Source organism: Etheostoma cragini, chromosome 20, assembly GCF_013103735.1.
Source record: "Etheostoma cragini isolate CJK2018 chromosome 20, CSU_Ecrag_1.0, whole genome shotgun sequence".
Taxonomy (NCBI): domain Eukaryota; kingdom Metazoa; phylum Chordata; class Actinopteri; order Perciformes; family Percidae; genus Etheostoma; species Etheostoma cragini.
Genome location: NC_048426.1, coordinates 6,219,857 through 6,287,477, shown reverse-complemented (window position 1 = coordinate 6,287,477; position 67,621 = coordinate 6,219,857). Strand labels below are relative to the sequence as shown.

Here is a 67,621-nt window from a genome sequence, read left to right as displayed (position 1 = left end):
CCCCCCCCCCGCTACAGCTGCAACCTTGTCGTCCTCAGACCTTTAGGCATATAACCTTTATCTTTATCCTACTAGAGGCAATATAATAACACTTTTTCTGGTCTTGCACATACTCCAGACAGCTCCTTTTAAATCTGAGTGGAGATTCAAACCTTCACAGTTAAGAAGAAACCCATCCTGTCTGATGTGCTCTTCACTTCAGAGACTTTTTTAAAAATGATGGATGAGCAGCAGGAAATCTTGCAAGGTGCAGAATCATTCTTGGGTCAAGGTGCAATATGGAAATATATTATGCTAATTTGCCTTTGTTTGACATAGTAGTTTGCGTACAATTGCAAATAAATTATATTTATGGATTCTGTACAAATGTCCTTAACATATACTCCTTCTTAGATGCATACAAAAAGTGTATTTTACTGTATGTGTACTTTGAAAATAGACTGTTGTTTAATGTAACTATATCAAGGTGTGATGCAGTAGTGCAGTAAATAAAGACTATTTATAAGGGGAAAAGTATGTGTATTATGAAACAGTCTGACCAAATTTAAAGTAGACGCTTCTTGTGCAGTTTGGTGCTTCTAATCAAGCGCCAAGGGTCTGTGCCTTTATTTTGCTTTTCAGTTTTTTTTTATGAGGAGGTTGTTGTTGAATAAGGAAACATGTCGAGGTACTCTTTATTCAGAAGTGTCGGCGCTGTCAGAGAGTTGGCTCAAAGAAAAGCTTTTTCTTTCTTGTTACGTCAGTTCTGCTGACAGACGGATGCAGCTTAATTTATGTGAAACAATCTTAAAAAATGTTTCTTATGTTGCATTTTTCTAAATGTTGTGGTTTTTATCTTGGTAAAAATGCATGGGATTTGCTATTGCACAAAAATAGAGGAAGTTAATATGTAATTATGAATACTGTAAGATGTATTTATATATTAGAACGTGAGCACTTATTGATACTGGTAAATATTTGACTACTATTTATATGGTATATCTGTACTTATGCAGCAGTGATGCAATTATGCAGTGAGCCACGCTGGCATTGCTTTGATCTCATGTATTTGCTTTGATTAAACAGCGTTTTTTTCTCTTTCTTATACAGATGACCATAAGAACTTTATGAGTTTTGACAATGCACTTTCATCCTTTCATATTTGATGTTTAACTGACGTGGTCAGTGAAAATAAGGGAGTAAAACATGTTATGTTATCTTGTGGTTTTTGAAACATTCCAGTCGTTTTTTCACGTTTCTCATTTTGTGAAACATGTTGCACACAAATTCAAGGGGCTATGATGATCAGTCAATAGTATGTTTTCTTGCTTTCAAGTGTAACTGGATAAATCAATATCACTTACTGTAATACTAAAGTAATGATGTTAACAGCGTGAGTTGGTTGACTATTGCTGTGCTTCAGCTCAAATGTAATCATTCAAGAAATGCATTACTTCATTTCTGTATATATACAGACGTGTATTTCTATGATTTAAACTATTTTTGCAGTGTTGAATTCTGAATACTTTTTATGTGGATTGTTTATATCTCTGTAAGAGGGAAAAAGTCTGCAGTTGATGTAGTGGAGGTTTAATGAGGGCAAAAATAGCACAGTGTTGATTGCTAACACCATGTGTCTCATCTTTTAAAAAAAGAAGTGTATTCATATCTTCAATATGTTATGTTACCAGTTTCAGAATGGATTTCAAAATCAGAAAACACTTGTTCACTCATGTTTACATAAAAAATGTGCACTGCTTTAATTTTGTGTTTCCCCTTTCTGAAAATGTATGTAGCTTTGATTTCATGTAATTTATTTTGTCGTGATAAACAGTGCAGAATGCTCATAAAATGTGAAGGGAAAGTGAAGCCTTCTATTTGCTTTTGCATACAGTATGTATTCAGATTGTTTTTATTGTGTATACATATTAATTGAACTGCTTGGTGCCTCTCATGTCTATGAAATTCCCTGAAAAACACAGGACAAATCATTTTACCTCTCCGCTACGATCTTTTGAAGAAGAAAAAAAAACCTCAGTAGCCAATCCGTTGTTTAGCTATTGGCATCAAAACCGGTTAGTCAGGACGGAGTGCCTCTTTTATGCTATGGGGACTTTATTGTTTGGTGCTCTACTTTTTCAGATTAAATTTAAAATTGTTTTAAAAGAATATACTTCTAACCCAAGGATGTGTGTTGCAGTTTATTTTATTTTTTTAAGCCTAATAATTCAAAATGGCTTCCATACCTTTCCTACTGCGTAAGTTATGCGTAAATTAGCGCAATGGAATCAGATGAAATCATTCACAGTTTATCTTGAGGCGGAGATCAAAAAAGTCTCTCCAGAGTGAAAAATTTGAGAGACTCCTACTAGTGACATCCTCTGGTGAAAAATGATTACTGCAGCCATAACACGGAACAAGAATAATAAATGAATGCTTCCAAAAATAGTTCTCACCTTGTGGATAATATTCAACCACTTTCAGGTTGCGTCAAATTCAGCAAAGCCCACACTGCATGTGTGAAGCATATATTAAATGAGGAAAAGAACTGTGAGCTTAGAGCCAGCTCTTTTCTGGTTTTGGGAGGAGGTCTCTACTATTTCAGGCCAATTCCTCTCTCTCTCTCTCCGGCTCAGTGACTATGGCTGTCAGGCCCATTTGTTAGAATAATTATGTGGCTGTTAACAGCATCCCAGCTTAAAATAAAATCAGTACTGCAATCATTTAAAGCAGCAGAGGCATAAAATGGCTGCTGATAAGGCATTTGGATTGCATACATACACACAGCCACTGTGTGTGGGTTCCTGCTTAGATTACAATCAAAGGAGCACTATGAGGTGTCCTGGATAGAGACAGTACCTCTGTCCTCTCTCTTTGCTCAGAGTGAGCTGCATGTGCTCTTCTGGTTTATTTTGAGGTGGTCTTATCACAGCTGTTGTATGTGTGGTGGCAGCCCGTCCCAAGCCCCTCGACACTCTTCCTTTCCCCACTCTGTCCTGGTAAGACCCTGTTTGCTCATTACCCTGCTTCTTTAGGGACATTTACACTTAAATAGCATAAATAATAACCTTAAATTCCGTGCTTCTTTGTTCTTCCTATGCTTAAAGGTACTAATAACTATTTGTTTGAAGTTGATGGCTATTCAAAGCTTTGTAAAAACTGAGAAGGAGTGAGACTCACTTGAGGCTGCCTGTGTCATTTGTTAACAGAATGGAAAGAGATTCCTTTTGTTTGAGCAAAAACAATTTCTACTTAATATTTGTTTAAATTATCTGACTATTGTTTCCTTGGACAGAAAAAAAAAAATCAATAATTCCCTTTCTTACAGTCACTGAATTTTCATTTGGATATCTGCCTCCTTTAGATATCTATATTGAATTTAGATGAGATCACATATACCTTAATACCGAAGTTTTTCAGAGTTGGAAATGCAGCTTTTGTACACACAGTCACTGACATTGACATCAATAAGAGTGGATTGGAAATAAATAAATAACTTGCCCATATAAAGAAGTTCCTAAAATAGCCTGTGGGGTCTGGGACAGGTGCTATGTGCTCTGCTTGTGAAAGCAGTGTGAAGGCTGCACTAATTTTATGCACGTAAACAAGCTCTGGCTGTGAGCCTTAACATCATAAGACAGGCACAATCACTGTGGTACAATAATAAGCTTTGCGATCTCTTTAACTGACCAAAGTTGAAACTCTCAGAGCAACAAAAGACAACATCTTGTTTTGCCTATTTTGATATTAAAGATGATATGCTGTCAAGACAAAGAAAAACCGTATGTCCGTAGTTGGTGCAATTATTTAAAAAACAAGCATGTAATGTTTGTCACTGAGCTCCTTCAGCACAGAATGTACAGCTGTTTCTATGTGCCTTGCTAAAAGGTACCACGATGGTATTTGCTGAGAGAGATGGTGATTGATCATTTATTTTTCATTTTGGATTTCATTATGAAATACTATTAGTATTGTGCTATTTAATTATTTGGTCTAAAAATAATGAAAATACCCCTTATAAATATCAACAGTCCTATGTGGTGTCTTCAAATGATCTGATTTGTCCAGCCAACAGTCCAACATCCAAAGATATTCCAGCAAGATTAAAACGTTACCGTGCCGAGATTTCTCGGCAAGGTAAAAAGTGTCTTGCTACATCAGAACACAAATGCAGAACGGCAGCCTCAAAATTAGCATGTAAAATTCCCCGCCCACTGTCCAAGATTGACTCTGAGTTTACTTTTGCAGAACGATAGAGGAAGAAATAAGGTACTTGTAAAACCCAGCATTAGAGAGTACAACTGCCATCTCTTCACTGAACATATAGAATAGGTAACAGTTAGTTATACAGGAGAAAAGCCATTAATTTGAGTTTGTTGCAAAGGCATTCAGTGCTGGTTTTTCATTTTGTAACCTTCGATTGAATAAAGGCCTATTTTTCCAGTCTTATTTCTTCTTCAAAGTTTTCTGTAAAATAGTGTTAAAATCTTGTTTTGTCTTGATCTCGTGAACCCAATCTTGTGTCTAGTCTCGTGAGCTGGGTGTCTCATCCCACCCCTAATAAATCCTCACATTTGAGAAGCTAGAACCAGTAAATGCTTTGCATAACTGCTTGTGAAAATATTAAAACAATTATCACCATTGTCATCAAAAATGTTGCCAATTAGTTGTCTTTGACTAATTGATTAATCTATTAATTGCTGCAGCCCTAATCTGTAAATTCAACCTGGCTGATTTATCAGTTTAGCATTTTAGGTTTACGTCACGGTTACATTAGAAAAAGCACAGTTGTATATAACAAAATGAATAATTCAGGGATTCAGAACAGAGCCATCTAACCCCTGTGCTTTTCCTGCTATGAAAAATCAAAGACCCTGTTTACATTCTGTTTTAAAATGTGTTTCGGTGATCCAAACACAAGTGGACAATAGAGACACATCACACATTATTGGTTGTATAGGTACAAGTGCTAATATGCCATATCAGCAGAATCCAACAATCTCCTTCCATAGGGCAAAACAATGATTAAACTCATCGTAAAATTGGGCAAGTTGTAGAGCGTTGGCGCACTGTAACCAAAACAACCATCACGTCCTGCAATAATGACGTATTTTTCTGTTACACTACAAAAGATGTGTGGTCAAATATATCTCAGATCCAAACGATCCATGGACACATTTTAAAACCAAGGTTCAACATGGTAAAAATGTCCATCAAAGGCCAATTTCAAAGCTTTTTCCTACAGCCTGAAATGAGTAGATCTTCTTTCAGTTAAACAGAAGTTCATTGAGTTAAATGAGAATTCCGGTCGAAACACGTAGCTCTGTTGTTTGTAAATGTGGAGTGTTGTCAGTAGAGAGAAAAACTAAAACAATTGGTGCTGCCCACACCGTGTTATCTTCCTGCTAGAGTTAGCACCCAAAAGGCTGAAACAGGGCAAGTTTTAAATGTGCTTTTTTCTTAACATGTTCAAAATGTCATTAAAACTGCCTAGCCATGTGCAGTGATTCCTTCTGAGTGAACATAGTGACCCTGACTGCTGGAGATGTGAAAGAAATGCATGAAAGTTGTGCTAATTCAGCTGTGTTTAGTTCCACTGTTGATCCTACAAGGAATCCACAACTAAACACAGCTGAATAAGCACAACTTTCATGCATTTCTTTAACATCTACTGCAGTCAGGTTCACTGTGTTTACTTGGAACATCATAAAAACATGTTTAAAACTTGCCCTGTTTAAGCTTGTTGGGTGCTAACTCTAGCAGGAGGATAAAATGGTGTAGGCAGCACCAACTGTTTTCATTTTTCGGTCTACTGACCGCACTCCACATTTACAAACAACAGAACTACGTGTTGGAATTGACCAGAATTCTCCTTTAAGTATTATTCAAAATTAGGCTTTCAAAAGCACGACATAGATTTGGTAGACAGTGGTTGGTCGGACTTGGTCATATAAATCCATGAAATGAATTGAAAAAAATATATATATTATCAAATATCACTTCTTCCTCAGGTTCATTATCAAAACTGTTTTTCAGTTCTAGCGCAGAAAAATGGAGGCTTGTCCTGCACCCATGGGTCCCGAGGCGTCGCCAGTCGAGGGTCAGCACATTGACCTGACAGAAGACCTGGCCCAGCAGCTGGAGGACATCATTAGCACCTACCAGGCTGAGCAGAGTCCTGCTGAGCCAGAGGACACAGAGGAGGTCACAGCCGTCAAAGAGGCCGACACCCGCAAGGAGCAGAAACTGGAGAAGAAGATGCTCAAAAACCTAGGTGTCTTGTTTTTTCTAAAAAATGTTTTATTGATTTTTAGCTGAGGTGGGTTTCATTTAGCTCAGACAGCAAAGATTGTAGTCAGCAAACATGCACTGAAATTGATAGGTGTGTAAGCAGAGATGTAATGCGTGTAAAGTAAATGGTAAAAGTTGTATCTATATGCTTTTTACAGTTGGCAATAGATTTCTTATAAGCCCTATCCAAAATAATTTCTGTTAACAAATTACTTTAGGTATCCATATCATTGTATTATAATCTTCATGCTCTGAGGTAATCAAAATTAATTAAGTTTAAACTTGGCTTGTGACTGACGTTTAATTTGTGTGAAATTCTCTGTGGCTGTTCAGGGAAGGAAGCCATGCTGCTGATGCAAAGTTTGAACAAACTCAACACTCCAGAACAGAAACTGGAAGCCATCATCAAGAAGCATGCTGAGCTGGTAAGAAAATGAATATAGAATATTGAAAAAAGAACATATACAAGTGGCATCTTTTCCCTTGTGGGCATGCGTCTGGACGTTTCTGTGTATTTCTGAAGTTGGAAGAGCATCGGAGCGACCAGAAGCAGCTCAAGGTTCTGCAGAAGAAGTTGCTCCAGGTGATGAAGGAGAAGGATCAGCTGCAGAGCGAGCACAGCCGGGCCGTGCTGGCTCGCAGTAAACTGGAGGGGCTCTGCCGAGAGCTGCAGAGACATAACAAGACTTTAAAGGTACTTCAGCTACCGTTAATTTAGTATGTGTAAGAATAACTAAACACCAAATCTCTTAGAAGCATGGTATCAAATCTGAGCTACCGAAATTGCCATTTGTTGTCAGTGGGCATCCACACAGTCTAAGTTTGAAATCAGACAAGCGCACGTCTTTACATTCATTTTAAATAAGGGTAGTGCATTCAGACTATGGCGGGTTTTGCCGCAGGGGGAACACCGCAAAAAATTGCAGCAGGCCAGCGGCAAAAAGTTGAGACAAACTCAACTTTTGGAGAAACACAACCCTACATCAAGCTGGTCCTGCACAAGTAATCATTAAAAAAATCACAATCTTGATCCACTGATTTTTTTTTATGACTTTGAGTCTCATTTAATTTTACGAGCTGATTGCATCACAAACGCTACTTCTTTCTACTGTGAGTTTTAAACAGACTGTATAAAATAGGTTTTAAAGTTCTCCCAAGGGGTGCAATGGTCTCGCTTCTCTTCATTGAGGCCTCTATGTGTACAAGCTTGTGGTGATGCGCAATGTGCTATAGGTGCCAAAAAAAATCTATTTTTGGTAGTGCTGTTTGGTACTCTGGTACAAGCTCTGTACACCCCAGGAGTTTGTGTAATAGCTGAATATTTGCCAAACAACCAAACACAGCTCTGTCTCGATGTTCTATTTTCTTTCTCCATGGAATGAAGATGCCTTCAAGTGCTGTCAGAAATGTCGAGACCTATGAAAGATCTGACAGAAAATGGAAGTTGTAAAATATAAAGTCTACTTGTGCTACATTGGGGGGGTAAAGGCCACAATAGGACGCCACAGATATGAAATAAAGAGGACAAGCTATGATTCCTAGTTCTTCATCATTGTGCAAATTGCAAATGTATCATTCAAGGTTGTTTTGAGCTTAAATATCCATGCTTGAAATGCAGGAAGAGACCCTGCAGAGGTGCAGAGAGGACGACCTGAAGAGGAAAGAGATCACCACCCATTTCCAGGGGACGCTTAGTGATATTCAGGCCCAAATCGAGGAACACAGCGGCCGCAACACCAAGCTGTGCCAGGAGAACAGCGCTCTGGCAGAGAAACTCAAGGGGCTCATTACACAATACGACCAGCGAGAGGCGGTATGGGTCCTGGCGCTTGCTGAGCATACATGGGTTCAAAACAGAGGCACAAAAAGTTTGATCTATACATGCAAACCTACCTGACACTACCTGAACTACACTTATCTAAGACCTCACACATCTGGGCCTCCGTGCCAGTTTCAAGCACACACATTATTTGCACATTACACCCAGGGCTTGCATTTATTAGTTACAGTATTTCAGGTTTATGCAGCCAAAGACTCCCTGAGCAAGAAATGAAACAGCTTTCTCTCATAAATTCACCTAACTGTCTTCCAGAACCTGGAAAAGGTGTTCAAACACAGAGACCTGAAAGAAAAGCTGCTGGAAACCAAACTCACGCAGGCCAACATGATACTGAATGAGACGGAGGAGAAGCACAAGCTGGAAAAAGAGCTTGTACGTTTTTGTGTATCAGATTTGTAGAGTGCTTCAATAATTTTTAATAACATTTTTGCAATTCTAATCCCCTAATGCTCCTTTTCATGGACCATTTTATTAAATTCCACAGCTTTTGAAACAGGTGGCAGAGTATAAAATGAAAGTGAAGGTCATGAAGGAGCAGGAAAAAGATATGAAGATCCAGGTACAGTGACAGTGCATCATGAGAAAAATCTACTTCTTTTTCTAGATGCACATACTGCATAATATATGTCTCATTTTTTCTCCTCAGCTTGATATGTACTCCAAAAAGTTTGATGAATTCCAGGGCACTGTATCTCAGAGTAACAGTGTCTACACTGGCTTCAAACAGGACATGGACAAAGTAAGAACACTTGCAAAGAATATTTGAAGTCAGCTTCAGGATACTGGTTAGATTACTTTGTTTATCTGGGAATAAAAACGTGATAAAAACAGGAATAAGAGAAAACAATCCCATGGGATTTACACATACACAAAATCTGACAGACTGTATATTCCTACACTCTATTGCGGCAGTTATTTTTAGAAGTGGCTTTGATTGTGTACTGGGTAATGCGATTGCTTTTGTGTGATGTAGATGGCCAAGAAAATGAAAAAGATGGACAAAGAGTGCCAGTCATGGAAGACTCGCTTTGATGGCTGCAACAAGAGTCTCCTTGACATGGTGGCAGATGTAAGAAAAATCTTTTCCTCTGTCATTTATAGCTCAATAAAAGGGTTTAATTGTTGGTATCTTTTTACTAGACAAAGACAAAGATGCCCTCACTTTAAAAAAATACTATTTATGAATTTCAATCCTTTACAGAAAGCAATCAAGGAAAAGGAATTTGAGCTTATCATGACCAAGAACCAGAAGCTTGAGAATCTGTGCAGGGCTTTGCAAGAGGAGAGAAAGAGTCTTCACGAGAAGGTGCAGGGGGCTGGAAGTCAACCAGGCATCAACCCTACTAAACCAACAGAGAAGATGGGACCCGAGGAGCTGGAGACCACTAAAGCCCCTAAAGAAGATGACGCTGCACACAATACTGCACCTCCTGCCGCCGCTGCCCCCGCCGGGACACCGACAGCCGAAACTTCCCTAACCAAGGAGCTGGCTAAGCTGAAGGCTGAGCAGAGCCGCCTGAAGGAGATTACCGGCTCTTTCACAATCTCTCATGTTATAGCCACAGAAGAAGTTGTTAGCCAATCACAAGGACTCTCTGAGGGTGTCCAGGAGCCAGAAGAGAACCACATAGAGGAGAGCAATGGCAACCACCTCCAGGAAGTCGAGGAGGATGGATGCCAAGAACAGAGAGATTTGGAAATGGAGTCAGTTGATTAATGCTGTAACCAAGGTGGAAAATCAGCCTCATGTGAGCTTCACAGCAATAAAGAAAAACGCTGGCTTTGTGTTTAGTGTCTGATCCTGGTATGTTAAGATTTAAAAAAAAAAAGAAATTCCTTTTAGTAGCTGCAAGAGGCCAACTCAGCGCAATGCATTTTCTAACATGTAGAAAATGCTTGCCCTGATTAATCATCAATACAAAAGATTACCAACAGTGTTATAAAATATGTTTGTTTGATTTAAAAAAAGTCAACAAGATTTAAGACTGTAGACAGAATATAATAAGTCACGGTTGCAAAAACTACTAACATTTTCTGTCATACTGTTCCTAAGGTATGAACTGTTTTTAGTCTTGAAGGACAGAAAATATAGTTTAGAAATCCCTGTCCCTGCCAGTGTGCAGTGTGTTTAAAAATAAAAAAACACATTTTACAAAAACAATTTCTTTTTTAAATTATTTGTTTTAAATGTATTATTTTTAATACATTTAAAACAAATGTTAAATGTATTGAAAATAATACATTTTTAAGCTGTCATTGCCATACCGCAATACCGTGACACCGTGATATTTTTGCTGAAGGTAATCATACTGTCAGAATGGTATAGCGGCCCATGCTTACTCGCAAGGTGTGCGGCCTCTAGCTCACCTGCTATAGTAGACGTCCCTTGTATTTTTTTCATAATTCAGACACTACCCTGTGTTTTGTTCACAACTGCTACGACAAAGCATTTTGAAATGTGTGCATCTGACTGATTTCTCCATAGAAACAGCGGCCAAGCTTATAGGTATTGTAGTATTTAAAGATTTCCTCCATTACAAGCTGATGGATAAAACAAGATTCCTACCATGTTTCTATGTTATGTATTATAACATTGAGAATAGCCTTTTAAGACTTCCAGAACCAGCTGCTCCTGTGTCTGTGGTCAACCGAGTTATTTTCTCAGACCTGACAAAGTTCCTTCCAGAACCAAAGAAGATATTTTACAACCATTCACACAAGCAGTAGTACTTATGTCTAGTAAACTGATCTTTTGTTTCCCCATTTCCTCAAAGCGGAGAGATTGTTCACTCCGGTGCACTGATAAGATAAGAAGCTGTGTATCTTATGAAACTAATACAAAACAAACAAAAGAAAATGGCTGATAGAGCAGACCCGACTGCGGTGAAAGCTCTCACACCTTTCGTAGAAAATAGAAAATCGCTGCTGGATCTCTCCGAGAAGGGAGCAGGGAAGGTAGGCAGCATTTTGAGGGGCCAGACAAGTGCACATAAAAATAGACATGCAGACAGCGTGTTCTGCAGTTGAGAGGTGATTTATGGTCGTAACATGAGCGGGGGTAAGCAGGAGGCCTGTCAATCGTAAGATGTAAAAAAGGAACCAAAACAACTTTCAGACATTAAATTAATTTGCTTCGTCTCACACAGGCTCCCTCCAGGAATTTATCAGGCAGAAAAAATGCATTGAGCAAAAACAGCCACTGCTGGGTCTGATTGAAGCTGGTGCAGATTTGTACAGAAGGTTATGGGCTGTACACAGTACACAGTACAGTAGTAACAACCTATAAAATACAATTTATTTTAAAATAAAAAAGTAAATGAAGCTTAATAGCAGCACAACTTCAGCTTTTCACTCTTAGACATGCAGAGATGAGCTGTTTACTTCTATTATTTCCTAATTTTACAGTTTGTCTGTAAAGAGGAAAATGGATGCAGAGGACCTCTAGAGACCAGACCAGTAAGAGCTACAACTAAAACCCAATGCCAAAAGAACTAGAAAGGATGGTGACTAACTGAGGTCACCAAACCTGCTGTAAAAAACATCTGCTGAGAGGCCAACAGTAGACCTTGCTGTGCATTTATTAACTTACTTCTTAAAATATATATATATATTAGAGCTGGGCAGCGATAACATTTTTTAATCGCGATTAATCGCATAATTTCCCCGTTTAATCGTGATTAATCGCAAAATGAATTAATGAATTCAAAAGTAGTGTATATAGTGCAATTTAATTTTAAATGTTCTGCCCTATGAACGAAAGTGCCGTAACATTTGTTCTGCAAAAACTAACCAGCATTTTGTTTATAAAGTAGCAGTTAAATAAAATATTTAGTGTACATCTCAACTTAAACAATGTATTTATCATGTCCAGAGTTGATTTTCATCTGGTTGGAACATGTTGCATAAGCGACTCATTATGTACACGTTCTTCTGTTGTTGCTCTAACTCTGCAGCACTTGGACTGTGTTTAGAGTGCCCCACAACTTTTCTGCACTTCGCAAGGACACTGTCCAACATGCTATTAAGCAGAGACACTGATGGACACTGTCCAACGCGCTGTAATGCAGAGACACTGTGACAGAACGCTGGAGGCCATGCGCAAAGCAGGGGACATGATTAGAAGGCAAAAGGCTCACAGAAGCGATCAGATTCCGTATCTAATCCTACTATCTATCCTAACTGCGGCAGGCACGTCGTCTGCGACCACTCTCCTTGGTTCTGACCAAAGAAGAGCGCTTTGGAATCTCCATTACGCACCATACATGGCTGCGCTATTATTATTACGCAAAGCTCCATAGAGCTACTGTAACAGTGGTCAGGCATTTAATATTTCCCCAAAACATAATTTAGTTCTGCTTGTATAACAGGAGGCCGAATATTTCACAATTCTGTTTATTTGTTTTTATGTTTTCAACACTACAGATCAACAACCCTGCCCGACAGTTTCATTCAATACTCGGGCACAGGACTTGTTCATTGACGTCATCTGTCGTGTAAAACAAGACTCAAGTTATTTCCGAAAGAGACAAACTGTTACTTTAATGTGATTCATGTTATAACCATATTTAACAAAAGGAAATAAATCACATTAACAACAGACTCAGCCCCCATAACAAGGGGCACCCATGAGTGAAGAAGAACAACAGTAACAAGCTGACATAGAAATAGAAATGCGCGTGTAGATTTGTAACGGGTTATGAATCGATTATTTTTTATATATCTCAATACAGACAGAGTAGCCTTCACATACATTACTCTTATCCCCTCGTCGTACACAATTAGACTCGCTAAAATAGGCCTAGAAGAAGCGAACAGGGAACGACTCATTTCCTCTTTTTCTCTCTGCTATGTTACTAACTTTCAACATGTAGCCTACGAATTCTTCGCATGTTTTTAGGTCTCCTCGCACACACACACACTGACACAAATTAAAGCAGTAGTCGGTGGGGTTTGCATTGAAAATATCAATGATTTCATCAAAGTCGAGAGTTACTGTAAGCTCTCTTTCATATGTCAACCGACATAGAGACATAAGGCGAGACGTAAGCATGGTGCTCCTATTTGGTGTTTTAATCCGGTTGACACTGGAAAAGACGTGTTCAACTGTACAGGATGTCATTGGCAGTGTTATCAGAGCTTTTAGGAAAGCATGGATATTTGGGAAAACGTCCTCATTGCATATGTCCATCACTTCAACAAGACTTTTGAGATGTTCTCCTCTTTTGTTCTTCCTCTCTATGAGTTGCGCAAACACTGCGAGCTCAGACTGTTATGGTTATCTTGAAGCGTTTCCCTGCATCGTTGAGAGTGGCCAAGCAGGTGGTTTCATTTGTATGAAGGCAAGGAGACATCAGGATTGCTGCAGATGCCATGAGGCCATAGGTGTCACTGTGTAATCTAGTGTTCAGTTCACTAAGCTGGCAGTCTATTAGCGCGTTGGAAATGTTGCGCAGATCACTGTCACTTAACAGACAGCCCACTTTTTTTAAATTAAGTTAAAAGCTATTTAAGATTTAGCCTATTTTAGCACAAATTATGAGATAATTTGCCATTTTTTAATAATTCTTTATAATTACAATATATTATTATTTTATTTTTTAATGAAAATTTGTGGGTGGGCCTGTTGAAAAGTGGGTGAGCCTAGGCCCGTCAGGCCCACCCATGACGCCATGCCTGAACTGCGGTGACTTTATTTGACACATTCAATTGTCCCGCGCATGTCTCAGCATAATGTCTCTCCTCTGTTTTCATTCCACTCAGAGCACTTGAATGCAGCGCCCACTTTTCATCAGTATAATGCACTGTAACTTCAAGATAATTCTGGTTACCCAGTGAGTCCATTAGTCCCCAGTGAGTCCAGTAGTCCCCAGGGTGCATGTTGTAGCGTGGTTGCTTTTTCCGTCCTCTCCTTTTTATACAACTCGTGTATTCTGCTTGTGCGTCTTGAGGGAATCTCATACCTGCCGTCATTGTTGCGATTCTCAGACCAATGTCCTCCACAACCCTAATGGGCCTGCAGTCTGTAGCTATCCACGTCGCTATGGCATTTGTTAGCGTCTCTTGCCTTTTTTTATCTATACTTACTGTTGAGTTATAAAAGTTATAAAGAATGTTGTAACAATGAATGTATCATAAAGCCAGGATCGAGAAAATTAGTTTCCTAATTCATATGTTCATGTGCTGTTCATGTTGGTACTGTATTATTGTAATCATTTGTAATTAATTCCTGTTCATGCCGTGGTATATTGTTGTTGGTTTTGATATGGGACACTGATGAAATGTGAGGGGGGGTTCTGGCCAACAGGCTTCAGACTGGTCAGGAATATCAGAACAACTGTAGTTAATTTGTTTGTTCGGCAATAAACACAGATTTTTGTTAACAAAATGTTTTTCTGAACATCAATGCCTTTCAAAACGGTGATAACTAAAACAGATATGCAACACACCATGCATACAGGGTGTATATGTATGTATACATGATCCATGTGTATACACATATGTATTCCAAACAGACCTAAGTACTACACAGATAAGAACATCTGCCTCTGCACCACCAAAGTGAACATAAAATAACTATTAACTATATAAATATATAAATGCATATGCCACTGTTGTCAAAACCCACACAATCAACAGACAGAGACGGCATCTTGGACTGCTTTCATGTAACGCCATCAGGAGCAAGCATGAATCCAGTCCGCTGTCAGCTGCAGTTCCTTCCTCAGAGATCCAAACGAACGCGACGTTAGTTATGAATTTCTAACATTACCCACACCCTGCATCTAACGTAGTCTGCCGAAGCCTCGCGCCACTGTGTGTTTCGTTGAATGATTTGCTGGTATCAACTGTCAAGGTGATAATTCAGACTGGAGGTACTCAGGTGATAAGAAAATTCAACTTTGCAGTATTTACAAAGCCTGTGAGTAACAAACTTTTACAATTTTAAAGAAATAATAAAAACTGCGTTAGCGTGCGATAAAAAAAATTGTCTGCGTTAATTAATTAATTAGTTAACGCGATAATAACGCTTTAACTTGCCCAGCCCTAATATTACATATGTATATATATATTTTATAACATATTGTGTACTTAAAACTAAACTAGATAATGGAGTAGACATTATCTCTCCAGTGTTTGGTGTTTACCTTATTCTTCTCCAGATCTTTAAGGTGGAGATGGCCGAGTAGTGACGAGAACTGACAGATCAAAATTAGCAGGGTCTTTTTTATCTTTACCAAGATATTTCTCTAATGTCATTGTTCTGCAAGACACACAGAAACAGTAAAATATTTAAATGCAAAAAAGGCCACACCAATATAAAGGGTTTGGCAGATAATGTCGTTTTTAACACAGGGTTTAGTTTAATAACTTATAAAAGCATTAAAACAAATGAATCAAACTTACCCACCTGTTTCGGCATCAATGAGAGATGTATCTGGTGAAGTAGACTTTGACTGATGGTTCCCCTCCAGTATTTTAGCGCTCAGTTGTAACTCATCATCCAAACGCCTCCGAAAGGCATCCCACTGCACCTGTATTACATTGGCCACAGTCAGAAAAAAATGAAATGCCGCGATTGAATTAAAAATAAAAATAAAAAGTTGTGTCAGTAACTCACTTCTAGTTGCTGATTGTCCTGCACAGCCTCCTGCAAAGCAGCAAAGCGGGATAAATCACACAGCAAAGTGAAATTATTAAATGAAGTTAAAAGTTTGTAGAATTTGCACACACATTCTGAATGTCTTACTTGATTGTGGCTTGATTTGCCTCACTGAAATTTGAGGGTGTCAATGTGCTCATCACCTGGTGACATTGGAGCCATCGTGGCCCCAATTTCTGCTTTATAGACTGGCCAGTATCTGGCAGGAGTGGCCTCTTTTTCTTTATGGTAAATTTCTGTCTTACTATACTTGCCAACATGTCTTTCAAACACTCTTAGCTCTCTGAAAAGGTACATAGGAGAAAAAATAAACTTACCAATTTAAGATATCTGTTTCAGTCTCATAGTAAGAAGTTTCTCACATTTGTTTTAGGTGTGATGTCGGTGCTGTACAGTGGATTGGTGACACATTTGCCTAAGATGAGTAGAGTTGCCCTGCCAGAGACCATAGAGGATGTGATGAATCTAAGAGGATAAATGGATTATATTAAAATGTTATTAGAGTACGGTTGTACAATAATGACAAAATGCATTACTGCAATATTGAGAATGAATATTGCAATGACGATATTTATTTTGGTTTTCTAAAACATATAAAAACACAAAGGTTACATGAAAAACCCATTCAGATACATTCATAGAATATCAAAAGAACAGGTAACAAAAAGGTTAATTTAAACTGACAGTATAACCTGAATAAATAAAAACAATGTGGGATATTACTATGCACTCATCATAAAGTGTCTTGTGGTGGTTTTTAAGGTGAGAAAAGAGGTTGGTTGAATGCTGGCCAATGAAAGATGCAGGTACTTGGTGATCACAACACACAACCCCCGGCGCATCTCTCCACAAAATAAACAGACAATCACATACTTTTTGGTACATTTTTGATAGTGATATTGCACAACGTGATTTTGCAAAAAAACGTATTTAATTGATGTATTGTGCATCCCTATATTAGAGTTATTTATGTTTAGCATTATTAGCAGCATTCTTTGCCCAGCCCCAGAGAAGATTATAAATGCAACACTAACAATGACCCAAAATCAACAGACTGCCAAATATTACAAGGAACCAATACTTAGCAGTGTCAAACCAACAAGAAGAAGAAATAAAACTCCCAGTTTCCCCAAATCTTATGAGTGTAATAGAAAAAGACAATGGTTATTACATAAAGCAGAAAAGCGTTCATCACAAAACAGGAAGAAGGTATCAAGAGGGGGTAAGATGGCAGCAAAGGTGCAAGAAAAGTCACTATCTGTGACTCTGAAAAGAATGTGTTTGTAAATCTAGATTCACCATTAACCTAGGCAGGTGCAGCGGACATGTCATGATGCTATAATCCTTAACTAATGAGTCTGCAAAATAATATTGTTTTATGATTGTCATTGCAATTTCAACTTGTGCAATTTACACACTGCAGAGGGCTGCACCATACTGTATCACAATAGACACTAAACTGATTTATATAGGTTAGTTGAACATTTTTTTTAAAGGGTTAGGATTATTCTACCAATTATTATAAAAAATCAATAAGTAAGATAAATTAACACAACATATGTATATATCACAGCAAAAAAAATGGTTTTTACATGTGCTGTTTTAACAACCCAGCCTGACAGGGAAAAGCCAACAATGAATCCATCGTACTAACAAGTAGAGATGTCCCAAGCTGATCCTCAGGATCAGTATCATTAGCTTAGGGCATTCATGTACAAAACATCCAGCTAGCAGCATCTAGTTTTTTAAGGATATCATCTGTATAGTAGGAGGCTACAAGGCAAGGCAACTTCATTTCTATAGCACATTTTAGCACAGGGCAATTCAAAGTGCTTTACATAAAACATTAAACAGCAAAAAGCAAGATGCCAAATTAAAAATACAAATATTAATGAATACAAATAAAATACGAGAATAAAATTCACAGTTCATTAAAAAATTAATACAAGATAAAATACAAGAATAAAATAAACAGTTCAATATAAAAATGAAGAATAGGCAAAAGAAAGAAAAAGAAAGGTATTCAGCCTTAATTTAAAATAGCTGAGAGTTGCGGCTGACTAGCAGCTTTCTGGAAGTTTGTTCCAAATACACGGAGCATAAAAACTGAATGCTGCTTTCCCCTGTTTAGTTCTGACTTTGGGGACAAAAAGCAAACTTGTCTGGGTGGTTCATAGTGCAATAACAGATCAGACATATGTATTGCATATACAGTGAGGAAAATAAGTATTACATAATACTGGATGGGTCTGAAATTGTCATCGTAGGTGCATGTCCACTGTGAGAGACATAATCCCCCCCACAAAAAAATCCAGAAATCACAATGTATGATTTTCTAACTATTTATTTGTATGATACAGCTGCAAATAAGTATTTGAACACCTGTCTATCCGCTACAATTCTGACCCTCAAAGACCTGTTAGTCTGCCTTCAAAATGTCCATCCTCCACTCCATTTATTTTCCTAAATTAGATTAACCTGTTTGGGTTCGTTAGCTGCATAAAGACACCTGTCCACCCCATACAATCAGTAAGAATCCTACTAACATGGCCAAGACCGAAGAGTTGTCCAAAGACACTAGAGGCAAAATTGTACACCTCCAAAAGGCTGGAAAGGGCTTTGGGGGTGTTTTTCTGCACATGGCACAGGGCGACTGCACTGTATTAAGGAGAGGAGGACCGGGGCCATGTATTGTGAGATTTTGGGGAACAACCTCCTTCCGTCAGTTAGAGCATTGAAGATGGGTTGAGGCTGGGTCTTCGAACATGACAATGACCCGAAGCACACAGCCAGGATAACCAAGGAGTGGATCTAGAAGAAGCATATCAAGGTTCTGGCGTGGCCTAGCCAGTCTCCAGACCTAAACCCAATAGAACATCTTTGGAGGGAGCTCAAACTCCGTGTTTCTCAGCGACAGCCCAGAAACCTGACTGATCTAGAGAAGATCTGTGTGGAGGAGCGGGCCAAAATCCCTTCTGCAGTGTGTGCAAACCGGGTGAAAAACTACAGGAAATGTTTAACCTCTGGAATTGTAAACAAAGGCTACTGTACCAAATATTAACATTGATTTTCAAAGGTGATCAAATACTTATTTGCAGCTGTATCATACAAATAAATAGTTAAAAAATCGTACATTGTGATTTCTGGATTATTTACATTATGTCTCTCACAGTGGACATGCACCTACGATTACAATTTCAGACCCCTCCATGATTTCTAAGTAGGAGAATTGCAAAATAGCAGGGTGTTCAAATACTTATTTTCCTCACTGTATATGCTTTGAGACACAGGAAGCCAGTGTAAAGACTTTAGAATTGGAGTGATGTGATCCACTTTCTTGGTCTTAGTTAGAACTCGGGCAGCAGCGTTTTGAATCAGCTTCAACTGTCCAACTGATTTTTTCGGAGACCTGTAAGGACACCGTTACAATAGTTAAGTCTACTCAAGATAAAAGCATGGACACATTTTTTTTAAGTCCTGCCGAGTCTTCTAATCCTTAATATACACTTACCTATAGGATTATTAGGAACACCATAGATCTGGTGACTGTGGTGGCCATTTTAGTACAGTGAACTCATTGTCACGTTCAAAAAAACAATTTGAAATGATTGGAGCTTTGTGACATGGTGCATTATCCTGCTGGAAATCAGACACATCAGAGGATGAGTACATGGTGGCCATAAAGGGATGGACATGGTCAGAAACAATGCTCAGGTAGGCCTTGGCATTTAAACCATGCCCAGTTGGCACTAAGGGGCCTAAAGTGTGTCAAGAAAACCTCCCCCATACCATAACACCACCACCACCAGCCTGCACAGTGGTAACAAGGCATGATGGATCCATGTTCTCATTCTGTTTACGCCAAATTCTGACTCTACCATCTGAATGTCTCAACAGAAATTGAGACTCATCAGACCAGGCGACATTTTTCCAGTCTTCAACTGTCCAATTTTGGCGAGCTCTAGCAATTTGTAGCCTCTTTTTCCTATTTGTAGTGGAGAAGAGTGGTACCTGGTGGGGTCTTCTGCTGTTGTAGCCCATCCGTCTCAAGGTTGTGCGTGTTGTGGCTTCACAAATGCTTTGCTGCATACCTCGGTTGTAACGAGTGGTTATTTCAGTCCAAGTTGCTCTTCTCTCAGCTTGAATCAGTCGGACCATTCTCCTCTGACCTCTAGCATCAACGAGGCATTTTCGCCCACAGGACTGCTGCATTGTGGATGTTTTTCCCTTTTCACACCATTCTTTGTAAACCCTAGAACTGGTTGTGCGTGAAATCCCAGTAACTGAGCAGATTGTGAAATACTCAGACCGGCCCGTCTGGTACCAACAATCATGCCACGCTCAAAATTGCTTAAATCACCTTTCTTTCCCATTCTGACATTCAGTTTGGAGTTCAGGAGATTGTCTTGACCAGGACCACACCCCTAAATGCATTGAAGCAACTGCCATGTGATTGGTTGATTAGATAATTGCATTAATGAGAAACTGAACAGGTGTTCCTAATAATCCTTTAGGTGAGTGTATACCTGAAATGGTAATAGGCTGATTTTTTTATTATCTTAATGTGGCTGTTGAAATTCAGGTCTGGGTCCATGACAACACCAAGATTTTTTGCTTTGTCTGTTGTTTTCAACATTCCCGCTTGAAGCTGAGTGCTGACCTTTAGTTAATCATCCTTTGCTCCAAAAAACTACCATCTCAGTTTTTTCTTCATTTAATTTAAGAAATTTTGGCACACCCAGTTGTTGATTTGTTCAATGCACCTAGTTAGTTTCGGTATTGGGCGATAGTCTCCTGGTGTTAAAGTTATGTCCCGCTACACGTTCATCCTGCTACCCTCTGTGGTGCCCAGCTACGTCTTGCTGTGCCTTGTACTGCCGCAGAGTGCCCTGCTATGCCATGAACTACTACAATTTTTTTGTGATTGTTATTGCCATTCTTCATTCTAACCCCAACCGGCCCGTCATACGCTGCCTACCAAGAGCCTGGGTCTGTCCGAGGTTTCTTCCCAAAGGGGAGTTTTTCCTCGCCACTGTCGCACTGTTGCTTGCTCTGGAGGGAACTACTAGAACTGTTGGGTCCTTGTAAATTCTGGAGTGTGGTCTAGACCTACACTATCTGTAAAGTGTCTCGAGATAACTCTTGTTATGAATTCATACTATAAATAAAATGTAATTGAAAATTGAATTAAAGTTGTATTATTTTAATGGTTTACCATAGTATTCTCTGTTCTTTTGGTAGGATTCAAACTAGTTTACTAGCCAACCCAGTTTTTCAGTAGTTCTAGTAATATGCCATGGTCAACCGGGTTGAATGCATCACTGAGATCAAGCAAAACTGAAGTTTTTACACTATTTGTGTTTAAGTGGATGTCATTAAAATACTTTAACAAGAGCAGTCTCAGTGCTGCGGTATGGGTGAAAAACCAACTGGAAGGCACCAAAACTGTTGTTTACTGACAAGAAAAGGGTGAGTTTTTGAAAGACCGCTTTTTCAAGGATTTTACTCAAAAATGGAAGGATTGACATTGGCCTATAGTTGCTCATTAGTGATGTGTCTAGATTGCTCTTTTTAGATTGCTTGATGACTGCAGTTTTAGTGCCTGTGGGAGGATACCAGAAAGAAGAAACACATTTACAAGCTGTAGAAGATCTGAAGCCAAACAACTCAAAACACCTTTGACAATGTCTGTTGGTAGAACACCAAGACAAAAGGAGGAGGTTTTTAGTTTTTTTCATAATATCTTCCAGGTTGTTGTGACTAATCTTATGAAATTGTGTCATCGTGGGACCTGTTTTTCCTGGACACTGTGACACCACAGGTCACGCGGGTAAATATGTCTAAATTGTTTTTCTTTTCTAAAAAAAAAAAAAAGGTGGAAGATTATGTAACCTCAACAGATTAACTCAACTAAATATTAAAAATAATTTCAAATAAAACATAAGTGTTAACAGGCTATAGCCTTGTACCGGTTTCTCAAATGGATCATCACAGCAGAAACAATCACACATTTCTCCTACTGAGAGGCGTCTTCTCTGCATTTTCCAACATCCAGACAACAATACAATACCCTTGCTTGTTTAGTTTTTTTTTTTTAAATGGTTTTGTTATGGCCTTTGTTCCATTGTAGGTTTACCCAGAAAGCTTTAGAGCAGTCAACAAAAGCTGCCCTACATACATAGTGTTGATTGAATGGGAAGACATCTAACCATAAATTATGTTGTAAATCACTGGTATGCATGGGAAGTGGGATTCCCTCAAGCGTAAATATCCGTGTCGCTGCGAAAAAGGAGGATGGAAATCTCTCATGGTTACTGGGACTCTACCTACTTCACATGATGACTTCTGCAGCATGGCTAAAATATGCTTTAATAATTAATATATGTCAAAGGTTGCACCAGTGTAAACCCTTGTGAGAAACCAAAACATGCACTTTTGCACATGGAAATATTATGATGATGATTAAAAAGAAAATTACATGAAATTTGGTGGTGGACTTTAAAGATGAGAATCATTTGGGACGGATTATGATTCGGGAATTGTTTGAATCACATAACAAAGATCCACTGACCCGTTAAATGAGGACAGAGGGGTGTGGGGGCATGGAGAGGAGATGTGGATGTCGGGATGAAGTAAGCAATTATGTTTAAAGAACTCACTGCAGAGTTCAATGTGTTTATAGCTAATAGGAGTAGACTGAAGAAGGGGTGGGGTTCTAGATCCAATACCCAGGACAGATGAATACTTTTCTGTCACAGGATATTCCTCTCTGTCTTTTTCTGGAGAAACTCTACAGTAGCCAGTCAGATAGAAACTGAGAGGTTGATTGGTGAAAAATGCCAGAGGAGGAAGAACGAGAGGAATTAGCCAAAGTCATCAGACAGTGGAACAACAACAGACTGGATTTGTTTGAAATAAGCCAACCAGATAAGGTAAGTTGCCAGCAGGCATACAATGTACATACTGTACAATGCCACAGTTTTGGATGTAAAGTTGTATTTTTATCTCACACACACACACACACACACACACACACACACACACACACACACACACACACACACACACACACACACACACACACACACACACACACACACACACACACACACACACACACACACACACACACACACGCACGCACACATTAAATAGAATGCAGTACTTATCAGGAAACATGTTCATTTACCCACTGTGTTAATATGTACTGTACCTTAGAATGCAGTAGGTTTAAAGTAATGGGATGCTACTTTTCCATTTTGTGAGATTTTATACTTACTAATCTAATGCCTTATAAATTTAACATTTTAAGAAAAAGTGCCTGTCAGATGCATATACTGAAAATATTTGTGTGTATATACATATATATAAATACACACACACACACACACACACACACACACACACAGCAGCTGGCAGGCAGCTAGAGTAATGTACGGTGTTACCTGGTACACTAAAGAATGACAGGGCAACACCACGTTCACTATCCACCTCCACCACATCACTGACATAGAAATACACATTACAGTCAATTACAAAATAATGGTTAGTTGCAGGCCTATATAAATCAACTCTCAGACAGCATGGAGTAATAAGTCATCATACAACTGATACTACCGTAATAAGGTACAACTCCAAACATTAGTACGGTTGGAGACAACAGTGTTGATCAGTGTAATGTATGTTTGGTGAAATGTACATCTTCCCTACCACTCTGATCTGATATACAGGCTAGCTCATATTGTTGTAATGTTTCCTTTTTAGCTCCCACTGCAAAACTCATTTAACACACAAAACAAATTTTCTCTTACGGTATTAACTGCATTCCTGATATTAAATTGAGATTTAATTTGGGAAAGTCAAGTAGAAGAAGGCCAGATATCAGCCGGCAGGGTTTAACTAATTCTAATTCATATTATCTGGTATCGTGACAACACATGTGCATTGGGAAGGTTTTTCAGGGACATCTTGAAAGCTTTTTAAATTCCTAAATCCAAAGCAACATTTTTTAAAAGGGGAGATTGGCCTGGCTTTCTATTCTCTAAGCCTATTTATCCATATATGTTTTCACCATACCTAATGAAAGGAATATAAAACATTGGACTGGACATAATTAAAAACAAAATCTGTTTTCTGGCAGAACTTGGAGTTTCATGGTGTGATGCGCTTCTACTTAGAAGATCATGTTGGAGGGAATGTGGCCACAAAGTGCCTGCGTGTTCGCAGCAACTCTTCTACTCACGAGGTTATTGAAACTTTGTCGGAGAAGTTCAGGCCTGATATGAAAATGCTGACTACTAGTTATTCCCTGTATGAGATCCACGCCAATAAAGGTAATCACTCAACTTGTACTGTATATTCTTGACGAGGACATGCCATTATTGTTATTTGTTTGGAGCTAAAACAATAGTACCATCAACCGAAAATTTATAAGCAACCCTTTTGAAAATCCATTAATCTTTTAAAAGCCCATTAGGCTTTTGAAAATCCATTAATTGATTTTTCATGCAAAAATTAGCTGATTTCAGCCTCTCAAATATGAAGATAGCCTGCTTTTTCATTTGTAATACCAATATTTCGGTAGTTTGTACTAGATAAAACAATGAACTGAGTGAGGTATTCCGATATTCTGAACACGAATTGATACTGAAAAGAATTGTATTAGTCACATCTCTAATTTGGTGTTGTAGTAGTTCAGTTAATTTAAAATCATGCTCTGACCATTTTTTTGTGTTTTGGTATGCGGAATAAGAGCGTAAACTGGATCTGGACGAGAGACCTTTGGTCGTACAATTAAACTGGACTACAGACAACAGAGAAGGACGTTTTGTTCTCAAGAAAGACAGGGAGAGTTTGGAGGTAACACTCAAACCAATAATTCAGTCTGCAGTTTCACTCTCTTTACACAATCTCACCTCTACAGTATATTCTTTTTTTATTTGCATTGAACAATAAAGGAAAACTGTTACGAGAAGGAAAAAAGAGGCATGATCCAAAGCTTTAAGAGGACACTGTCCAGGAAAGAAAAGAAGAAAGAGAAGAACAAAACTAAAGGAACCGACAAGGTTTCAGAGGATGAGAATGGGTAAAATGTTTAATTGTCCACCATCACATTTTTATTTTCCAGACTGTTGGCTTCAGGCTTTCCTAACTGTCAGAATGACATCTACCTTTATAAACAAATATCCAGGTCAACTGAAAAGCTACCAAATAACAACAGCATTTCTGTGTCTAACCATGACACAAAAAAGAGCTGCACAGAAAACAAAAAGCAACAAAGGCAGGCTGCCCCGGGTAAGTAATCTAAAAATTCTAGTCTCATGAATAAGACCATGTAGCCTACTTTCCATTCAGTCAGTAGAGGCAAATTTAGCTTACAATCAATAAGGACTCTATTAAAAATGTAAACAATACGGCTGATGACCTCTCTTTGCTAAAATACAGCAGGAAAGCACACAGAAAATCTTTATCCAAATGTTTTGGATCAACCTGGATTACCAATTGGAATTAAATTCTGTGATAACTGTGAGTATCAAACAAAAAAGGTTTACTTGTCTAGTTGTCAGCTGTAAGCTCACTGCCTTCCCTCTCATAATGTCCTCCTGCCCCCTGCTGGTGTCTTTCGCATTTCAGCTGAGGAGGCCTTTCTATCTGCAGTCATAAATTACACCAACAGCTCCACTGTTCATTTCAAGCTCTCACCTGCCTACACCCTCTATGCTGCGGGACGCTTTGCTCTGCAACGCCATTACAGGCAAGGCTCTTCATCCTCACAGCAGACACTCAGTGTAACTTTGACTGCAAACAAAATGGTGGCCATGACAGGGAAGGTCATCCAGGCAAGTAGAAGAAAACACGTGCACACACACACACACACACACACACAGTTCTGTGAGTTTACATGACACTGCTACTACTTTATTTGCCTGGCAGAAGCAGCAGACCATCGCCGGTGCACTCGCCTTCTGGATGGCCAACTCCTCTGAGCTGCTGAACTTCCTCAAGCATGACAAAGACCTCAGCTCGCTCACACATCAAAGTCAGCTGGATCTGTCCCACCTGGTGCACAAAGCTTACAGGTACAGACGACAAGACGTGACCATCGTGTTTTTGAATCCAAATAGAGTCACTGTACTAAAAGCATTTAATCAAAGTGCAGCTAAAATCCTCTGTGACCTTGCTCATCTAGCTATCTACCGATTCAAGCCTTTAGTTTGCCATCTTAGAGACACTACAAAAACAAACTAAAAGAAATAGCCAAAAGTTCTTCTTTTCTACTGCAATGACCCTCAACCCCCAAATCTCAACCAAACAGTAAACACAAGAACTTCAACATGCATTTGTTTTCCCTACTTTGTAAATATTGTCCATAGACATTGAATTATCTGCCAAATATTGTCCAATAATTCATTCTTATTGCAGATATATCAGGATTGTATATATGGCGCAAGATGTGCAACAACAGAACAAAACCTGCAGTACAAAAATGCCAAACATGTTTAAGGCATATTCCTTGGATCCTTGTTATTTGTTTTGTAAAAATACAGTGAATAGCAAGATGCATCTTATTGGCTTAAGGCATCCAGACAGAAAGTTATACATTATGTACAGGGTAAAGTTTCTGGTTTTATATGTGCGTTTTATTTCCCCAAGTTGCCTCCTACAGTGTCTACAGAATGAATTAAGGAAGCACTTGCCAACTTTCTTGATTGATCCTGAGCAACATGGTGCACTACCTGCTGGTATAGGTAAATGTTTGTTTATAAATACTACAGTAATAATTATCTTATTAAGTGCACTAGATAATTTAGGACTCTTGAAGGAGCTGATGTTGCCTCCCTGTTGAAATACTATACATGTGCGTCTTTGTGTGTTGCAGAGATGGTGCTGAACACCTTGATGAACACAATGTCCCTTTTACGTCGCTGTCGGGTCAACCCTGCCCTAACCATCCAGCTCTTCTCCCAACTCTTCCATTTCATCAGCGCCTGGCTCTTCAACCAGCTGATGGGCTCAGAGACCAACACTCCAGGCCTGCGCTCCCACTACTGGGGAGCTGCTCTCCGCCAGAGGCTTACGGCTATCGAAGCCTGGGCGGAGAGGCAGGGCCTGGAGCTGGCTGCTGACTGCCACCTCGGACACATCATCCAGGTCAGTCCCTCCCTGCGCTACTTTTATGAGTATTTGTTAAAAGTATAACTTTAAACTGGGCTTTCATGAAACCGCAGTCTTCTACCATGCTTGAAGATTCTCCCTCAAGAACTCTAATGACTGAATCAAATGTTCTTTTTTACATTAAATAAATGTGCTACTTTGTAAGATGCTTTGCAGTTTTTATCTCAGTCTTTGCGTCAGAGAACATATTTCAGTCAATACAAGCTGTGAAAAAACATTGCTTGTTTCTAGGCAACCATGCTCATGACCATGAACAAGTACTCGATGCAAGATGTGAAGGCCATCCAGAATACCTGTTTTAAACTGAACTCACCGCAACTGCAGACGTTGCTATCCGGCTACCTCTATGCAACCAATGAGCCTCACATCCCCCCTGTGAGTACTTATTGTCTGTTATTCCACTCCCCTCACACCTCTGTTGTATTTCACGGTTTCAAAGTACAACTATGCTGATTTTTGGGACAAATCTTTGCAAGAGATACTAGTCTTTATGAAAGCACTACTGCTAATTCGAGCATAGATATTGGCTTAAGGTTCACAATGTACAAGCAGCAGCTTCAACCACTGAAACAAGAGCTCAGCATTTAAGATTGAATAATATTAATTAAAAAGATGAATAGGATAATGAATAATATATGAAGAATAGTAAAAAAATTATCACATAAAACAATTGCATTTGAGTGAAATATTTCTCTAATATTTGGCTGAAGATGAGGTTTGTGTGATTACGTATTTTGTTTAAAAAATGGAGATTTCATTTCTTGCTCCCATCTTTGTTTGGGTTGGGAAACTGGTTAAAAAAAAGGAAATACAATCAAAACTGAAAACTATTTCATGCAGTTAACAGTTAGCTAGTTGGAAGAATCTCTGAGGATTTGGCTGGGTGATAACTTCAATACATTGGTATGTTTGCATGGTTGAAAGATTGTCTGACACACGGATGCTCTGTGACTTGCATGTAGCTAGCTAGTTCAGGATAAAGATAAATAAGCTGTAACATTAAAAAAAAATTATTAAAAGGTCATAGCAAAAGATATAACAAACAAATACTACTGCGTAAGTAGTAGCATTAACCCTAAAGCAGCCAGCAAGGTCCAACAGAAATGAAATTATCAATTACACGAGAGCGGGATAGTATTAGCTAGCAGCCGCTGATAGCCTCATATGGCGTTAGCTAACATTAGCTTAGCCAAAGCAGAAACGGTTTAGTTATAGATAATATTTTGCCAAACACACACACTAACATAGACTAACATAGACTGTTTACTAACATAAACATCAACTCAGATTTTTTTTTTTAAAGATGCTAGCAGCAAGTAGCACTTACTTAGTTAACTCACCGCAGTTAAGCATCAGTCGCGGTCACAGGACATCTGGACAGGAAACTCCAGAATTCCAAGTTGAAATCCCTAAACAGGTGGTGTAACTTTCTTTACTGTCTATGGGCGTAATGTTAGCTTAGCTAGCTAACGGCTAAGAAAAAGAGTAGCTAACGCTAGGCATGTTGGCTGAGTGACTGAGTCCTTGACTGAGTGTGGGTTTGAATCCGACCCGCAACCCTTTGTCCTTACTTTCCTCTCTATCTGTAATATCGCATAACAATGCATAAATAAAAACCCTTATATATATTTATAAGAGTCATATAAACAGCTGCTACAGGTACTGTGACTGCTTCTATTCGAACTGCCATCTACCTGGCTCAGTTGGTCGAGCAGGAGCATAGCTAGCCGGAGGTTTAACCGCTATCTACTCCTCGACGCAGCATGTCATTCCCCATCCATGTCTTCATCTGTTGTGTAATTAAAGGCCTAAAGTCCCCCAAAAATAAATAAAAACAAAAAAAGAACTGCCACTACAAGCATTAACGTTACTAGCAACTGTTTCTATTAGAACCTCCACTTCACAATAGCGTTGCTAGTTACTGCAACAAGTATAGCTATGAATAGTAAGAGAAGTAGAAAAACTAAATAACAAGTCCAAAACTGCATAAAAAAATTCTACTTAAAGTACCAAAAGCAAAAGTACTCATGTGTAGCAGAATGTCAATATTATTATATATTATTGTAAAATTGCAGATGCAATTCTGTGTAAACTTAACTTAAACAATGTTTTGGTGGTGGAGCTTTTAACTGCATTACACTTTTTAAGCAAAACAAAAAAATGTATGTCAAATAATAATCTGTAAAGTTAATCAAATTAATTAATTTAAAGTACAGTTAAGTAGGAGTATAAGGTACCATAAAATAAAAATAGTCAAATACAGTAAAAGTACTTCAAACTGTACTAGTACAGTCCTTTGGTAGAAGTCCTTGCTTACTTTCCACCAGTGATAATACTGTTACAATAGTTTCTTCTTAGGCATCTACTTCAACTTGAACTACAGCCACTGCAGCTCAATCACCTCTCTAGGGAGGTCATCTGCAGGAAGGCCTTCGGTATCTTGTTCAGGGCACAGCGGGCAGATTGGATGTCTTGTCACAGAATGACAAATACCAATCTATGCACTAATATGACCTTTTCCTAAAATATTTCCGCTGTCCACATGTCACCCTTGCTGCAGGATTTGATCAATGCTGTAGTGGCGTCTGCAAAGGCCTCAGCAGATAACCTTATTCGGAGCGAAGGACGGGACATCCTGCTGGAGGAGAGCCTCGACCTGCACCTGCCCTTCCTGTTGCCGGAGGGAGGATACTCCTGTGACACTATGAGAGGAATCCCTCTAGGGTTTAGGGAATTTTTGGAGCCAATTTGCCAGAAAGGTTTGGGTTTGTCATATTTGCAAAATGTGACAATGCTGTAGAACACCAGAAAACAAACACAGTTAAAATGATTTAATTCCCTTCCAGGTCTCTGCTCTTTAACATCCCTGCCAAACTCTAACGGTGACTGGACCGTGTACTTCAGTGAACCAACTCCCTCTGCAGAGAGCACACACTTGGTAGGCAAAACCACATGTGATGCTTTTTTTTAAATATAATTTAATTTGAACATAAAATAAAACACTAATGGAGCAGTCATCTCATTTATTTATGTTTTCTTTAATAGGCGGCACAAAGAGAGCCAGAGATGGTGACTATCACACTGAACAAACCTTTAAACAGTGGGATGGGGGTCAGCATTGTGGCTGCCAAGGTGACTGACTCAATCCTGCCAAACAAATGTAAATTATTCAAACACCAAAATGTGCGTAACTAATACGGTCGTAACTAATGAATGCCCTCTCTATTATTTTGACACAGGGAGCGGGTAAAGGAAAACTTGGGATTTATATCAAATCTATTGTCAAGGGAGGACCAGCTGAAATGGTGAGATTCAATACGAATGTGCAATGTCCAGAATTATTTTAATGGGATTATACAAGAAAAGATTGACATAACTGACAAAATCTCTAATTTGTGCAGAATGGCAGGTTAACAGCTGGGGATCAGCTGCTGAGTGTGAATGGTCAAAGTCTGGTTGATCTCAATCAAGAAAGGTAGTTACACAACTGGCTGGAAAAGTTTTTGTGCGAGCAGCGTGACTCTGGAAATAGCCAACGGCACCGTCAGTGCGTTTCAGCACTTTGGTCCAGAATGAAATATCTCAACAACTATTTGTTAGATTGCCCCAAAATTTTGCACACACATTAATTAACCCCAGAGAATGAATCATAACACAACTTTCATGACGTTTTCTCAAGTGGTTATGAGTGAAATGTCTTTTGGATTGCCATGAAATTTGGTAAAGACATTCAAGTTCTCCTCAGGATGTAATAATTGTGATAACTCTGGTGATCCCTTAAGTTTTTCATTAAGCGCCATCATCAGGTCAAACATTTTAGTTTGTGCCACACTTTGGTTTATGATCTGCGTTTGTTTTCCAGAAAATGTCATGAAATCAAAGTGATGACGTAGCCTATACAAGCATGTGTGGGTTGGACAATACAATCCAAATTTAGATATCCAAATGCTGACCCAATACAAACAGTGGAACAGTTTTGCAATAGCCAACAGGTGATAGCAACGTAATCTTTACTTTCAAAACTCATTCAAATTGTTACTGTATGTGTTTTACTCTCAGATCAAGACCCTGATAGTCTAATAGAAAGTACAAAAAGCTATGCAGTCTGAAATATAATGTCATTCTCATATTGATTTAGGGCCGCAGCTATCATGATGCAAACTGGCCCCGTTGTGACCTTAAAGGTTGCAAAGTTTGGAGCGAGCTACCACGGCCTGGGAGCTCTGCTGAGCGAACCCCCCTCAGAGAGGACTACAGGTTAATACACAATAACCACCGTTGTTGTTTTTTAAACTTTCTGCTGGTCATGACTTAATTAAGACCCTTTCTTGTTTCACAAGGACACAAAACCCCCGCCAAGCCAAACGGTGAAGCGCTTATGCTGTACAGGGTTGTGGATCCAGGTCCCTCACAACAGCTCCACGGAGGCAGCAATAGGAAGAAAGACCAGGTGATGCAAAGAAACAGACAACTTTATCGCTCCGACCCCAACATGACCGGTGGGTGCACTTGTATTTCCATCACATATCACTGCTAGGCTCATACAGTAAATAACTAAATGTGAAGTATGTTTAAAGCTTGTGGCTGTGTCATTAGAACAACATATTTGTTTTAATTTTCTCCTTATTTCATCAGATTTCCCCCGCGACGATGGAGATGAACCGGTTGACCTTACTGCAGCTGCTGTGTCCACTATCAACCTTTGTGCTGATGTGAGTTCTCCAAATATTTCCTCGTAACATTTTAAAGCATTAGGTTACTATACAGAACAGTGTCAGCTAGGGCTGGGCAATATATTGATATTGTATTGATATTGTGATATGAGACTAGATATCATCTTAGATTTTAGAAATCATGATATCGTAAATGGCTTGAGTGTTATCTTTTCCTGGTTTTCCTGGCTGCATTACATTAAATTGATGTCATTTTCGGTGTTACCAGACTCTTCTAGCTCTTCTATTATTTTAACCTTTACCCTCTTACTCATTTGATCTACATTACTGAAGATTATTCATCTTAAATCTCATTGTGAAAAAGGACCAATTGTCAACCCTATAATATCGCCACAATATTGACATCGAGGCATTGGGACAAGAATATCGCAATATCAGATTTTTTCCATATCGCCCAGCCCTAGTGTCAGCTATAAACCTAAACAAGAATGCATTGTTTTTAAATGCATTTATGTCGCAAAATGACCTTTTATGTCTGTGTTCAGACATTTCACAGGGAATACTTGACACTTCCAACCCGTAAACCTCAGGACAGAAACTCATCTGAATCCAGCCGACCACAGCAAACATTCAAAGTGTCTTTGAGGCCTTTAGATGGACAGAGCTCCAGTAAGAGGACCTTCATGGTGAGCCGTTACTAAATGCTACGGAGTCTTAATGTCCTTCTGGTATCACAATGTTTTATCATACCATCATATTTACTACGCAAAGGAAAAGTCAACAAATTGTTCACAGTGGTGGAAAGTAACTTAGAACATTCCTTCAAGTGGTGTACTTAAGTACAATTTAGAAGTACATGTACTTTACTTTCATATTTTAATTTGATGCTACTTATACTTTATACTTCTACTGCACTACATTTTAGGACTTTTTACTTACAAAATTAGAAAATACAATGTTAGTACCAAAGTACCGTTTGCTGATAATACTTGTATACTTTTACTTAAGTACAAACCTTTTAATTGTTAATTACTTTTATATTGTTGTACTGTTTTTCTACTTAAGTAATAATTATGTGCGCAAGTACTGTATTCCACCACTGATTGATAATAAAATGATAAATACAAGAAGGTTAATGCCACAAAAAACTCTATGTCTATCCTTCTAGCGCCAAGCTCTGTCACATGAGAACTTGTGTATGGACACTGGAGGCCCCCTGCTGGACGAAAGGCAGAACTTGTGGGAGCAGAAGCAGCAGCGGGCAAAGCAAACCATGAGCCAATATTCATCTTTCCCAATTCGCTCGAGTGTTTCCACTCATGACATCCTCTCAGATAACTGTTCTCCTACAAAACAACAGCAGAGCGGCCGTACAAGTGGCGCCGGTGTCTGGAGAACTCCTTTTTCACAACATCCAACACCGACGCCTTCCAACCAGCCAATACGCATCGACATCCCTGTAACCAGAGCAGGGAACACAAATCCTCCACTCACCACCTTCCAGAGTTCATCTTTGCTGGCAGTGAGGATGAGCCAAACCCTTAAAGTAAATGGAAATAAAAACAGAGCTAATCATATTTATGCATGTCCCATTACTGCAACCAAGAAGCTACCTCAGCCCATGCTTCTATCTCAGCTGCAGAGATCCAACATACACAAGGAAAAACCCCAAGTAAGCATCACTCCAACCAAACATGTCTCCTTCCAAGAACCTCCCTCTCAGCAGAAGCAGGGGACAGGTCCCACAAGGCCAAAGGACCCCCAGGAGCTGTCTGACCCATGGCGGAGGGAGGCCCACGAGAACCTGGAGAAGCAGCAGAGGCTCCGTATGGTGGAGCTCCTAGAGCAGGAGGTGCACGAGCTCCAGGGTAGAGCAAGGCGCACGGCGGAGGAGAACGAGCGCCTCCGAAGGCTGAGCCTGGAGTGGCAGTTTCAGAAGAGGCTGCGGGAGCTTCAGCAGAGAGGAGAGGAGGATGAGGATGAGGATGAGGAAGATTTGGACATGATGGTGACCATACAGCAGCTGGAGAAGAGAACACAGATGAAGTGTGACACAGGTGTCATGATGGTAAAGGGAAACCTTAAGAACCTTGAGAAATTCTGATGTTACAAAAAGGCATTCTGGGAAATGTAGGAAATCACTAACTAAAGTAGATTTTGTGGGCTAAGAATAAGTGAGTACAGCAAACAAGGTCCAGGATCACATGTTGATATACAACAGATTCAAAATACTGTTGATTTTGATTATGGAACATATGACTACCTGTCACACCTGATAAAACATGTTTATATTTGACTTCTACTCCAGGATTTTGGTGTATGAGTTATTCTACCAGCTAATGTCAATGTTCTTTGTGTTCCACAAATGAATATTCCTGTGTTTACGATCACTACATTTGAATGAAGCTGAATTTAAAAAGCCAAAATAACCTGTATCTAATTATTATTTTGCTTCCTTATTAAGAACATGAGGAGCTCTGCTGAGAACGTCAACACTGGATTGAAAGAGTTAGAAAAGCAGGCTGGAACTTCTCTCTCCCAAAAGGAAGACAAAGCAAAGACAGGTACTTGTCATTTTGGTTTATTTTAAAGAGTCTGGGCTCTTTAGACATCTCATATCATTGCACACTGCAACATTTCCCTGTTTTTTGGCAGATCAAAGACCAAGCGGACTGAGTCAAGATATTAACAACATGGCATCAAAAGAGTGAGTTTAAACATTCTGACTATTAAACATTACATTCTATCAAATCTAACAGGCAGCTGTATATGAAGCATTTCTTTTTTAATTTCTATATGCAGCATTTCTCCTCATGACTTAATGACACTGAAATGCTCATGTGGTTGTGTACTATCACACCAAGCTTCTTAATTTAGTCTTTTTTTTTGCTTTTTGAATAGTGACACAATATACCAATATAATTTATCCAAGTAACTTTGAAAGTGTATAAAAGAGATCCCTGAGTAAAATAAACGCTATCAACATATTTTAAAGTGCTCATATTATGCTCATTTCAGGTTTGTAATTGTATTTAGCTAGGTAGGGACTACTAGCCAGTCAGAAGCAGAGTATGAGGGCGTGCCAGGCTAGCAGCTAGGTGAGCATTATAACGGGTGTTACAAAGTGACGCACGTTTGTCTCTGAAGTAAAGGCTGGACTACAACAGAGCTGTTTGGAGCAGTTGGTGAACAGTGTTTTCTGTTGGAGAGGGTAAGTCCCTTTTGGGGGGGGGGGACTTTGGGCTTTTTCACTTTTTAAACCTATAACATGCACAAAAAAAGATATAAACACAATAAAGGAAAGGGAAAAAGCCAAAAAGCATAATATGAGCACTTTAAGAAAAGCACAGGCTACTGTTTGTGTCCCCATAAGTGATTCCCTATTGATAAAATTCAAGTAATTGTGTGAATATCCATGTTGTTTTATTCACAGAAGCCAGAAGGAGAAAACCAAGAGAGCGCCAGCTCCTGAAAAGCTCACATTCAAGGAGCGTCAGCGTCTCTTTTCTCTGGCGTCCAGTGCATAAATGAAGACTAAAGCCTCGCAAACAGAAACCTCAAAGGGGGAACATGTCTATATAAACAACGGTAATCATGTGCTAAGAAAAATGACAGACACAGTACCATGTAAACAGACAGTGTGAGGATGTATTACTGTATGTCTTAGTTAAATGTCCCAGAGACATAGTGTGGGTAATGACAACCCTAGGTTTAGTAGTGTTTTTCCAGGACATTCTAGCATTCATTTTTGTTTTTTCCTGTTTGAATAGAAATTTAATTGAGGCACTTCTTCCACTTGTTGTATGCTTATCCTCTGTAAAACCACTGCTATTCTGCTTCCTAACAGAAGCACATTCTGTATGTTACTTGTGTAAAAGCTACTTTGTGCGCTGATAAAACTGCACCACAGCTTTCTCTTGTTCGTGAGTTTCAATCGAGCCTTTCCGCAGATTGCGGATCTCTTTGATGGCGTCGACCCCTGATATCTTCCTTGTCTTCACCAGGTAGCAGGCCAGCATGGTCCCTGTTCTCCCATGCCCGTGCATGCAGTGAACTCCCACACCCTGTACAGGAACAAAACAAGATTTATTTTGTTCCATCGCCTGTAACACAGCACACACACCCTGCATTGGACAGGGATTTACATTTTGTTCTTGCAAGTAGAACTGATGTAGTTGGTCCATTTATTACTAGCCCACGCTACATATTAACTGATTCCGGCTTTTCAATTGTGAGAATTTGTTGCCTTGGTTCTCTTGTGTGATACTATACAGAATGTTTGGCTTTTAAACTTTTAAATCAGACAGAGCAAACGATTTCAAGACATTACGTTGGATTTTAGGAAATTACAACAATATTTTACAATTTTTTCAGACATTTTACAGAAAAAAATGCTGTATCATTTTAATTGATAAAGTAATCAGCAGACTAATGGATAATGAAAATGATCAGTAGTTGTTACTGTCTTTGCAAGAAGCACTGAACCAAACCAGAAATACTGACCATATGTGACTACTGGAAGAAGAAAATCAGACACTCCAAACAGCCCAAGTTTCAGTAAAAACATTGGTGTTGATTGCTTTGTGAGAATGTAAGAACTTGAATGCATAGTATTCAATTCAAACACTAACAAAAGCTTTTTTCCTTTTGCTTTTTGATGCATACACATTGGTGGAGCAGCAAAGTTGTGAAAGACAGTTTTTCCTTTCAACGGTTCCAGAGGTTTCATCAAAGTCGTATAAACTTGATGACAAATGTGTTAGGTTCCAGGGCCTGCTGACAATGCTATACTCAACCCTGGAGAGTCCTGAAAGTACTTTATAAGCATAACCATCCATCAAGCACAGCCTATCAAGTATCTGAGCTCTTACCTCCCCCTTGGAGTTGGCCTCTTCCACAATAGAGAGGAATCTGTCAATCTGACTTGGTGAAGGAGGAGTGAAGTCCACTATCTTGATGTGGTGCAGCTGTAACTCTGGGCATGAGTCATAGTAGGGTGGTTTTCTCTCACACAGGCAAACCAGGTGTTTGATACCGTTGTCCAGCAGGTACCGGTATTCAGATGTCATCCTGGGTAGTGCCAGTCCAGCCAGTTTGTCCGGATCGACCCAGGAGAAATTGTGTGGAGGTGTGGAGGCCATGTTTGTCAAACTAAATAGAGCAGACAAAGACAGAGGGATATCAGGCCAGTGTGTTCGCATACACACATTTACAACTTTACTTAATGTGCTTTACACTTAATAAAAAACAGTAAAAGCATGTCATGAAGATTTGTACAGAAACATTACCGCTCTATGGCTAAAAATCACACATGGATATAAAAACGTGCATGTGTAAAAAATTGCTTGGGACTCTGTAAGCAACAGGAAGTTAATACAGCTGTAACCGTGTAAGGCTGCTAATCATTTAACCTGGCTTTGGCATTTGGATATGATAAGAGAAGACTTTATTGATCCAAAGAGGGCGAATTTGGTTTTTGCCGCAGCACAAATAAAAAATAAGTATAGAATAAATTAAATACACTTGAAAATTACAAAATAAACTGTAAAGTTGTGTGATTAATAGTATATTAACAATTATTAATTACATTTAATTGTAGATGCATAGTAAAGATTTACCTTTACAACAATATAAGTTAAATGGATTAGGAGACCGTTAGAAAGCGCAAAAATAAACACTGACTACAGGAATGAAACCCTTGTCAATGGCTAGACCAGATCAGTGTAGTAAATATTTCAACATAATAAGTCACAGGTCTGATGTTAAAAAATACACTGAGACTCCACCTAATTTCACAGAACGTTTAGAAGTATGCGGAGCATCTAACGTTAGTTTAACGTTAAATAATGTGTCAAGAAACTTAGAGGCTGCGTAGCAGAAACTGTCATTTTCACACCACCTATCTAGCTAGCTAGCTAACGTTACCACGCAGCTACGTTAACGTAAACGTTACCAATAAGTCGATCCTAACTTAGCAATTAGCTTAAGTGGTTGCCCGTTTATTATTGAACACACCATACTCCCGCAAAATGACTTACGGTTTTATTTTCAGATGATTGGACGTCCTACTACTTCACAAGCTGCCGCCCGGTGTCACCTACCTAGCTAAAGCTAACCGTTAGGCTAATTGCTACTGTCACTGCTAACGCCCTGTTTGCTTTAGCAAACTAAATACATACAGTACAAATAGCTCATGGTACATTATAACCAACGCTAGATGTTGCAATGCTAGGTGGGGCAGTGCCTTTAGTTGACTTCATTCATCAGGGTGAAAACCAGCTCTGAAAGTAAAATGAACTAACGTTAAGGTGATTAGCTTTAGCTAGTTAACTAATAAGAATCATGGAACAATATTACTTTGTATGTGACAGCAACACGAGCAAAAGGAATTGTTGTGTTAGCGGCTCCTTAACTATTCGTATAGTAGACAATGTACTATGTACTACTAGCTATATAAACTATAAAATGTATACGGGGCGTTTTACAAAAGCATCAGAGTGTTCTTGAAACTATAACGTGTCAGGATGGCCGAGCGGTCTAAGGCGCTGCGTTCAGGTCGCAGTCTCCTCTGGAGGCGTGGGTTCGAATCCCACTTCTGACAACAACCTTTTATTTTTTTGACAGCATATGCATGTGCTTGTAAGTTGTGATTGTCACGATCCTACTACATTATCATGCTCATGATCATTGCTGCGTCCACCAGGGAGGCAATGCAGGGCCCCAAAATTATTCTGCAGCAGGACAACAACCCCTAACTAATAACAGCCAATACCATTAAGAACTATTTTCAACGTAAAGCAGGACAAGACATCCTGGAAGTGATGAGAGCCCTGATCTCGACATCATCAAACATGTCAAGGATTACATGAAGATACAGAAGGATTTTAGGAAGCCGGCATCCACAGAAGCGCTGTTGTTAGTTCTCCAAAGTGTTCAGAACAACCTACCAGCCGAGTTCCTTCAGAAACTGTGTGCAAGTGTACCTAGAAGAATTGATGCTGCATTCACTGCATTTTGTCAATTGATGAAAAACTATGAACACATTTGAAATCTTAGTTTACAGCATTTTTCAACAACTGCCTCAAACTTTTGCACAGTACTGTATGTCAGCTAATGCACCAATTCTGCTTTTGGTGATCTTGGTCTTGTCAGAAAGGCAAACAGACTTTGCAAATTTGTAGCTCTTTATTTTGCGTTTCATTTTCTTATCTGTGCTTGAAAACATCGCCTTTGGTGACATATATGCATTAAAAAATGTAAATGCATAAAAAGCAACAGTTGCTGTAACATTAAAAGCCAGCTAAAAACATGTACATAGATAACATTAGCTACTATTAATACACAAGTGATTGTGTGACGTTTACCATTTAATGATAAAAATAAACTTTATTATTTATATGAAAACTGAAAAGTGTGTCACTGAGTTAGACATCAGGTATTACAGGATTGTAAGGGATAACGTTACGTTCATGCTAATATCACATTAAATATTATTTATGTGACAACCCAACATATTTGTTTATTCATCAGATGATTTAAGGATTGGGTAGAAATATTCTGCCTAAAGTCAAAACATTTTGTTCTCAAAACGCAAACTCAGGACTGACTAGATGGTCTGAAAGTGTAAGGTAACGCTAGCTAACGATAAAGTAAGCTAGCTAATGTTAGATAGCTTAGCTAACACTAAATCAATTGATATGCTAACATAACAACACAAGAGGTAATTAATTTCTACACTTAGCTACAGTTATTAGTACTGCATTACTGTAGTAAATGTGTAAATACCTTAGACGGTATAGGTAACGTGTTTACGGTTATACTCACCATGTTGCTTCAGTATCTTGCTAGCTTTTACAGCATCTGACGATGCCATTACGAAAGCACCTTTCAGGAAAAACAAACGACAGCTACTCTACTCCACATTTCCCCGCAAATGTCTAATCTCGAAAGACGATTGGTTGTTGAATCCGCGAATGTTATTGGTCGCACTATGCCGCGAATAGAAGGCCAGCTATCTTCAACATTGAATCATAGACAGTCAACGAAATGAACAGACATTACAGCAGCTGCGTTCAGGTATACCCATAGACTATAGATATTTATATATCAATATAGTCCGACTATATTGATTTTTTTTTACAGTACATAAACATTGAGTCTGTATTTTGAATTTAATAATCCTATTTCACCATTTGATTTTTACTGTGCAATTGTAGTGTGTTTATGGTGTGTAGAATCAACAATAAATGTCAATACACAAATTTTGCTAAAGGTTCTCACTTTGCATTTATTCGTAGCTGTGTATTTAGTATATCTTTTTTTTAATCTGTTACACTTATGACTGATGTCAGATATCTAAAAATGTATCATCCATGAAGTTTCATCCAAAATACCTGTAGAGGGCGTATTATCTTCTGCAACAAACGTGAAACGGTGCTTGTTGAGGACAAGGTTCAATTCCTCAACTGCCAGACCTGGGTTTCACTTTATACTATAGTATATAGTAATACTGTATGTAAGGGTGAATTGTTGCAACCAGAGAAGCATGTTGTCTTAGGTTTGTATATCTATCTTAGTGTAAGTATAACACAGCTTCACTTAATAGTTGGAACATGCAGATACAGAATATTTTAAGTAATACTGTTAGAGATACTAGATTTTTGGAAAAAGCTTATTTTCCCTAAATGTGATGAAATCTAAGCAAATATTTCAAGACTTTAGGTTAGTGTTTTTTATTTTTTTGCATGTAAATAAATATATCTGAAATATGTTAACCAATATTCCCCAAATAGGTCCCAAGGTCTGATGCCTTCTGCAGTTAACCATCTAATTAGTATCTTCAAGTTATTTTTCAGCCTGCAATGAAATGCTTAAACTAATTACCAGTATTACTTATATGCGAGAGATGTCCTTGTTGAGTCCGTATTAAATCATTCTTGTTTTAATAGGTTTTGGCACTATTCACTCCACATGAAAGGAAATAGAGAAGACTGCTTGTCCAGTTCATGCAATAGTTAATGATACAAACACAAACATTCAGAACTCACAGCACAGCACAGTTTACTTGCTAGTCATTTGATACAAACAGTAGAAAGAGGGTTTTGTATCTGAAGGAGACAAACTGCATCACATTTGCCAGATAGTTGTTTGGTACAGAGAGACTGATTTTCAGACAGGTATTTCTAAAGATGAATCACAGAGTTGAATGTTTCAAACATCCCAATAAAAAAAAGCTTTCACTTATCTGTTTGTCTAAAAACAAAACAGAGCTGTTTTAGTGATCACGTACAGTTATTGAAAGATATCTAGGTGATAGGTTAGGTTGAAATAAACATAAACAACAACTCAAAAAAACATTCCAATAATAATCAGGTGGCGGCTAGTGGTAGGCGTATTCTGCTCGACCCACCAACTAACCTTTTAACAGAACATCTGGAAGTCCCAAAAACAACCACAAATTATTTTTATTCATATTTTATCTACTTTTTGTTTTGTAAACCTCACAACCTGAAGGCTTGGTAGGTTCACTGGTTGCCCCTCACAGGGTTATCATCACACTCATCATCATCATCATCATCATCATCATCATCATCATCATCATCATCCCTTTTGTGTCCTCTAAAAGCACAGACCCCTTCAACATGCTGCAACACTGTTTAAAAACTCACAATCACAACCCCTTTAACAGTAACATGTAAACTCTGTGGGATTTAATTTTTGCACTCTTTAGGAGCCGTTCGAGAACAAGGGGGCAATAATCTTCCTGCCCTCCTACTAGAAGATGTCTACGTATTTTGAACATACATGTTCAAAGTCCCACACAGAGCAGACTGCTGAAGGGCCATGCCGAGTTTACAGGATGGCACAGAAGAACTTCTTCTCCCTGAACGGGTTCTCTGACGCTGGCACCGGCGATAACAGAGGGTCCTCTTTGGCATGGGCTTCGCAGTATGACATTAAGTCTGCCGCTGCTTTTGACACCTGGAATTAAACAGACACATATGCAACATGTCAGTCTACAGTAGTTAAAGAAGTTGTTAGACACTTTGAAAAATATTCACTTTCTTTCCGAGAGTTACATAAGTAGATTGATAACACTCTCATCTCTGTATGGTAAATATGGAGCTACTGCCAGGAGCCCGTTAGCTTAGCTTAGCATAAAGACTATCAATATAGGAAAAAAGCTTTGGCTGTATTGGTAGATGCATTTTTAACTTTGGAAGGAGCCAGGCAAACTCACTCCCCCTACTTTCAGATAAAATATACATATTACAAGGTTAATTAAAAGTGTTTTTTATGGTTTAAGTCTAAGTTGCCACTGCCTTAACCACAAACCACAGCGGTAAGAAGTTTTGAGAAACGTACACAACTGAATAAATAAATTCATTATCATTGATGACACGTGTCTGCTCACCTTTATCCTGTCAATGTTGGCCTCCATCTTCAGCTGCTCCACCAGCTTCCTCGCTTGTGCGATGCTGGCCGTGTTATTGCTCGCCATGGGTGCTGTTAGGCAGGTCCTCTCGTGTGCTCTGGCTGCAAGGACGAGAAAGACACTCAAACATCCCCAACGTTGTAGTTCACCCACAGTGTGCCACTGATAAAGACCAGCACTGTATTATACAGCAGGCACGCAAAGAGGAGCACTAGTAACCCTGTTGATTATCACATGCCTGTGAACACACACGCGCACACACTCACGCGCACAAGCACACACACATACACACACATTATTTATGGTGTCAGTTGCTAGGCAGGCCATGACAGTGAGGGGGAGGAGAGCGAGGGGGCAGTGCTTTAAAGAGATAACTGATTTCAGAAGAAAAAACCTCCTATTTGGCACTAGTAATGGTGGTTTTCTTAAAGCCTTATCATATTTTTTAAAACCTCTTAGTCACCGTGTGACACAGGGACACTGTCCTCCTTCTGCATCACATGAAGGATGATAAATCAATACGTTTGTGTTTGATCAGAGGTAAGACAGGTTACCTCGCCTCAACAATGCTTTGTTTGCAGTTCTGTTTTGCATTTCAGATTAACAGTGGTGGAAAGTAACATTTACTACATTGAGTCAAGCACTGCGCTTAAGTACAACTGTATGGTTGTGCAATTCCATTCTCTACTACTTTATACTTCTACCACATTTCAAAAGGAAAAAATGTACTTTATATTCCACTACATTGAGTTTAAATCTTAAATTACTTTACTTAGATTTACCTTAACACAAAATATGATCAAATATTAAAATGTATTACTGAAATTTAAATGACCCTGCAGTTTATAAAGTAGCTTCACCAGCTACAACATTAAAATGATGTACACATTATGCATCAATGATTTAAATCCAAGAATATAATCCACCATATACATTCTGCAGAATTAGTACCCTTAATCTTGTAGTTTAAGTATATTTCAATGCCAATACATGTTATGGATCATTGTTTTCTTCTTTATTAAACTGTTCAGCAGTTTCTCTTGCCCTGTATGGAAGCATCGGCATTTGATATGTTTCTTTACCAATTTATTCAGGTATTTCCTTTTTAATTTATCACCTATCTCTATCGGTACACAGTCTCTGCTCGGTGTCCTCAGATGTTCCTGTGTGTTTTATAACCTCTTTGATAAAATGGATCAAGCTGTGGGCGCTATAAAAACGGCGTCCTCCTTGGTGTGTGATCAATCTCCCCCTCCGCCATCCATCTGTTTGCACTGTGGTACGACTCAGTGTGGGGTTAAGATTGATCTCAGCGTGAATATTGATGCTGCACGGCGGCACATCTGCTCATCTGGCAGGTGAACTGCTGCTGTCACACCGACCTGAACCCCGATGACCTGATCAATTAAAACCTGCACAGGGTCCCCGCTTACAGTTGGTCTGTTTCACCTGATAATTACATTTATTAGGGTTTGACTGCTCGCCAGAGTGCCTGTAAACCAATGTGTCCTCTAAATCTGACAAAAAGTGTTAGTACACCTGGTTTATAAAAGTCTTTCCCCTTGTTTTCTTGACTAACAGAACAGCAACTAAATTAAATGTTTTTATATGGAATTCCACATGCAGTTAGTCATTTGATGACTTTTTTTTAGATTAATCAATTATTGTGTTCTCCATACCAACTAGTAAAAATCAACAGTATTAACCCCAAAATGTTTGATTTAAGGGAGAAACATCACTTTTGAGAAGCTAGAAAGGACTTTAATGGCCCATTATTTGTGTCACAGTTACATCAGTTCTCATTATCACTACCTCATTGGTCTTATTGTTCATGTTGTACATTAATCATTTTAGAAAACTATATTTGCAGTTTGTTACTGTTTGCACTACCTAGTTAAATGCTAAACTGTAATTTGTATATTTACTTTGTGAAATACAAAGAGTTAAATGTAATCTAATCTTAAAAAATAGTAATAGACTAGCAGCTCATTTTTTAATCTGTCAAACAACTAATCAATCGGTTAAGCAACTAAGCAGTTAAGGTTGACTTGATGTATCGTGAAAGAGTTTTGTCTGATGGAATTCATTATCAAGGAAATATAGATGTGGAGGGGTTCTACATACAGTCAATATATTTGTATATTATTTCCTGTCATCTTAAGAGTCACAGGAAATAGTTTTAAAACACAAGCTTAAGTGAAAATCCACAGTATTTACACACATTTTCACACATTTTTAGGACTGAGACATTTCCTCCAAACTGGGCTGGACAATCTCAACCCGTTTTTAGTGCAAACCAACTGACAATCTGAAGAGTATGGATGAGTACAGGCTGCAGCAGACTGCACAGTATTAACAGTGCAACATAAACACTCTGTCCTCAAGTCACAGCAGCTGAGGGATGTTCTCACTCTGGGGACTGCTTCACCTTTTACGGTCGTAGGGTTTTAATTAAAACTCAGGCAGAAGTCAAAAAACTAAACTGATTATCTTGTTATTGGAATGAGTCAATTTGTACGTTAATCTAATTTGACTTGAAAAGAAGGTGGCAGGCCCAAAGCATACATAGAAAATAATTGTTACATTCAATTTGATTTTTAATCTTCAGATTTTTAGAACAGGTCAAATTTTTGGGACATTTTACTAATTTCTTTCTTACATGCTGCTATTATTTTTCAGAATGTGTTTTGTACCTTTTTCTTATATTCTTTTGTCACTTTACTAATATTTTTAGACATCTGAGACATTGTAGAACAAAGTAATAAAGAAACTTTTCCAGTTGTGTGTGATGCCAGCGTATTGGCATTTTTGTGGGGTACTAAAATGTGGTGGCCCTCTGTGGAAGCCATGTGTCAACTTCCCTGTAAAAGCCCAGTATATTTTGTATTACTGTATATGTCAGGTTAATAATAAGACTTTAAGTGAGAATGATGTCCAAATATCTTGAACACTTTTGTCTCTTGCCAAAATAAAAAATAGGCCAGACCCTTAATAAACAGTGTAATCAACAAGTAGAAATTAGTCTTTTGAATGATAATTTAGCATTTTTCGCGTTGAGACCATAATATTGTTTCAAAACTCAGGAGAGACGTCAAAAATCGGGCCAGCGTATCACCAGACTATTGATGTGCACTGTTTAAGGTTTCCGGTATGTCTGAAAAGTAGGGCTCTGTTCTTTACAGAAAATAATCAAACACTGTGTCACAATAGCCTAGTTTGAGTGGAACTGACAACAAAATGCCATGTTCTAAATAAATAACACAAAGCAAATGTGTCTCAAGGGACTAGAAGACTTTGGAGAGTTTTCACTGTACTTAAAAACATAAAACATTTTTCCGTAACAGCTCAACTTGTGGTCAAGAGACACTTCATTTCTACACAATGCTTAAAGTCAACTCTTCAGCCGTACTGTACGTTGGCACAGCGTTGCATTAAGCTAAACACTAGCGTCAACATGCTAACATGCTCACAATGACAATGCTAAAATGCGCTGGCTGTAGCAGGTAAACTGTTTACCATGTTCGACATCTTAGTTTAGGCCAGCATTGCCATACTAGAGCTGCCAGCATGACAAAAAAACACCTACAAATCTGGGATTTTTAGATCTCTGTTGCATCTAAATTACACCTACATTCTTGCAAGTGTCTAGTTTCACTTACAGTATATTGTCATTTGGCTATACAAAATGTGTAAAAAATAAAGCAAAAAAGCAGTACATAAAAGACAGCTTTTTAGCAGAGCTGTCACTGTGTCTACAAAGTTATTTTCCTGCTTATTGGCGGTGGAGTGTGTGAAAATGCCACGCTGACATTTTCATATCTTAAAAGGGAGGGGTGAGGTGGAGATGGTGGCATGGAGAGAATGCCCATGCCATGTGTTGACTCCAGGAGGAATAACTGCTACTTTTAACTAAAAAGGTTAAATGAACAATAAAGATAGTAAATGTCTCCTGTCATCTTCTGGGACATATTTTTACTTCTCCTCTGCTCATCCATACATCATTAAACCTCTTGTCCTTCCTTCCTTCCTTCCTTCCTTCCTTCCAGATGAACATAGGCCTGATCTGTGTCAGCTGTCAGCTCGTCAACTTTGCAGAAAGCTGTAACACCACTCATACCGTAATATTATGGAATTTAACATGCTCCAATGCCTCTTCTCCTTACTTGTCTTGAATTACCTTGTCTGCTTACTCCTCCGCACTCAGCCCTGGTGTCTGCCTGCAGTTCAGTCTGCACTTTGTATTCGCCCAACTCTTTCTCTGCAAAAAGACAAAAAAAGAGATAAACAGAAGTTGAATCAAGAGAGGTAAGAATCAAAGGCTGAAGCGTGGCACATTTTCATTCCTCCAGTCCAGATCCGCTTAGTCTTGTGCCCTCTAATCACTGTGTGTCAAAATGGCACAGCTCGCTCTTTCAATCGCCACTGAGAGCACAACAAACTACAGAGGGAGATGCAAGTGAATTATAATTGAGGGGACAAATTAGGAATAGTTCAACATATTCGGTAATGTGCTTTTTTGCCAAGTTACAGTAAGTGGGAAGGGGGTGGCAGTAGCTCAGTCCGTAGGGAGTTGGGTTGGGAACCGGAGGGTCACCGGTTCAAGTCCCCGTATGGACACGGAGTGTGGATTGGTGGCTTGATAGATGCCACTTCACCTCCTGGGCACTGCCAGGTGCTGTTGAGCAAGGCACCGTACCCCCCCCCCCCCCCCCCCCCCCCCCACCCGCTCAGGGCGCTGGTTCGGCTGGCAGTCCACTCACTCTGACATCTCTCCATTAGTGCATGTATAGATCCTGTGCGTGCGTATATATGCGTGCGTGTGTGTAAGTGTAGTTCAGGACTGTGTGTAAACTAACAAAGTGTGGACACAGAGTGTAAATTGTAATTTCCCCAGAGGGGATCAATAAACAGATTAAAAAAAAAAAAGATTGATGTGCTTAGTATGAAGCAGACAGTTAGCTTAGCTTAGCATAAAGACAGGAGGCATGGGGAAACAGCTAGCCTGGCTCTGTCTAAGCTAACAAAATCCTCCAACCAGCATCACTGACTAAGCTCAATAAGCTCACTAATTAACAAGTCATGTATCTCCTTTCTTTTTAAAACTGACATGTAAAAAGGTAAAGTTGTGGTATTATAGGGAGGTTATCTGCAGCAATATTTCCTTGCCAGGAATAGTGACTTGAGGTTCAGTTAGAACCAAAGACTTTATCTCAGTTCTGCTCTTAAAGGAATAGTTGGACATTTGCCACTTATTCTCTTTATTGCTGAGAGTTAGATGAGAAGGTCGATGCCACTGTCATATCTGTCTGTTAAATATGAAGCCACAGCCAGGAGATGCTTAGCTTAGCATAAAGACTGAGTTATGTGCTGGACTATTTTAGGAAGTCAATGCTTTCAGTCAAGAAATAGTATTTCTATAGCCAATAAAACCACAAGTTGTCATATTTGAACAAACATGTTTGCGTGGATTAAACAAATTAGATTTAAAGTGTTAATAAGTGATTTTTGAGGCTATCCGTAGCTCTGTTTCCAGTTTTTAGGCTAAGCTAACCAGCTGTCGGCTCCATCTTCATGTTGAAGGGACAACGTAAGAGTGGTGTATCTTCAGCAAATGAGTGTATTTCTCAAAATGTCAAACCTATTCCTTTAAGTTGAGCTTCTTTTGGTGCCGACCCATTTCCTTTTCCTCCTCGTCCTCACTCTCTGCCCCTCTTCCTCGGGTCCAACAGATTCCTTCTTAATGCATCTGTGACTCTGCAGCTCTCAAGGTTTTCTGTTGCTCTTGATAAATGGGCCAATTACACTGCATGAGCAGATCTGCAGAGGTAGGGAATCCCACCAATCGTAAATCATGGCAGCATGCAACGCTATAGCAACGTTAAAGTAAGGCATTTACTGACAAAAGCTTTGCCAACAGCACCAAAACCCCTGAGCCAGAGTATTTTAGCAACATTGAAACTGCTCAGAGTTTAAAAAGTTATTCATACACTTTTAGAAATAGAAATTATGATGAAACTGGGAAATATCTGACCAAAAAATTAGTAAACAAGATTATGATTGTGAGTTTGAGGCTTCATACCCTGCATTTGGTCTCAGGCTGAAATGCTGACGTTTGCCAGAGAAACTAGTGAAGAAGTCCTTCATCAATCACGTTTGAGTACTCAATATATAATGTTTCATATGCCAAATGGAAAAGAAAGCATCTGCACATACTGTTTGAAAGCAACTCACATATTCCTGCATATCTCGTTTAAAGTTTTACCAGAAAGACACTGAAGGTGTTTCAGGAGTCTCATTGACGGTTAGTGTTAATGTAAAACACAGTATGAACAAAAAAATCACCATTATTGACATTAGCTTTCCTGCTGACTGCTGACAAAAACTCAGAGTCACATGAGCTGTAACTTGTGACCAATTCACGATGAGTGTTATTTGCTCAGAGACATCCGGCTCGTCACCCGTCAGACTCACATACAGTATACGTCTGGGAATTTCCAGGAAAACTATACAATCATCTGCTGTTTGTGTGCTGCTGGGTCTGAAAGTAAAGACTAAAGGTTTCATAGTATTGGAGTATTTGTGTTTGCAAAAACTTTGTGCTGCAGTTGGACTTGATGGTAAAAGCACAGTGGTTGTGTGTTTTAGCTATTTATTAAGTCATTTTACATTAAAGCTAACTATTTTGCAAACCATACTGCTGTTTTAGTAACGTGGATCTATTCTGTCCAGGCAACCACTGGTTTTCAATCATTCAAATGAAATATGAAAATCTATTATTGAATTGTGTTATCCACACTTTGGACAGCACATCTGCTTCATTTTTGTCAAAGTTACAATACCGTAAGTACAGACTTTTAAAATCAACCTGTGCACCTGGATCACCACACAAACCTATGGAAAATTGAAAAATCATCACTGTGATGGATTACATAATTTAAAATTCTTCTAACTGATTTTTATACTGTAAAAAACAAAACAATAGCTGCCTATAAAAATACATTCGAAAATCTGAAACAGGAAAATAATGTACAGTACATGATTTCTTTTTTAAGTGCTAGAACCAATTTTTTTAATATAACAATTAGTGCTGTCGGTTTAATGCGTTATTAACGGCGTAAACACAAACCCATTTCAACGCCGTCGTCGGACTGTGTGTTTTGTCGTTGCGAACCGAGCTATCATCGCAGCCCGTTCAGTCTGAAATACCACTCGATGGCAAAGCACACAGCTGATGCAAATCCCCCCCACCCCCCTTGCAAAGTATTTTTTTTACCCTATTATTGATGGACAGTGTTACACTGTGTAAGAGATTATTTGCTCCAAGTGAGAATGTTAGTGTGAAACTGAACACTACAGTAGGCTATATGCCAATGTTGTTTTCCATAAAAAACATTTGCACAATGCAAGCTGATCCACTTTTCCATGTTAAGAGCATTACAATGAGAAAAAATAATAGCACAAAAAGAAATTAAGGGACATTTATAATAGATACAAATGTAAGATTAATTGCGATTATTTACGAGTTAACTATGACATTAATGTGATTAATCGCAGAAAAAAAATGTAATTATTTGACAACACTAATAATGCATCAAATGAAAAGGTGTCACTCATAGGCACCTGACTGCAACAATGAGGCTTATATTTAATAATGATATATCATATGTTTTGATTATGGCAGTAGAGCAAAACATTTTTTTGAAGTTGTGAAAGTGTCGAAGTCCTGACTGCACTCTTACATCTTTTACTGTCTACTTTTTTCTCTACTCTAAAAAAGGGCCAGAACAGTGACTGTTCTTAATAATAAAAATAAAAAATGCTGAATTGGATTTTCTCTTGGATCCTCGTATTTATGTTACAAAGCAGAAGCAAGATAGAGAGTGTTGACATTTATCTTAATGCTTTGTCAATATGTTCTCTACTTTTATGCCAGTCAAGCATCTTGAACTGAACTGCACTGTAGGTGAAAAAGACAGATAGGTGCATTATGGGATGCGACTGGTGATCCATTTCTCTCCTATGTTCTAGCCTTCTGCTTCCCATCCCTCCCTCTGTGGAAGACAGGTGTTCAGTTATGGGACTAAATCCCCTCCAGCACGCTTTGTCCTGCTGCTAACACCACCGAATCAATCTGACCCCCTCCGCCATCCTTCCCCTGACATTTGGAGCTGTTTTGAACCCCTTTCCTCCGGGTTTTTGGGGGGTCTCTGTTTCTGACGAGGCCCTCCAAAGATGTGATTATAGCTGATGCTCGAGTCCGGGTGTTGCAGACTTAAAGGATGATTAAGCGCAGCAGGAAACATCCTAGTGAGGAAAATATAATTCTTGGCCTGTCAAGAGTGATGATCTCTCGCACTCCCACACATGTTGACTCTTGGTTCTCCCTTCCTTTTTCTCTTTCTGTAGTGTATACCTTATCACGTTATTATAATAATTATTTTACCCCATCCAAAAAGATAAATTGAGTTGGCCAGGTAGGGAGTGTTCTGTCCTCTGTGACGCCCAGGGTGTAAAATCAGAGCGTGGTAATTAAAAATCTGTCCCCAGCTCAGCCATCTGGACCCTGGAGAGCCAATGATTAACCTGCGAGGGTCTGCAGGGAAGTGAGGAAGCAGGACGGGACCCCTGCTCGGAGATAACCCAGGCTAAGTTTTGAGGGCAGCTAAGCACTGTTAGTTACTGTTGCTATTCATGTCATATTATAATGACAACGGTGCAGATTTTATCATAGTTATTTTGAAGCAATCCGGACCTGAATCCTTAATCCTTGACTTTAGACAGTTAACATATGCCTCTCATTTCTAGCCAGCAGCCACTGAAATGACAAAACATCAGCTATCAGCTGTAGTTAACAAGCTAATTAAGCTAACGAACGTTAGCTCCGTGAGTTGGTTGCTTTAATGGTAATGCTTTTTAATGTTTCCAGCTAAAATACAATTTTGTAAAACAAAATTAAATAACAAAACACCACATTGGCCTACATCTCATGCTAAAAGGTTGAGGATAAAGCTGCATTTACCTGGTAAAAAGTTTTTATCCTCACTAGTGATCAATGTAGAAGACACAGCTTTGGTTTTGTAGTGTTTTCAAGTTTAGAACTACTTCATCTTAGTATTGTAAGTATGATAAGGAAAAATGTAGGGTTTCATTCTAAATAACTTTGGTTGGGTGTTTAGTTCACATACTTGTGAACAATAGGTTTTTAATTTTAATGTTAGAAGAGAAAATGCTTGTGGATGAGGCACCAGTGTGTAGATGTGATGCCATCTCTGATAACGTTCGCTGGAGTTGTTGAAGAATAAATCCAATAAAGATCAGCTAACGTTCAGCCTAAACTCTGATAGCATCCAGGACTGGCTACCACACAGTGAGGAAATATTTCACAGTGAATATGCTAGTCCTTAAACATAACTTAACCTTTAATCCCACAAAAGAATGTACGCTGAGGTAGCAAGCTATTTAGTCATCCACCTAACAATAGTAGTTTACGTTAACACAGATAAATACATTGTTCAATCTTTTCCTTGCACTGACAATTGCAACTGCATTGAACCACTCTCACTACAGCCTCATTCACACTTCACATGTGGCAAAATCATAGACTGTTAAAACTAACGGACAAACCATCCGGTTCGGCAAAGTGCCGCAAATGCAGAAGTGCCTTAAACCTGCATTCTATCTAAATTCCAGCAAGAGTCAACAAGTGCGGTTGCAAAATGAGGTCGGTTTCTGCAGTTACTATGAAAAAGTGACCCACCCACTTATTACCTCAATAAACATGCTCATAAGAGTTTAGGGTTTCAATTGCTAGTTGTAAGTCTTTGGCAACAAAGAATGATGAAGATTTTTTGAATTATGGTCTCGTTTATTTTAAAATCGGCAATAAAGCAGGAGGTGTTTTAGGGTGTGGCTATGATGCGAAAGCGTGTGACGTAATGTGGCTCCTCCCACTCGTCTAAAATCGTCACATCCGCAAACAGGATGGCTGCGCTTGTGATGGCAAACTCAAGGAGTCATAGGATATCTCCACATACCAATGGGTGACGTCACACATGCGCTGTCCATTAATATTAATTAGGAGGCAGTTTGAACTGGGAGCCTTGCCTTTATTACAGTTCTTCTAATAAAGTGCCTAGAAACCACTAGATACGAAATATTTTCTTGTCACTTGGGTGAACCGGCCCTCTAAATAAGACGACTGTGGAAAAACTGTGTGGTTTATTACATGAAAAAACCTACTGACTCCAATTGTGTTACTGTAAAAGCTGACACGATACATTTCTGTGCTGACTGAGTCATTTCCTATGTGTGTGTTTTACTACAAAACCAAAACCCCACTGCGGACTTTTAAAAATGCAAAGTCTGTTTTCTATTATTTCTTAAAAAACAAGACAGCAGTGATGTATGTTTATGCAAAAGCCCTCACACGCATGCAGAAAGTTATCACAGTGGGACTGAGTGTACCATCCTGAGTGTGTCATAGAACAATGAGGTACAATGAGGTACAGGCTGCGATGTCACCGTCAAATGATAGGAAAGGTTGCACAGAGCGAGTATAAATAAATTGGAATAAAGTTTATCAGAAAGATTAAACGGTATCTTCTTCCAGGGTGGCCTTTACAGCAACTGCAGTAAAGGAGGAGTAACATAAAACTGTCAAATCAAGATGGATATTGACTATGGAATGTAATAAAGCACAGATCCCTGACTTTGAATCGGAGAAAGGACACCCCTCCCACTGCAAACAAAGATAAAGAGATGGGACACAGAGAGCAGAGCTGTCAGGCAATGACTGTCTAGGGAGATGACTCTGAGTGTGACAGCTGAGCGTCCTTCTCCATCACTATTTCTGTGTGAGACCTGGAGCCGACCTTCAGGCTCTTATCACAACAGACTCATTATACAGGAATATCGAACAGTTTTGTCCGGAGGTTTACTGTTTTGTAAAATATGAACAATAACACTATTAGCACATTAAAAGATTAAAGTTAAAACAGTATGACAGTAATACAAAAGTTGCTGCTTCTATGACTACCATTAGAGCAGATATTTGTGTAACACCGACTTTGTTTTAACAACATACTGTGAAAGTGAAAGTGAAAATGTATATTAATAAAAGTACACTTGTATGCGTTTCTTCATCATCTTCTTACTTCTATATTCTCTTTTTGTCTGTTCTTAAAGTCTGTCCAGAATTAATAATTATTTTATCACCTTGCATATTGTGTTCATCTAATTGTGAGTCATCAACCACCCTGAGAGTCATGTTTTTTGTTTGTTTTACTATAATAAAGCCACAGCGGTTTGGATCCGTACTGTATGTGGAAGGGAGGCTTGTGGTTTTGTTTAATTCATGAGTTTCTTTTAAATGCTAACACTATGTACTAGGAGTGGAACGGTACACAGAAGTCACGGTTCAGTTCATACCTCGGTTCAGTCATCACGGTTCGGTACAATGGAGGGAAAAGTAAAACAAATACACAGTAAGCCATTTTTTTGATTGTTTAGGTCTCAGGCTGTACCAAGTGTCATACAGTCTCTCCATTGAGCTAGCTGCAAAAAGCCTGAAATGTGTAAGATGTAAACAGTAAACAATAAATACCCCACATCATCTCCAGACTCCATCTGTAACTTGTAAACAAAATAAGACAATCAGCTGTAATGACCTAAACAGGTGACCTGATTAATGCAACATTATCACGTCTCTCAGCCATTTTTCACCGCAGAAAGCTGCTGCCTGACTGGCTAAAGCTTAAATAGTATTATATAGTATATACTGGGGCCAGGCCAGGCCAGCTAAGCGGCGTCTTTCTCCCGTTGCGTCCTGCTGTCTCTCATACCTACACCGGCCCCACACCTAGCCCCCCCCATCCCCATCTACATATCCACAGAGCAGAGAGGGGAGGGGCTGTTCCTCAGTCACAGAACAGAACACTGTTTTGGGGGCCAGAAGAGAGAAATACTGTCAAGGGTCAGGGACTTAGAGGACTCAAATGTAGAGAGCAGGCAGGCTGGCAGGAAAAGGTTTCAGCTTGAGGATTTATTTGACCAAAATACTAAAAAACAAAGGTAGTACAAAAAACAGGGAAATCCAGGAAGCACAGAACTTCACACAAACTGACCAAAGACAGTTAAAGAAGTGGACCAACAGATCCTGGTGTTCTGGACGGAGAACAGTGAAGGAAAATGGAAGCACTTTTCCGGTGATGGGACAGGAAGTAAAACAAGAGAGAAAACCAGACCGTCAAAAAAAAAAAAAACGAAAACGGAGCAAATTACAAAAACAGACTACCAAAATAAGACAGAACACCAAAACAATAACAAATACTGTACCTTGCATGCTCACTGGACAATACCGGTGTCATTTCTACAGAAAGTTGTCTTTCCTACAGAAAGTTGCAGGATATGTTCATAGTTTCTTTTTTTTTTTAAACTTACTAAGGGGGTCTGAAAAGTTAAATCTAGCAACAAAGTCACTAGGTTAACAACTCTTTGTGTTGCTATCTCTGACTCACTAAAATTGCGTGCATAGGCGGAGCTCGGCTACATATGGTGCGCCGAGCTTCACAGCTAAAGCGGGGCCACATATTAGGTGTCCCTGAAGAACCCGCGTATCTAAGAATAGTTCCACATTGCATTAGTTCTGCATTAGATTAGTAAATTTGCACGCAAGTTTTATTTATTTTTATACAGTGTATTTTCCATGTAAATTCATGTGCCGAACCGTGACGCCCGTTTTGGTTCAATACAAATACATAAACCATTCCATCCAGTTGTTAGAGTAACAGAATATCATAGTTCACAAAAAAGCAGCGCAGTGACGATTCAGACATTTCATACACACGACGTGTGTATCCTCCATTCAACCCGTGCTGGACCCATTCATAAGGAGTCAGCCGTCGCTCTGTGAATAGTGTCAGTTAGACTCGAAAAAAGTTAAAATCAACAAATAATCGTGAGAATAATCGTGATCACAATATTGATCAAAATAATCGTGATTATCATTTTGGCCATAATTGTGCAGCCCTATATGTGGGCCTGCTCTACCCACTGAATCAACCCAGCCACACACAGTATCTTTCTAAGTTTGGCATATAATAGTTGGTTTGTGTAGGACCATGTTGCTAATATCCCATTCCTATGTTTCTTTTTTGCTTCCTACAGTAGATTCAAAATTTAACATGAAATGTTTTATTCTCTATCTATTAGTCTTTATTAAATCGTACATTAACCCTAACTCTCTTTCTCTCTCCTTCCTCGTGCCGCTACCTCTCCATCAGACCACGACCACCCGTGAATATTCGATTAGTCCGGACATCTGTGCCACCCCCAGCATGCCCTACCCATCCTGCCATTTTAAAGATGGTAGTGTGTGTGTGTGTGTGTGTGTGTGTGTGTGTGTGTGTGTGTATATATATATATCTATATATATCTATATATGTGTGTGTGTATATATATATATATATATATATATATATATATATATATATATATATATATATATATATATATATATATATATATATATATATATATATATATATATATATATATATATATATATATATATATATATATATGTATGTGTATGTGTTGGTTGTTAATCTAGGTCCCATAAGGGGGAGGGGTGAAGGCAGTGGCCCTGGAAATGATGCATCCTCTGGGAGTCTAGGAGGCAGCAGGGAGGAGGCTTATTGCTCCAGGGAGCACAAATGTGGTCTATTATGTTTATTAAATGAAACGATCAAGGCCCGGCATGAATCTTCTTTGTTAGATTAAAGCAGTTACCAAGTGGTTTTCTTTTCATAAACGTTTAAAGACTTGCATCTAAAATCTTTGATATGAGTTATGTAACAGCAGTGCAGTTAGTGGGGTAGAATTAATGCCTGACACTGATTTCACAGGAACAGCCACAGACTTTAGATGTATACCAAAAAAAACTGTTTTGTGTGACCAGGATTGACAATTAACACCAGTCACCTGCCATATAATGCTGGTGAATTTAGGCTGTGAGTAAGAGGGCTGTTTTTCATTCCCCTGGCCCCTTTGCAGGAAACCGTTGATCATGTGACCTGCTTGGAAATCATATTTGGAAGTGGCAAATTTAAAAGGTTTTATTCAGGCCCCATGTGTCAAAATAATAGTTTTACCAAGAACTTGTGTGCCTTAAAACTCTCTTCTCCTTCAAGAGTGAGGAATCAGCAGGATCTCAGCATTTGCCTTGAGTGAGTAGGCATAAACATACTTTTCCTCTGGAATCAATCAGCATGCCAAGAATAACACGGCCAGACTCCTGGGCTGTTAACAATATTACAAACATCCGGGGTTGTTTAGATTCTGCTGAGAGTTTGAGTGCACTGCTTAGACTGTTTCTCCAACTGTACATTTGGCTGAATAGTAATGACAGTGTATCTGCTTTGGGGAGCATTCTGCTTGTGATAGATTTCATCCAAACTATCAGAAAGATTTGTGTCTGATGCTTCCAGAGGTGAAGACTTCAGACTTGGACTCGGGTCGGAAATACGTCGCAGGCTAGGTTCAGACTGCAGGCCTTAATTCTCAATTTTGATTTATTGCCAGATTCGATTTTTTGGACTGACTGTTCACATTATTTATTTATTTTTAAACGTGGCCTACATCAGACTCAATTATGAATGGTTTATGGTTTATGCCACCGGGTGCAGTCCCGTGGGTCTACTACGTTTTCATTGTGCACTTAAAATAGCTCTGAATTCATACAGTGTTTGTGCTACAACTTTTAAAACATATTAATTTAAATAAGGACTATTTAAGTGTTTGGACTGGTAAGTTGATGTACCTTTGAAAAAAATTATGCACTGATCTACAGACGTATCTTTAGCCATGTAAGTTCTATGGGAAAGGGTAGAATTGTGACAATGGTGGCGTGACATCAGCCGCATGAATTACAATCGGCCTGTCGAGACTGAAGTCGCATTTTTTTTAAATCCGACCTATGATTGGGACCACGTATTAAAGTTGGCCATATCATAACTAAAAAGTGACTTGGAAAATGATCCGAATATTTGATGCTTCAATTGAGAGAGCCCGATTTGACTGCCAATTTCACATTTGAATCTTCGCAGAGTTGTTATGAAACAAGGATCATGCCATTTTGAATATATGAGAGTGCTCAAAATTGTACATAAAACTCTCTCCCAATAGCAATGTCAATATACAGCGTATTATTATATACATTTTAACATATAATGCTGTATAAAAATGTGAAAAGTAAGACGTTTTTAATAAATCTTTGCGTGAATCAATCCAAACTGCCCCATGGCAGATTTAATTTCACCTTCCATGATCCGTAATCAGAACTTGTCTTTAACTGACAATGACTGGGAAAAGAAAAGTGTGGTGTACTTTGAAATAGTAAGAGATGATCCAAAAAAAGTAAGATGCAAGTTATGTCAACAGCTCATGTCCTACAAATTGACAACAACAACTGTGCCCTTTCACTTAAAACGGGAAAGTTGCTTAACGATAAGATTCTGGGCCTAGACAAGACGGTTCACTCTTTTATTTATATGATGGCTGTATTAATTTACAAACAGCATACAATGGCGGGACTTATAAGATATATTCCTCTTTCTAGATTTACCTTCAGTGTCAGACTGATCAAGACAGTTCATCTGGTAGTAATACAGTATTACTACTCCCTAAATTGTTGATATGACTTGAGTCTTAAACACAAAACAATAACAACAAAGTCTCACACTTTACCCTCAAGGAGTTAAGTATGGCTTGGATAAGAATCCTGGCAAAATGTATCTAATACTTGAGACAATGACTGAATTTAGACTTCACAAAAATAAGGACTTGGACAGAAAAACGATTTACCTTGACTTAAAAGTATTTGTAATCTTAAGTTTTGCTATTGGGGACCTAAAACCTGTCTTGAGACTTGGTTGGACAAGACTTGAGACTTGAATCCGACATGCTCCATAATAATTGAAAACAGCTCTGGAGACCCACTTGAGTCAAATTTAAATCACACAAACAGGAGGACTTTGGAGCTTCAGGACATGGCAACTATTGGGTTTGAATCTGAAAATTGTCATATTTTTCCTTTAAGGAATAAATGATTTAATTGAATCTTGGTTGGACAAGACCTGAGGTTTCTCTTGCAATTGCATTAAAAGACTTAAAAACAGCTCTGATCGGGTTGAGGCTTGAGTGAAACCTGAGTCAAAAAAATTAGGTCATAAGACTGGACTTAAGACTTAAGATTTAACTTACTTGAGTCTTGACTCCCTAAAGACTTGACTTATAAGCAAAAAAAAAAAATCAAGTTTTCCCATCCGGGACTTGAAACCTGACTTAAGGAGAATTCCAGAATAGAGACCTTAGTTGAGACATTGCTGGATATGATTTGAGACTTGACGTTGCGCTTCCCCAAAAGACTCAAAAAACAACTCTGGATGCTTCTTTTCTGAAAGACCAAAAAATGGTTGAATAAGCTTAAAACCTGAAATCAACCCATTGAGAAGCATACAAGTGCAACGAGTGCAAAGGTTGAAGCCTTCAGTCCAACAATATTCTTCCAACTTCATGTTGCCTTCTCTCTGAAGCCGTGTACATCTCTGAGAAACAAGTTGTAGATAGATAACTTCAGCAAGAACGACGCTTTAAGGAGGCTCAGATCAATGTTGGTTGAATTTTTAAGGCAGTGATTGGAGTGGAGAAGTCAAAGTAGTTGACAAGGTGTGGATAGCTATTCATTCTTCCATCTTTCTTCCCGTATTACCTCTTTGCTTTCTAACTGTAACACTTAATGTTTTCCATTGTGATCTCAGGGTTTTTGATCTATCTTGTTTATCAATGGATACTTTGTGTGCTGCCCGTCTAGTCTCAACATTGCTGTGTGTGAAACAACCTGTGGCCTTGGAGCAGCCTGCCCTCAAGATACAGTACACCAGACGCCCGGACGTTGAGCTATTGCGTAATTTTGGCTCTCTATGTGCGTTTGTAACAGGCCTGGATATGTAACACACATGATTAGATGATTTAATGTGAGTTGTATATGCCAATGCCTTTGTGTAATGAGCTAAGAATGGTAAAAACAGCACACCTGCGTTTGTTTTCTCAGTTTTCCTGTGAACTATATCTGTATATGAGTAACATTAAAACACCAAACCCCCCTTCTCATCCTCCTCCACCTCCTCCTCCTCTCCCGACCATCTGCCTGATACAATCACTACATGAAGCTAGTGTTTGGTCAAATGCTTTCTCATCACCGTATGGAGGGCGAGGGAGTTGAGAATGGACGGTAAACCTCACTGGAGGCTTGTGGGATTCCTCTCTGCTTTTTCTGCTGCCTCCGTCTTTTGCATCCCCTTTTCCACATCTCCCCTTTCAGTCTCTTTTTCATCCTCTCTGCTCGTAAAAATATTCCCCAGAAAAAGATGCCCTTAATTCCTCTGGCTCCACATTAAAAGATCTTCCCAATTCTGAGGGAAGAAAAAGGAACGGAGGAAGACTAGACGGGGTTCGATTCTCTTATTCCACCTCAAATATACACATATGTATGAAATACATATGTATGAAATGAGGCGCAAGATGATGGGAAGTAATACCAGCAAATCACCTGACAGTAAGCAGGTTTTTAGAGATTTTAGAGGGAGGAGGGGATTCCATGATGTAAACCAGCCAGCAGCATCAATCTTGCCCTCTCGAGTACTGACAAAACGACATATGAAAAAACCCTCCGCCCCTTGGAACACACCCTGTTTTAGATGTGATTAACCCAGATGCCACCAAAACAGAAAAAATAAACAATACCCACCCCACAAAAATTTAAAATCCTACCTTTTTTTGATGTATGTATGGTCTCTCCGTGACGCCAAACACATTCAGTCCTGTGGAGTAGTATCCACGCGTCCTCCCCTATTTCTGTCACACACAAACACACACACTCACACACAGACACACACACACACAGTCAGTCAGTGAGGCAGGCGAGTACATCCACACACACACTCCTCTCTCTGTATGCCTCTCCCTCTCTCTCTCTGCTACAGCTGAGATCCTCCCTGCCTCCCTCCTCACTGCTGCTCTGAGTCTCCACCCTTCAGCCAAACGCTCAGGCTGTAAGAAACTACCCTCCTCCTTCTCCTTTTCCTCCTCCTCCCTCCTCTTTTCTGCTATCAGGACACACTCCTTCCATCTCCCAAAGGTCCACAGGAAAAGCTGTCTCTCTAAACACCTAAAGTAAACAAATGCATACCAGGACAGCTGACAATCTGGACTAGCTGGATTTCCGTCTTGATAAATATTCAATATATGAAATATATAAAATCATGCAACCCTCAACAACAACATTCTGCATTACATACACGATATGTGCCCTGCCAGAGTTGCGGCTTTTAATCTTTAAACCACTTGTATATTACAGTGAAACCATCAAAGATTAAAATAAAAAAGAGTGCAACTGTACAACAACACACAAATCATGTCTGAGTGTTTACGTACTGGATTTTCTGCATTTTCAGGATACACTCAATTATGTCAAGATCAGCAAGAGTGTATATATGCAGGTGGTGTGAATATAGTGTATATCACCTTTACTAAGAAGGTTATGTTTTTGGTCCCATATGTTTGCAGAGTATATGTATGTTTATCTGTCTTGTTCTTGGTAAATTTTCTCAAATACCACTAGACAGATTGTCAGGAAATTTGGTTTAGACATGCATGTTCCCCTCAGGATAAATTGTAACAACTTTGGTCATACTCTCTCTGACCTTTCATCTAGTCCCATCATCAGGTCAAAAATTCAATTTAGACAATAGTTTGGTTTATGACAAGATACTAATGAAATTCCCATCAGCATTGTTATCATGACTACGTTAGCATACCAAAGTTAGCTCAAACCCCTTGCTAGGCCTAAGTACAAGTCCACAGAGTCGCTAGCGTAGACATTTAATTATCCTCCAAATGTCATCCAATCTTCACCAAATTTGGAACATAGAAGTTACTATATGTAACTTTTAAATGTTTCTGAAACTGTAATTATATGTATGGACAGGATATCGAGGCGTAGTCGGGCCGGGGAGGGGTTGCAGTTTGGTGGGCTCGGGATCTCATCGCTGCTTTTTGCAGATGATGTGGTCCTGATGGCGTCATCGGCCTGTGACCTTCAGCACTCACTGGATCGGTTCGCAGCCGAGAGTGAAGCGGCTGGGATGAGGATCAGCACCTCTTAATCTGAGGCCATGGTTCTCAGCAGGAAACCGATGGAGTATCTTCTTCAGGTTGGGATGAGTCCTTACCCCAAGTGAAGGAGTTTAAATACCTTGGGGTCTTGTTCGCGAGTGAGGGTACCATGGAGCGTGAGATTGGTCGGAGAGTTGGAGCAGCAGGTGCGGTATTACATGCCATTTATCGCACCGTTGTGACGAAAAGAGAGCTGAGCCAGAAGGCAAAGCTCTCGATCTTCCGGGCAATTTTTGTTCCTACCCTCACCTATGGTCATGAAGGCTGGAGGATTTGGCGTCACCTTTGACCTTGACCCAAAGAAGGAGATCCAGGGTATAAGCGGCCGAAATGGGTTTCCTCAGTAGGGTGGCTGGCGTCTCCCTTAGAGATAGGGTGAGAAGCTCAGTCATCCGAGAGGAGCTCGGAGTAGAGCCGCTGCTCCTTTGTGTCGAAAGGAGCCATTTGAGGTGGTTCGGGCATCTGGTACGGATGCCTCCTGGGTTCCAGGCAAGTCCAGCTGGGAGGAGGCCACGGGGAAGACACAGGACTAGGTGGAGAGATTATATCTCCAACCTGGCCTGGGAACGCCTCGGGATCCCCCAGTCGGAGATGTTTCATGTGGCTCGGGAAAGGAAAGTTTGGGGTCCCCTACTGGAGCTGCTGCCCAGGCAACCCGATACCGAATAAGCGGATAAAGATGAATGGATGGATGGATGAAACTGTAATGTTTCATCTAATGATCATAAACAACTGTAACAGCAAACGAGACTAACCGTGAGGGGTATCACAGGAAAAAATGAAATAAAACAATGAGGAACTAAAAGTTAAAAGCACCTGGTCTTATTTCTTTTCAGTATGTGTTTGTGTCAGCATACTAATTTCTTTTCCCTTGTCTCCCTGTACGTCCTGTGTAAAGCATCCTTGGGTTTCATGAAATGCGCTATATTGATCTAAGTTATAATTACAACAAATGCTACAACAAACTCTCAATGCTTTTGCTCATAACACAGTGACAGTGATTACGTCACCGTATGCAACACTTGAAATGCAACGATGCATCTATAACTTATTCTCTTACTGTAAATGAATGATTTTCTGTCTAAGCAAAACATTCATCGCAACTATATGAGCTCCCGGTAACGCTTACTCAGTAATACAGTGAGTAATACGGTACCGTCAAAAAGTGTTTATTATTTAACATACAATAAAGTTTCCAATTGCCTATAGTTACATTGCCATAAGCTGTGTATTCTTGAACACATTGTGCAATTGCAACCACATTAAGATGACTAATTCACATATCCACACCAAGAAACCCTTTAAAATTCACAGATAAGTGTTGTAACAGCAACATGTTAAATTTATAAGCTTGTAACTGACAAGTAATAAGTCTGGCTCACTTATATATTTTGAAGATTACCTTTGTAAAGCCCTAGAAGTCCAGGACAGCATTTGGAAATTCTCCAATAAATGTCAGCCAATCAGCATGATTGTACATTACATCTTATAACAATTATGTTATATTATATTACTTAAGAGCTTTCTATATTTCTGACAGTTTGCATGTGTTCCATGTATTCATCTTTGGAAAAACATACTGCACATCTGCTTTCATGCGTGTGCTTGCTTTGCCTGCAGGTAAACTCAGATACTGTTACTCATCGTCACCCTTACTGTTTGAACTGAACATCACGTTTTCTGTAAATCACATTTTCCTCAGCTTCATTCATGCAGATGTTATTCTCTGTGAAACTTACAGTAGTAGTACACACCTAAGGGAAGATGGAGAGAGAAGGAGGAAGATGGAGAATTAGTGAGTCATGGTTCCTGTGAAGGCCAACACAGAAAGCCTCTGTCATAGTGATCTGATAGCCCTTCCTGTGTCCTGGGACCCCTAAGCCAGTGGTTTCCAACCTCTTGATATCTGTCATGTTCCACATTTGTTCTTATAAATGAATTATAAATTGGATGTTATTTAACACAATTATTTAAAAGTACCTATTTTTGCAAACAGGTTTCCATACAATTGAATCATCATTGTTTAGGTCGTTTTGGCTTAAGTCGGTATTCTTACTACTTGCAGTGGCAGAAGCTGAATGTTGTAATATTTCTACCATGTATCCATTACTTTTAATATTTCAACTACTTAACTATTTCAGCTATTTATTTATTAGCCTTTCGATTCTAACTTTTCGATCCTAAATACATTAGCTGTTTTCACTGTTAATGCATTAGCCTACAATTTCTATTCAATTTCAACAATTGATCTGTTACTTTTAGCTATCTTAAGGGTCTATTAATTCATTTTAGCTAACTGCTTAGCCATTAATTTGAGTTAACTATATAGACTGTTTATCCTATTCCCATACCTCCTGGCAGCTGCAGAAATACCCTGAAGAAGTAACCCTGGGTGGGAGCTACATAGAGTATGTTATGGCCTCATTGAGCATGAGCATAAAACGTAACAGTCCCTCCCCCTCCCTAGAGATAAATCTAGACATTTGTTAAGTTGAAATCTGATTACTATGTTTTATTATCGGCTCTGGGGATCATCTCTGACCCTTGTGGTGTCAGGGCAGCTGTTTTGGTTAATAGGCTGGTTTATCAAGTGCTGTTAATCCACCTCTAAGAGAACACGGGCAGATGTGGTGACTTGCAGACTTGATATGATGAAAATTTCCACTGTGATAAATAGTGCTGTTTTGTATATAAGGGTGGAGCTGAAATACATGGTAGCTTTTCAGGAACTAGGAGAGACTGCTATTTGAGGGTTTTATGATCCCAATGTGTTGTACAATATTAACCTAAAAGGCAGAGTGCAACCTTTCAGTTTAGGTTAAAAGTTGACCACGTTAGACAACGTTTTCACACAACAATGGTTATTTTTGGCAAGGATGAAGGATGCTCAAATGATCCTGTATGAGCAGTGTTTATATCAGCGCGTATGTGCGTGTTTGTTGTGTGCACAAGGGGTGGGGTTATCACGACTGGCAGTGCGAGGGGGGGGGCTGAATTTCATTTCAGATTTGCGACCATCTGGCTCCTCCAGGCAGCTGCTGGCCTGAGCCGAACAGAGCCGCCCCAATGCCCCATGGGATTTACAGAGAGGTCACCAATGCTGCTGTAGACACACTGTCACCTAATACTCTCAAACAATCAGCTCCCCCCCACCCCCCCACAGGCTCATAGAGGAGATAAGATGTATTGATGTATCAGGATGGATGCTAATGAAGAAAGAATACAGAAGAAAGAAGACAGTAAGATTAGGAGTGTAAAAATAAAAATAGTCAAATCACTGTTTGCATCATTAAGATCAGCACACTCGCTTTGAATAAAAAAAACGCATTCACGTGGTCTGAACACCTAATTCAACAAGACAAAAGAAAAGAATAGGGAGAAAGTGGGAGGTGACGGAGAAAGAGAATGGATTTCCCCCCTCTGTGTTGCCATGGCGACAGCAGTAGATGGTGGATGACTAATTTCCTGTACAGCTGTGGGGCTCGGAGGGGGGGGGGGGGGGGGGGGGGGGGGGGGGGGGGGGGGGGGGGGGGGGGGGGGGGGGGGGGGGGGGGGGGGGAGAAAGGGAGACACGTTATCTGTGTCGGAGGAAGGAGGTGGAGCTCACTGGGGAAAGCATCCATGTTTCCTCTTAAACTGTACATCAGTCTATGGCTGGTTATTTGTGTTTTCTGCCTGGATGTTTTTATATTGACTCATTTAGGATTGTTTTTGAAGGTCAGAAGCCCACACAATCTGCAGACAGAAGCAATTGTCGAAAGGAACTAAGTACCTTTTCTTAAATACTGTACTTCAATAGAATTTTGAAGTACTTTTGAGGAGTATGTTCATTTTATGCTACTTAATACTTATACTCCACTGCATTTCAGAGCTAATTTTTGTTCTTTTTACTCCACTACATTTATCTGACAGTGCTTCTTATAATAATTTCAAAAAAGTAGCTTATAAATTGTAAAGCAGTTATTTACTATTAAACTGACCAGTAGTTTATTAGGTACCTAGAATTGGTTACATATTGAAAAAATACAATATTAAATAATAATATTCAATATTAATTAGAATAACACTATGAAAGGAAGACGTGTTTCTGCATAACAAATACTTACACTTTTGATACTTGTAGTGCATACATTTTGCTGATAATACTTTTGTACTTTTACTCAAGTAACATTTCAAATACGGGCCTTTTACGTGTAAACATTGACTATTTATTGTGAAAGGTAGTCTCAATTTTAAAAATAAAATAAAGAAAGTCAGACTCAAGGGGTAGCACTTTAAAGAAAAAGTGTGAATGTGTAGTGTCGAGATAGACATGAATGGCAGCCCTATATTGGCTTAATTAGTGTGAAGAAGAGTCAGAGATGAAAAGTAACGTCTCTAAAAATAGAGTCGTGAAAGGTAGTGACACTGAGGTGATCTCGAAGGATAGCACTAACATTGACTATTTAGTGTGAAAGGTAATCTCAAGTTTAAATACTCCTATTTTGTTTTTAACTGTCTATTCATGTGTTTTATTGGTTTTTGATGCTTTTGATTTTTAACTGTTTGTACTTATGTTTTATCTGTTTAACTGATTTTATGTAAAGCACTTTGAATTGCCCTGTTGCTGAAATGTGCTATACAAATAAAGCTGCCTTTCCTTGCCTTGCCTAATGAAGTATGTTCAGACTATGATATTTTTGTTTTTACTTATGTATATTATCTGAATATTTCTTACATTACAGCTGGCCAGAGGTTTCTGTGTTTAAAGTACAGTAAAACAAAAAACCACAAGGTCTACTTACTTAGCGATGCTTTCAACCACATCACATTTCCTTCCGCAGCAGATAGTTACTCAATAATGCAGTTCAAAGGCAGAGAGAACCTACAGAAACACAGAAGTTAACAGGTTAACAGCAAACTGTGTAACAGATACAAAGGTTTTAATGGCTTTATTTCATATCTTTAGGCTTTTATATCTAACACAATAGCTGAAGAATGCAGAAATTCAGCCTTTGGATAATCCTCACATGAGAAGAAATACTATAGCTACCACCAATAACATTTTGTCAATTTAAACTAGTTTGATTTAGAAAATAGATTTTAGTTGGACTATTGAGCTAGCTACACAGTTTATAAACAGCTGTGTATTGCTGTCAATCTACTGTTAATTTTAACACTGGAATTAATAACCAATAAATCTACAACAAATATTTAAAATTGCAGGTGAATATCTCTTGATTTGATTAAAATGTATCTTTACCACAAATCATATGAATTTCACTTAAGTCAGAAGCTGAGCTGGCAATTAGCTAGCTAATGCTTTAATGGACGTTAATATTCTGCTAGCATTAAGCTAGCTAGTTAGCTAGCTAGCGAAAGTTAGCTAGTTCCCCCCTATAATGAATGGACTTTGCTACTGCCTCATGACATTCTGACTGACATATCGGTTTATCACAAATAAATACTGTTCATAGAGATACAGTATAACAGCAAGGGGGGAAACTAAATTTTGTTATATTTTAGCTCTTATAGCTAACGTTAGCTCTAGATTTAGTTGTAGTAACCTTAGCTAGCTAACGCTAGATGGCTGTCTCTGTCAGAGTGCAGTTAGCTAACTAACTTTACAGCGGTTAGTTTTTAGTTTTCATTTTTTTTATATTGTTATTGCATGTATTCCAACCATATTTATAGGTTCTTTTGGTTGAAAAAACGTAAACATTAACAAAAGGTTTGCTTACCATTTTCTTCAAGACCTAGCTAAGTAGCTATCTGAAGGTTGGATTCACAGGAAGTCGTCGAGCGAACCAGAATTACCGTATTAACGTTACCTTCGTTTGCAAGGAATTTGCTTCCGCGTGTTTGGACATGCAAGAAACATATTTAAAATTGGAATAAACAATAAGGAAAAGTAGTGCTACAGTCAAGAACATACATACAGCAACAAACAGCATGTACAATAACTGTTTTAGAAAGAGAAAGAAGGAAGGTTGTACGGTTAAGTGAAGGGTGTGCAAAAATATTGAATCCAGATCCAGGATGTGAGCTATTATAACGTGTAGTGGCTGAGGGTGGGGGCGGTAAGAGTCTGACAGAGACTGTCAGTGAGGGTCCCAGGCCTTGTTAATGAGCTGACCATTTGTAGGTTGGTCCGGTCGACTAGTGGAGAAAGGGCTACTTTTACACATAAACAAAATGTAAAAAACAACAACAACAACAACAACAAACTGGATGAAATAAAAGCACAAGTCATGATCCATCTTAGTTTGAAACAGATTGTGCCTGAGTTGACACTATATATATATATATATATATATATATATATATATGTAGATATATTAAGTAAATTAAACAGA

At 39.0% G+C, this 67,621-nt stretch overlaps 5 protein-coding genes, 1 long non-coding RNA gene and 1 other non-coding gene across 12 annotated transcripts in view; 4 read left to right on the top strand and 3 right to left on the bottom strand.

The window, feature by feature from the left end:
• The window catches only part of hivep2b (HIVEP zinc finger 2b), an 11,760-nt gene extending 9,596 nt beyond the window's left edge, over positions 1-2,164 (top strand). The window contains exon 6 of the mRNA XM_034858162.1: positions 1-2,164. This exon is cut by the window's left edge and continues 465 nt beyond it. The gene's annotated coding sequence lies outside the window, so the exon portion shown is untranslated.
• LOC117935759 overlaps positions 1-15,775 on the bottom strand; it is a 29,903-nt gene extending 14,128 nt beyond the window's left edge. Inside the window, exons 1-3 of the long non-coding RNA XR_004654819.1 lie at positions 15,729-15,775; positions 15,515-15,642; positions 15,256-15,371 (exon numbers count right to left, since the gene is read on the bottom strand). This is a non-coding gene — a long non-coding RNA (uncharacterized LOC117935759). The remainder of the gene's footprint in view (positions 1-15,255; positions 15,372-15,514; positions 15,643-15,728) is intronic.
• On the top strand, positions 2,793-9,926 carry txlnbb (taxilin beta b). Of its 2 annotated transcripts, XM_034858174.1 has the most exons (10): positions 2,793-2,978; positions 6,016-6,253; positions 6,604-6,695; positions 6,794-6,964; positions 7,889-8,083; positions 8,363-8,482; positions 8,595-8,669; positions 8,757-8,849; positions 9,084-9,179; positions 9,312-9,827. In XM_034858174.1, the coding sequence occupies exons 2-10, from the start codon at positions 6,031-6,033 to the stop codon at positions 9,825-9,827; spliced, it is 1,581 nt and encodes a 526-aa protein (XP_034714065.1). In that variant the 5' UTR covers positions 2,793-2,978; positions 6,016-6,030. The 2 variants fall into 2 exon arrangements, with proteins under 2 accessions (XP_034714065.1, XP_034714066.1); XM_034858175.1 differs by lacking the exon at positions 2,793-2,978 and having other exon boundaries at positions 6,031-6,253; positions 9,312-9,926.
• A 6,651-nt stretch (positions 15,776-22,426) lies between the features above and the next one.
• On the top strand, positions 22,427-35,312 carry LOC117935742 (afadin). The gene is made up of 24 exons (XM_034858163.1): positions 22,427-22,702; positions 23,911-24,103; positions 24,523-24,629; positions 24,728-24,855; positions 24,961-25,064; positions 25,215-25,295; positions 25,404-25,609; positions 25,704-25,849; positions 26,424-26,518; positions 26,650-26,921; positions 27,177-27,320; positions 29,506-29,704; positions 29,792-29,883; positions 29,991-30,077; positions 30,185-30,250; positions 30,347-30,420; positions 31,084-31,202; positions 31,286-31,444; positions 31,581-31,657; positions 32,164-32,304; positions 32,787-33,659; positions 34,083-34,182; positions 34,274-34,325; positions 35,052-35,312. The coding sequence occupies exons 1-24, from the start codon at positions 22,607-22,609 to the stop codon at positions 35,143-35,145; spliced, it is 3,705 nt and encodes a 1,234-aa protein (XP_034714054.1). The 5' UTR covers positions 22,427-22,606; the 3' UTR covers positions 35,146-35,312.
• Positions 34,184-39,660, bottom strand: dusp23b (dual specificity phosphatase 23b). 2 transcript variants are annotated; one of them, XM_034858198.1, is made up of 3 exons: positions 39,443-39,660; positions 36,490-36,769; positions 34,184-35,682 (listed from the first exon to the last, which is right to left on the bottom strand). In XM_034858198.1, exons 2-3 carry the CDS (start codon positions 36,757-36,759, stop codon positions 35,497-35,499), a joined length of 456 nt encoding a protein of 151 aa, XP_034714089.1. In that variant the 5' UTR covers positions 36,760-36,769; positions 39,443-39,660; the 3' UTR covers positions 34,184-35,496. The 2 variants fall into 2 exon arrangements, with proteins under 2 accessions (XP_034714089.1, XP_034714088.1); XM_034858197.1 differs by lacking the exon at positions 39,443-39,660 and adding an exon at positions 37,657-37,899.
• On the top strand, positions 38,137-38,219 carry trnal-cag. The gene has a single exon. It is a non-coding gene; the product is annotated as a tRNA-Leu (tRNA).
• An 883-nt stretch (positions 39,661-40,543) lies between the features above and the next one.
• On the bottom strand, positions 40,544-60,135 carry LOC117935757 (guanine nucleotide-binding protein G(I)/G(S)/G(O) subunit gamma-2). Of its 4 annotated transcripts, none has more exons than XM_034858200.1 (4): positions 59,883-60,135; positions 46,231-46,311; positions 42,033-42,154; positions 40,544-41,599 (listed from the first exon to the last, which is right to left on the bottom strand). In XM_034858200.1, exons 3-4 carry the CDS (start codon positions 42,117-42,119, stop codon positions 41,471-41,473), a joined length of 216 nt encoding a protein of 71 aa, XP_034714091.1. In that variant the 5' UTR covers positions 42,120-42,154; positions 46,231-46,311; positions 59,883-60,135; the 3' UTR covers positions 40,544-41,470. The 4 variants fall into 4 exon arrangements, with proteins under 4 accessions (XP_034714091.1, XP_034714090.1, XP_034714092.1 ...); XM_034858199.1 differs by having other exon boundaries at positions 46,231-46,313; positions 59,886-60,064; XM_034858201.1 differs by lacking the exon at positions 59,883-60,135 and adding an exon at positions 59,662-59,789.
• Positions 60,136-67,621: the final 7,486 nt, after the last annotated feature.

What these genes read in the sequence shown, in the direction of transcription:
- txlnbb (XM_034858175.1), top strand. Translation starts at nt 6,031, where the DNA reads ATGGAGGCTTGTCCTGCACCCATGGGTCCCGAGGCGTCGCCAGTCGAG. An exon ending in AATACGACCAGCGAGAGGCG is followed by an intron (nt 8,084 to 8,362) that starts GTATGGGTCCTG and finishes ACTGTCTTCCAG; the next exon opens with AACCTGGAAAAGGTGTTCAA. An exon ending in TCAAACAGGACATGGACAAA is followed by an intron (nt 8,850 to 9,083) that starts GTAAGAACACTT and finishes TGTGTGATGTAG; the next exon opens with ATGGCCAAGAAAATGAAAAA.
- LOC117935757 (XM_034858199.1), bottom strand. Translation starts at nt 59,926, where the DNA reads ATGTGTTTGGCGTCACGGAGAGACCATACATACATCAAAAA. An exon ending in CGGAGGAGTAAGCAGACAAG is followed by an intron (nt 42,155 to 46,230) that starts GTAATTCAAGAC and finishes TCGTCCTTGCAG; the next exon opens with CCAGAGCACACGAGAGGACC. An exon ending in CCAACATTGACAGGATAAAG is followed by an intron (nt 41,600 to 42,032) that starts GTGAGCAGACAC and finishes GTTTAATTCCAG; the next exon opens with GTGTCAAAAGCAGCGGCAGA.
- LOC117935742 (XM_034858163.1), top strand. Translation starts at nt 22,607, where the DNA reads ATGCCAGAGGAGGAAGAACGAGAGGAATTAGCCAAAGTCATCAGACAG. An exon ending in ACAAAGGCAGGCTGCCCCGG is followed by an intron (nt 25,065 to 25,214) that starts GTAAGTAATCTA and finishes GCTAAAATACAG; the next exon opens with CAGGAAAGCACACAGAAAAT. An exon ending in ATGAGCCTCACATCCCCCCT is followed by an intron (nt 27,321 to 29,505) that starts GTGAGTACTTAT and finishes CCCTTGCTGCAG; the next exon opens with GATTTGATCAATGCTGTAGT.
- dusp23b (XM_034858198.1), bottom strand. Translation starts at nt 36,759, where the DNA reads ATGGCCTCCACACCTCCACACAATTTCTCCTGGGTCGATCCGGACAAA. An exon ending in AGGCCAACTCCAAGGGGGAG is followed by an intron (nt 35,683 to 36,489) that starts GTAAGAGCTCAG and finishes GTTCCTGTACAG; the next exon opens with GGTGTGGGAGTTCACTGCAT.